This window comes from Phalangium opilio, unplaced genomic scaffold (genome assembly GCF_054372755.1).
Source record: "Phalangium opilio isolate 3A_F unplaced genomic scaffold, DU_Popi_V2 ptg000022l_1, whole genome shotgun sequence".
Classification (NCBI taxonomy): Eukaryota; Metazoa; Arthropoda; class Arachnida; order Opiliones; family Phalangiidae; genus Phalangium; species Phalangium opilio.
This window is the reverse complement of record NW_028324154.1, coordinates 237,037-309,125: the sequence shown is the minus strand read 5'-3', so window position 1 is coordinate 309,125 and position 72,089 is coordinate 237,037. Positions and strand designations below refer to the sequence as shown.

The 72,089-nt window shown below is 37.0% G+C and overlaps 3 protein-coding genes, 3 long non-coding RNA genes and 2 other non-coding genes across 8 annotated transcripts; 2 read left to right on the top strand and 6 right to left on the bottom strand.

Annotated features, from left to right (window-relative positions):
• Positions 1–10,756: 10,756 nt before the first annotated feature.
• LOC149694569 (uncharacterized) lies at positions 10,757–11,079 on the top strand. Its single transcript, XR_016382475.1, has 2 exons — positions 10,757–10,963; positions 11,035–11,079. It is a non-coding gene; the product is annotated as an uncharacterized LOC149694569 (long non-coding RNA).
• A 9,957-nt stretch (positions 11,080–21,036) lies between these two features.
• Positions 21,037–23,040, bottom strand: LOC149694568 (uncharacterized). The gene is made up of 3 exons (XR_016382513.1): positions 22,986–23,040; positions 22,685–22,747; positions 21,037–22,598 (listed from the first exon to the last, which is right to left on the bottom strand). It is a non-coding gene; the product is annotated as an uncharacterized LOC149694568 (long non-coding RNA).
• A 24,414-nt stretch (positions 23,041–47,454) lies between these two features.
• On the bottom strand, positions 47,455–47,527 carry TRNAT-GGU (transfer RNA threonine (anticodon GGU)). Its single transcript has one exon. It is a non-coding gene; the product is annotated as a tRNA-Thr (tRNA).
• Positions 47,528–47,895: 368 nt separating this feature from the next.
• On the bottom strand, positions 47,896–47,968 carry TRNAT-UGU (transfer RNA threonine (anticodon UGU)). Its single transcript has one exon. It is a non-coding gene; the product is annotated as a tRNA-Thr (tRNA).
• Positions 47,969–49,259: 1,291 nt separating this feature from the next.
• LOC149694565 (uncharacterized) lies at positions 49,260–50,458 on the top strand. The gene is made up of 3 exons (XR_016382474.1): positions 49,260–49,444; positions 49,539–49,743; positions 50,326–50,458. It is a non-coding gene; the product is annotated as an uncharacterized LOC149694565 (long non-coding RNA).
• A 1,296-nt stretch (positions 50,459–51,754) lies between these two features.
• On the bottom strand, positions 51,755–54,190 carry LOC149694564 (supervillin-like). Its single transcript, XM_089867417.1, has 8 exons — positions 53,846–54,190; positions 53,659–53,764; positions 53,377–53,584; positions 52,706–52,839; positions 52,495–52,650; positions 52,273–52,428; positions 51,917–52,200; positions 51,755–51,841 (listed from the first exon to the last, which is right to left on the bottom strand). The coding sequence occupies exons 1-8, from the start codon at positions 54,005–54,007 to the stop codon at positions 51,755–51,757; spliced, it is 1,293 nt and encodes a 430-aa protein (XP_089723543.1). The 5' UTR covers positions 54,008–54,190.
• A 1,856-nt stretch (positions 54,191–56,046) lies between these two features.
• LOC149694563 (supervillin-like) lies at positions 56,047–58,483 on the bottom strand. Its single transcript, XM_089867416.1, has 9 exons — positions 58,469–58,483; positions 58,121–58,376; positions 57,707–57,811; positions 57,418–57,628; positions 57,182–57,345; positions 56,516–56,976; positions 56,329–56,448; positions 56,102–56,264; positions 56,047–56,051 (listed from the first exon to the last, which is right to left on the bottom strand). Exons 1-9 carry the CDS (start codon positions 58,481–58,483, stop codon positions 56,047–56,049), a joined length of 1,500 nt encoding a protein of 499 aa, XP_089723542.1.
• Positions 58,484–60,280: 1,797 nt separating this feature from the next.
• On the bottom strand, positions 60,281–70,107 carry LOC149694562 (uncharacterized). The gene is made up of 10 exons (XM_089867415.1): positions 69,695–70,107; positions 68,882–68,943; positions 67,920–68,068; positions 67,520–67,688; positions 63,942–64,162; positions 63,314–63,842; positions 62,254–63,250; positions 61,432–62,158; positions 60,977–61,313; positions 60,281–60,900 (listed from the first exon to the last, which is right to left on the bottom strand). Exons 1-10 carry the CDS (start codon positions 70,105–70,107, stop codon positions 60,482–60,484), a joined length of 4,023 nt encoding a protein of 1,340 aa, XP_089723541.1. The 3' UTR covers positions 60,281–60,481.
• Positions 70,108–72,089: the final 1,982 nt, after the last annotated feature.

The window sequence follows — 72,089 nt, the reverse complement described above, 5'->3', positions numbered from 1 at the left end:
AGGTCAGAAGAATTGCCAATTAGTTTATAAAAGTCATTCGCGGTGCTCTTATTAGCTTTAAAGAAATGTTGTTCAATTCCTTTTATTTTCGATGTAGAAAAATGCATTGATTAACACGGCTTATGCGGAAGTAATAAAGCAAGCGGATGCGAACCCGAATTCGTGTTACCAGACAATTGGCTCTTTAATGGAAAATGATGACATTCATTCGGGAGTTGAAAATCGACAAACGTTTACCATTTCTACGGATATTTTTGAGTGGAATTTGATCAAGGCCCGGTACGCCAAAACAGGAAGTTGCAAATTAAAACTAAGCAAACCTTTAACGATAAACTATTGGGCGATGTATTTCAAGAAAAATATTTCGCAAACTCTGATTAAGATTCTAAACAGAAGGTTAGTGTCTCCTTCGAAGTTTAAGGTTTATGGAGGAGCTAGCTAAAACGTATTTGTCAGGTTGCGCCAATTGACCGAGGGCGATTGCTTCGAGGATCTGAACCCGTCTTTGAAGAATGAATTGCATCCCTGTCAGAAAACGGAAACCCCGGATGCATTCGTCGTCATCAACGTCTCCGCTTTCATGGTCATTTACCGAGTTTGTCTCTTCGGATTCTCCGCATCCCTCATCAGTCTCGTTCTCGAAATATACGTTGACATGTTGCAAGTTAACATGGTAGCGCCTTAGCTTATCGGTGTCATATCTTTAGACCGACAATACTCCTTCAAAAGAGAAAGTATAGCAAAAAGAACAGTGTCTGCAAAACCATATCCATCACTTACAGAATCGCTTCCTAACCATTACCGAATATTTTCAACTACTGCAAGAGTTTATCGATGTAATTCGGCCTTTATATGGTCCCCCACAAAAATACAACGAAATGTAAATGAATTTTGGTTGACCAAAGCATCATCGACATTCGCGTTCGCAACAAAAGAAGACCGTTTTTCTTTTGTCGCTGAATTAGTGTTTCTATCACGAATCACTTGACTAGATTATCACATCAGTATAATATCAATCCACTGCCGAAGTTAATATCGTGACATGCTTCGATAACAAGTGACATTAAACAAAGTTCACTCACTTAGCACTTAAACGGGCCAAGAACAATCAACAAATAATCATGGATCACGAAATAATGTTGGTATTTAATGGTTTCGACACGCTACAATAACCAATGTTACTGCAAATTAAAAGTAAAACTAGCAAGCGAAAGTTCTTAAAGAAAAATTGAGAAGGAGTAGCATTGATTCGACAACAAAGAAAAGACATAATGAACTATCCTGGCCCCTTTAAGAGTTTAAATGTAAAATACTTAGTTATAAGCGTGAAAAATTAACGACTCTAGAAAATGGTTACTTAGCAACGAGTTCCACAACAGTCGACCGCCCTTTCATCGATCCCGACATTAAGTTTCCCTCCGAAGAAAGGAAGAACCATTATCTCCGCTCTCATTCCTTCAAAACTTACGTAACAACCTTTCTTACTTTCATTGTTTCAACGTGGTTCGATATTCACTCTATAAATTTAATGAAACATAAAAAAGTGAAAGCTTAGACAACAAGTTCAACCACGCAAAACGTTTTATCGGAATTTTTCAAATAATTTTTGTGGTTGCTGGCGTCAAAGAGGAGAGAGATAGGGAGATAGAAACGCACTTTATAAAATCCGCCGAAAAATGGGAAAATAAGGGGGTAGTTAAACAATTTTCGGTACGTTTAGTTTTAGGACGCACATCCTTTGCGCAGGGGGGGATTGACCTCCACGCCTTATCTCTCTCATCCCCTACGTCAACTATGTGCGAGAAAGCTGCGCTCAGGCGCCGCGGTGTACTGTGGATTTACCACCGTTTTCACCACGCATGGATCACGGCTGCCTATACTGATTCTCTCTCCCTCTTTCTCTCCTCTTTGCTGGCGTTGCGTGAGAATCGATCCCCACAAGTTAAATTCTACACGCAATAAAAACTGCTGCACGGTTGCTATGTTGAAGAACGGCGTAACTTCAGAAGGGACCGAAACACCCGAATACATTCTAAAACATTTCATTCTTTTGCAATTGCTTCTCCCACGACTACGTTTAAGAAATTGAAAAGAAATATTGACGCATGAAGAAACAGCACAATACTACAAAGCACCCTTCGTTGAAGTAAGTTTAAGCATTTCATGATTTACTACTGTTCAAAGATAATGCTACGAGTCCAATCGCGAGGACTTCGTTGAACCAAGATAAGTCACAAGGTAGAGTTCAGCTTTTGTCTTTCATACACTTCAGCTGAGTAATTTATATTTTTTTACCAGTTTTCGCCATATGTTTTTTCGAATTCACAAGGAGAGAAAACTGGCTACATGATTAGATTCCTGCATGTTCTACAAATACTCGACAATATCACGTAACGTTAATAACCTGTGTTTACGCTACTCCTAATAAAGGGAATAATGGAAACATTTTTCAGCGTTATTCTCATCCCGAATGCTGATCAGTTTTGGGGAGCGAAAGTTAATAATTCGTGGAATGGAATGCTAGGAATGCTTCAAAGAAATGTATAATTGAAAATATATTCTGAACCAAGAACACCTTAATACTAAGAATATGTCAACATGGCTTCAGCTTCATCTACAATCCACGCTTACTTTAATGCTATGGTTGGAGATAGTAAACTTTGTAATCTAATGTTAAATTGTCGTGAAAATAATTAGGGCATAGATAATTTTTAAATAAGTAGCTATGAGCTTTATAAGGTAGTTAATTTTGGTTCACTTAACATGGGAAAGTTTGTTTAGAATCAAGAGTTTTGCCATATTCTTTTAAATACGAGTTAGTTCTTGGTCATCTTCTATTAATAATTGATAAAACCTTTTCAATACACAGGAGGGAGATTTTTCACTATTACCCATGTCACTAACCACGCATCGTTTCAATTCCTTCAAATCTTCGCATCCATTTTTGATTTCGAGATCCCAAATATTATTCGGAACAAATCAATCAAACGAAAACGATATTTTTTCGGTTGTCAGTAAATGGGTAACTAGTTTTTCCTTATTTCCAGATATAAAAGTGATCAAAGCTGTCCAGTTCCGGGAATAACGTTTTCTATTGAAGGCCTAGATTATACTGAATATTCTATGCTAAAATATGTTTAATTTAGCTTTTCAATTTGAATCCATCAAAAAGCAATTGACCTTATGTTCAATATTCTAAAAGTGTTGAATTGTCTCTAGATAATAGTGTGGTCCGTTGGTGTCATTCTGCTGATTTACATGACGGGGAAGCTAAACTCTAAATATGGCAAAGTGAAATCGGAACTGCCCTTCATGTTTTTGTTGCAATGCATTCTGGGAACGAGTAAGAAATTCTAGAGCCACGCTAAACTCATTTCCCATATCTGAATTAAATTTCAATCTCAGGTCCTCAAAGTTTGAATTGCAAGGGAATCTCTCGTTTTCTTTCGGTCTTGTGGAGTCTGGCGTCCTTCGTTCTATTGGTTTTCGTATCCTCGAAAATGACGTCTCAGTATCGAAGCACATCCGAAGTACTTCCTTTTGACACCATCGACGATGTATTTCACTTTCCCAATGCGAAGCCTTTGCTGACGAAAAACACGGCAGAATTCAGTTTCATTCAGGTCAGGTCAATATAAGAATTAGGCGTCACTTCTTCATTCGGTAAATAGAAGTCACTCGCGGCCGAAATGATTTTAAATTTCTTTTAATTTCGATTTAGACAAATGCCTTGATTAACACGGCATATGCGGAAGTAATAAAGCGAGCAGATGCGGACCGAGATTCGTGTTACCAGACATATGGCACTTTGACCGAAAACGACGATATTCATTCAGGAATTGAAAATCGAGAAAAATTCATCATCTCCTCTGATGATCTTCACTGGAATATTATCAAGACCCGGTATGCCAATACAGAAAGTTGCAAATTGAAACTAAGCCATTCTTTAATGATAACCTACTCGGTGTTGTATTTCAAGAAAAACATTTCGCAAACGCTAATCAAGACCGTCAGAACTTGCAGAGGTTAACGGTAATAGTTAGTATAGGGCGCTGTTGGTTAGCTGTGGCATAGGGGCTAGCCACCACCTCTGTATGCATTGTAAAGGCGTTAGATAAGGGGCAATAAGTCGCAAGATGACTTGGTCCAATTAGCTAGCTGAATAGAAGGTTAGTGTCTCCTCTTAAAGTTAAAGGTTTATAGTAAAGTTAATTTGAGCATATTTTCCAGGTTGCGCCAATTAACCGAGGGCGATGTTTTCGATGATCTGAACCCGTCCTTGAAGAATGAACTGCATCCCTGTCAGAAACCGGAAACCCCTGATGCGTTTGTCGTCATCAACGTCTCCGCTTTCATGGTCATTTTCCGTGTCTGTTTCTTCGGGTTCTCCGCATCCCTCATCTGTCTCGTTCTCGAAATATACGTTGACATGTTGAAAAGTTAAAATGGTAGCGCCTTAGCTTATCATTTCTAATACAAAATAATAGTATCTGCAAAAGTATGTCCATCACCGACAAAATCGATTTTTGACCATTCTCGGGTCTACTGAATATTTAAAGTAGTGCAATAGATGTATTTAGTCCACTACACGGTTCCTCACTGAAATTCATATAAGGTCCTTCATCCGCGGTCCGAAAGCACCCAATGTATTGTTAGTTTGTAAATAAACTTGTTTGATTAATTGCATTAAGTATCAGTTTATTATTAAAACAAACCAAAAGTAACAATTAAAACACCTTGGATCCAAAATTTGACATTTAAGGACTTTATCATCGACAACCCGACAATGAAAAAAACCATTATTTCCGCTCTGTTTCCATTCGAATTGAAGTAAACAAGATTAATGGCTCAAAGGGGTATTATAATATTCACTCATGCCACAAATTAAAAGTAACATACCAAAACGAAACCCCGAAAAACAAATTCAAACACGCAAAGCGTTTTCTCAGGATTTCCTTCAATTTATTCGAGTGACTGCTCGCTTTGCACAAGGCGGGATCCCCGCAAGCTAAATTCTACACGCAATGAGAATACTGCGAGGTGCCTATGTCGGAGAACGGGGCTACTTGAGAAGAGACCACAATACATTCTAAAAATATTTCATTCTTTCACAATTGGTTCTACGAGACTGCGTCGACTACAATTGATAAATTAAAAACTGATAATAATGCACGTCGAAATAGCAAAATACTACAAAGCAACCTTCATTTCAGTAAGTTTAAAGCATTTCATGATTTGCTACTATTCAAAGATAAGAATTGATTTCCTTGAATTAAGATTAGTTTCGGCCGTTGTCTTTCATACACTTCAGCTGAGAAATTTATAATTTTTGACCAGTTTTCGCCATTTGTTTTTTCGAATGAACAAGGAGAGAAAACTGGCTACATGATTAAATTCCTGCATGTTCTACAAACACTCGACAATATCAAGTAACTAAGCGTAACATTAGTGGTCTGTTTTGCGAAATAACCGCAAAGGTGGGAATGTTATTCAGTGTTACTCTTATCCCGAATTCTGACAAGTTTTCGGGAGCGAAAGTTAATAATTCTTGGAATGGGCTACTAGGAATGCTCGAGAGAAATGTATAATTCAAAATATATACTTAGCCAAGAATTAATTTTTGAATCTTAAGAATATGTTAACATGGCTTTAGCTTAGTAGTAATGAAAATTTCTTGGTTTTGTTATATTTTTCATTTTAAGGTTTAATTTTCAAGGAAATAATTAGGCCTACTTGATTCGGAAGACATGGAGTCTTCCGGTTTAGAATCTGAGATTTGTCATATTCTTATAGCAATACGAGTTAGTTCTTGGTCAACTTCTTTCAACATTAATTGAGTTAACATTTCGAATAAACAGGAGGCAGATTTTTCAATATTTCCTTTGGCAATAACCACTGATCGTTTCAATGCCTTTCCATCTTCGCACACAATTTTGACTTCGAGAATCCAAATATTATTGGGAACAAACCAATCAAACGAAAACGACATTTTCTCCGTTGTCGACATATGGGTAACTAGTCATTCCATATTTCCATATGGAATTGTAATCAGACGTCAAGTTTCACTTTCCTGAAGCTTATCAGTAAACAGGAAGCTTTCAATTGTAGATTTAACTCTCTGGAAAAATATGTTTCGTTTGGTTTATATTTTTATCCATGCTGAAGCAGTTGACTTATGTACTTATATTTAATATATCTAGATAATTGTGTGGTCCGTTGGTGTCGTTCTGCTGATTTACATGACGGGGAAACTAAACTCAAAATATGGCAAAGTCAAATCTGAACTGCCCTTCATGTTTTTGTTGCAATGCCTTCTGGGAACGAGTAAGAACTTCTAGAGAAGCGATACATTCATTTCCCTTAACTGAATTGAATTTCAATCTCAGGTCCCCAAAGTTTAAACTGCAACGGAGTTTCACGTTTTCTTTCGGTTTTGTGGAGTTTGGCGTCTTTCGTTCTATTGGTTTTCGTATCTTCGGAAATGACGTCACAATATTCGAGAAAATCGGAAGCACTTCCTTTCGACACCATCGACGATGTATTTCACTTTTCCAGTGCGAAGCCTTTACTGACGAAAAACACGGCACAATTCAATTTCATTCAGATTAATATAAAAGTTACGCGTTACCTTCTCATTCGGTTATTATACGTCCATCATTCTTTTCATCTTAGGTGTTTTCATTTTTATTTCTATATTTTTGATTTAGCAAAATGCATTGATTAACACGGCAGATGCGAACCCGAGTTCGTGATACCAGACATACGGCACTTTAACGGAAAATGACGACATTCATTCAGGAATTGAAAATCGAGAAAAATTTAGATCTCCCCTAATGATCTTCACTGGAATATAATAAAGACCCGGTACGCAAAGACTGGAAGTTGTAAATTGAAACTAAGCCAGCAGCCTTTAATGATAATGTACGGAGTGTTGTATTTCAAGAAAGACATTTCGCAAACTCTGATCAAGACCATCAACAAAAGGTTAGTGTCTCTTTCGAAGTTGTATGTTCAATGTGAAAATAATTTAATCATATTTGTCAGGTTGCTTCAGTTGACTGAGGGCGATGTCTTCGAGGATCTGAACCCGTCTTTGAAGAACGAAATGCATTCATGTCAGAAAATTGAAACCCCTGATGCGTTCGTCGTCATCAAAGTCTCCGCTTTCATGGTCATTTTCCGCGTCTGTCTCTTCGGATTCTCAGCATCCTTCGTCACTCTCGTTCTCGAAATATACTTTCACACGTTGACATGTTGAAAAGTTAACATTGTAGCGCCTTAGCTTATAGAAAATATTTTAAACCACAAGATGTAATTCGACAGCTTCATGGTCCACCACAGAAAATCAGAGAAGAAAAAGAAGGACTCAACTCAATTGATAAGAAGTTCAGAGAGTGAAAAAAAGGGGAAAGAAACGAGAAATGGGCTAAGCATAACACTTCAGTCAAACTAGGGTGTACTGGCGTATGTAGTCTTTCCGGTGTCGTGTATTGGACTATTTGTATGACAGAAAGTAATTTGAATAACGAATTACTTCCCAAATATTAAGCGATTTTTTTATCACAAACTATGATGAAACCTTTTTTGCGTAGCTTTTCTAAAGAATACTGCTTATTATTGTAACGCATTGGGGACTTCTAACTGACACGAGATTATCAATTCAACGAAATCGATAAGCTTTCGCTACAGAACTCAAACTTTATCATCGACAACCCGAGAAATGAACAAGTTGGGAAAACCAAAATATTACCTCTCCGAGTCGGGGAAAAGACGACTCAATATCGAAATACTAGACCAACATTTTTTCGCTTTGTTTTGTCTAACGAGGCTTAAGTCATTGAAACGTTTTCTCTACATTGTCAAAATATATAATCATCCACTAATCCTAGGTTTCAAATCATTACTTACAAAGAATATATAAGTTCTATGTTAAATTTTATTCTCTGATGCATACCACTAGCTCTGCCTTATATAACGTTTATTTCGGAATAAAATCTGTAAGACACGATTTCCATTAGAACATACCTTTACGAGAAGATCTTGTTTCCTTTCTAACGAAAAACTGAACTTTCCTTATCAGTTTTTCAAGGTTATAGAACTGAAAGGGTTTCTTTTACCTTAGCGTTTATCTCGGTAATTTTAAAGTTCACTTTCAAATCATAAATCTTTATTTAATCTCTAGTCTCCTTAATTAACAAAACGTGAAATGTCCTAAACGTATCTCTAATTTTCATTACTACCAATTTATGTAAAACTACTAATGGCTAATTCGAACCAAAAAAAACCACTCGAATGTCTAAAACAAGGTTCTGAGAAAACCCACTTATGTTTAGTAAGTCGACAGAATTAATTATAATAAAATATTTATTGACTGTGCTCATCAAGTGTCCAATATAAACTGACTACAAAGTAGCTAGCTCCTTTATGAGGAAACCTCGTTATTCGCTATAGGTGGCGCGCACTTGTGGAATAGATCAGGGTATACTAGTGGCGAGACTAACAATATATGATAATGTTATTAAGAGTATATAGGAAGAGTATATATCAAGTGTATTACGAAAGTGTATAACAGGAGTATATAACATCTTTCATTCTTTAAAAAATTAAGTATTACGAAAACGTTTTGGATTGAAAATATTAGTTCTTGTTCGGGTTGACCTTGGTTGTTGTGTACTTGCTGTAAATGTGTAAATGGTGCTCGTGGGCTGGGTATGGCGGATACAGAAATTGTCTTGGGAAATGGGAAAGTTCCCGGAAAAATTCGAGTAGCGCTGTTCGGGTGTTGTCCAGCGTCTGAGCAGTCGTCATGCCAGAAGGACTTAAAGTCCTAATGTTTGATATTGATGTTGTACGTGGCGGTTCGAGTTTACGCGGTGTAATTACAACCACTATTTGCTTTTGGTCTGGTCTTGACGTTTGAAGTGTAGTAGGAGATCGGATCTGTTTTGCTGAAATCGGTGAATGAGTTTGAGTTGTTAAGACTGAAGTTTGATTTTGCAAGGGTCGTGGTGTTGGAGATTTGTTCTGCGTTGCCGAGGTCGGTGAATAAATTTGAGTTGTTGAAATTGAAGTTTGCTTTTGTATGGGTGGTGGTAATCTTCCTAGTCTGACTCTTGAAGTGGCTCGGTAAGTATTGGCCGCAGGATCGGGTAGATTGGTTAAATTTTGCCGCAAATGCTTAACACAATTGCCCTCCACCTGTTGTACTTCTTGTGCCGTGTTCAGCGTAGTCGCTTTGAGGTACTGAACGGAGTAGGTGTGTCGGACGTATTTGGAGGTGAGTTCTCCGCAATGTTTTTCCGTCATTTATCTTCAGGATAGACGACAAGGGCTCTTTGCTTTCGTGTAGTACTTCTGCAGGTTTCCATTACCGTGGTCCGACATGGTAATATACTGGTCTCCCGGCCTTTAGGGTTTCAGGTATCGTGCGGTGCGCGTGATTTTGACGTTTAATCATTGGGTTTTTTAATCCAGTAAGGTTTGCGAATATGACAAGTTGAGAAGTGCGTTCGAAGTGTTTGTTTTGTTTATAGTTTACGGTGTTCTGGTTCGGCGTCCTTTTAACATCTCGCTGGGTGACGGTAGCTTTCCAATGGGCCTCCAACGATATTCCATAAGAACATACCGTAGGTCACGACCTTCCTGTTGCGCTTTGATTGCCAGGTTTTTTTTAATGTTTGTATGGTTCGTTCAGTCATACCGTTGCTTTTTAAGAATGATATGCGCTGGATGTTACGTGTTCTACTGCATATTGTTGAAGTAAACCCTTGAAAAAGCTCGAGTTAAAGGGAGGACCATTATCAGACACCAATTTCTGCGGAGCACCATATCGACAGAATTGTGGATTTAGGAACTTTATTATCGCTTTATCATTAGTGCTTCGTAACTCTTGAGCTTCTACGCATTTGAAGTAATAGTCAACTAGAATGATCAGATTTGTATTATTGATGTGGAAGAGATCCGCACCAACAGTGTGCGAGGGTAGCTGAGGTACATCGTGAGGCGTAAGCGCATAGCGTGTTGGAACGGTCCCTTTTTTCGGCAAGTTGTACAGCTCTGGACATACTTTGTGATGTCTCTTTTCATTTGTGGCCAGTAGAGATACAGCTTGGCTTTAGATAGGCACGCGGTTATTCCTTGATGAACCGAGTGAATTTGGGTCATGACATCACGGCGGAGCACTTCGAAACGTAAAGCGCATCCCCTCGGTAAATTAGGCCTTCTGATGCATGAAGTTCTTCTTTTATCGCCCAGAACGGCTTTAACTCGCTGTGTAATTTTTCGCATGCAGATCGCCATCCTTCTTTTATGTAGAACAGTATCGTTTGTGCAGGTGGCTCAGATGCGTTAGCGTTGTTGAATTGAGTTTGTACACTCCCGGCTCATCGGTTTTTAAGTAGGATGAGTCAATTTCTGTCGTGGATTGAGGAGCACGTGACAACGTGACGGGCACTTGTAAATGAGTGCCAGGTATGTAGACCATCGTTATTTGGAATCTGAGCAGGCGAAGAACTAAGCGCTGGATGAGTGGTGAGAGTCTTAATGATGACAATTAAAGGTTTATGATCGGCCTGTACGATAAAGGGGACTCCAATGACATAATAGTGGAATCTTTCGCACGCGTAGACTATGCCTAGAAGTTCACGTTCTATTGGCGCGTAGTTTAGTTGAGTGCGGGTGAAAGAGGATGAAGCATACTCAACAGGTTTACCATTTTGTAGTAGTACTGCACCGACTCCTATTAGCCTGCTTTCTACTGATATTGTCCTGGTGGCTTGCGAATTGTAATAGGCCAGTACTGGGGACGAGGAGATGAGGCGTTTAGGTTTTAGGAAGACAGCTTCCCTCTTTGCGTCCCACATGAATGAGACCTCTTTCTTCAGGAGCTCGCGTAGTGGAGCTGTAATTGTTGAGTGTTGGGGCAGGAATTTTGCCAAATAATTCACCATGCCGAGGAATCTTGGTAATGATTTTTTTGTCTGTTGGTGACGGTATTCATTGAATCGCTTGAACTTTTGTTGGTGAAATTTCGAGGCCTTTGGAGGACAGGATGTTGCCCAAGTATTCTATCTTGTCTACCGCTAGTTGCTGGAAATAATTCTGACGCTGAGGAGAGACCATAAGGTAGCCGGAGGAATCTGTATCGTCCGTAAGGTGTTGCGATTGTACACAAGTAAGAGCTTGGTTCATCCAGCTCTATGTGCCAGAACGCACTTCGCGCGTCCAGGACGGTATTGATCAGCGTAGATTTGTTGAGCGGTAGGCATTGGACAGTAGGGTTCCGGGTGTGACCTTCCTTTTGGTTTTTCCACTATTACCATTGGGTGGACCCAATCGGTGAGCTCCGTGACGGGCACTATGATGCCTAACTGTTGCATGCGTTGCAATTCCCTTTGTACTCTTGATTGCACCCACACAATGCAATAATGGTTAGCGTCCTTTTTCTACGATGGTAAAAAAAAACGTTTTAAACCCCATCAAAGGTGATAATGTTAAAGATAAAAAACACTTCTTGTTAAATTGTGAACTAAACTTTATTCATCTGTTTTTATTTAAACATTAGTAATAAATAATATGGATACGACTAGTATCGCGCTTTGTACAAACGCATCTTCACGTAAATAAACTTGTTCACTATACGTAACACAGAAGTGATTTTTTTATATTTAACGATAGGCTACCTCTATTTTTTTATCAAAAGTGATTCTATTTAACTTACCAATTATATCTGATGAGAGAATAGTAACTCTACCAACTGAACATACCAGTTTCAGCAACCCTTCATATCTAGATATCACAGTTACCACTTCCACAGTTTCCAATTTGAGCGACCATTTCTGGCAGTAGGTTTCCAATTTGAACGACCATTTCGGGCAGTAGGTTTCCAATTTGAACGACCATTTCGGGCAGTAGGTTTCCAATTTGAGCGACCCTTGCGTGCAATTGGTTTCCAATTTGAGACCCTTGCAGGCAATAGGTTTCCAATTTGAGCGACCCTTTCGGGCAATAGGTTTCCAATTTGAGCGACCCTTTCGGGCAATAGGTTTCCAATTTGAGCGACCCTTTCGGGCAATAGGTTTCCAATTTAAGCGACCCTTTCGGGCAATAGGTTTCCAATTTGAGCGACCCTTTCGGGCAATAGGTTTCTAATTTGAGCGACCCTTTCGGGCAATAGGTTTCTAATTTGAGCGACCCTTTCGGGCAATAGGTTTCTAATTTGAGCGACCCTTTCGGGTGATAAGTTTCCAGTTCAAGCAACCCTTTCGGGTGGGTTAATTTTACAAAGCTCCTAGAGCTAGGATTTCCACCAACCATTAATTACGGCTGATCATACAAAGCTCCGAGAGCTAGGACTTTCACCAACCCTTTAGGGTTATAATACAAAGCTTCTACAGCTAGGGTTTTCAACAACTTAAAAAGGTAAAGCTTCTAACCCATCTGGGTTATAAGTTCATTTTACAAAGCTCCTAGAGCTAGGATTTCCATCAACCATTGATTACGGCTGATTTTTACAAAGCTCCGAGAGCTAGGACTATCACTAACCCTTTCGGGTTATAATACAAAGCTTCGAGAGCTAGGACTATCTCTAACCCTTTCGGGTTATAATACAAAGCTTCGAGAGCTAGGACTATCTCTAACCCTTTCGGGTTATAATACAAAGCTTCGAGAGCTAGGACTATCACTAACCCTTCCGAGTTACTATGCAAAGCTTCTACAGCTAGCACTTCAACTCAATTTGGGCAACCCTTTCTATAGTAGTGGCGTAGCGTGACTTTATCCCACCCGAGGCTAACAGTAGATTTTCTGCCCTCCTTTTTTCGCAATTATGCTTATTAAGCTCTGTAATAAAGCTGTGATAATGTTTCACTGTCTTCTAAAGGATTAAAATGAAATGTATTTCATTAAATATTAAAATGAAATGTATTTCATTAAATAAAGTTTTATTTTGCGTTTTTTTTCCAATGCAAAGTCTTTAGTATGGTGATAAAAGTTGATTTATACCTATTGTTCGATTGTCAAGATAAGGAGATTTGTTAATCTCGACTTAGACATTGAAGACTAATACATTTGATCAATTTCAATTCCGAGAATTTTCTCTCAACTCGCATACTTATAGCAGCTTTGATGAATATTATCAGCATTACAATGTTAGGTAAGCGCTTTCAAGTTTCGACTAAACAGTACAATCTAATCCCCTAGAATAGAGATCCTTTCACCCCCTCACGCTACGCCACTAAATTATGCTATACTTTCAAAGATACCTCTTTCATCATACAAAGCTCCTATAGAGCTAGGATTTCCATCAACAATTGATTACGGCTGACTTTACAAAGCTTCGAGAGCTAGGACTATCACTAACCCTTTCGGGTTATAATACAAAAGCTTCGAGAGCTAGGACTAACACTAACCCTTTCGGGTTATAATACAAAGCTTCGAGAGCTAGGACTATCACTAACCCTTTCGGGTTATAATACAAAGCTTCGAGAGCTAGGACCATCACTAACCCTTTCGGGTTATAATACAAAGCTTCGAGAGCTAGGACCATCACTAACCCTTTCGGGTTATAATACAAAAGCTTCGAGAGCTAGGACTAACACTAACCCTTTCGGGTTATAATACAAAGCTTCGAGAGCTAGGACTATCACTAACCCTTTCGGGTTATAATACAAAGCTTCGAGAGCTAGGACCATCACTAACCCTTTCGGGTTATAATACAAAGCTTCGAGAGCTAGGACCATCACTAACCCTTTCGGGTTATAATACAAAGCTTCGAGAGCTAGGACTTTCACAGACCCTTTCGGGTTATAATACAAAGCTTCGAGAGCTAGGATTTCCATCAACCATTGATTACGGCTGACTTTACAAAGCTTCGAGAGCTAGGATTTCCATCAACCATTGATTACGGCTGACTTTACAAAGCTTCGAGAGCTAGGACTTCACTAACCCTTTCGGGTTTTAATACAAAGCTTCGAGAGCTAGGACTACCACTAACCCTTTCGGGTTTTAATACAAAGCTTCGAGAGCTAGGACTACCACTAACCCTTTCGGGTTTTAATACAAAGCTTCGAGAGCTAGGACTACCACTAACCCTTTCGGGTTTTAATACAAAGCTTCGAGAGCTAGGACTACCACTAACCCTTTCGGGTTTTAATACAAAGCTTCGAGAGCTAGGACTACCACTAACCCTTTCGGGTTTTAATACAAAGCTTCGAGAGCTAGGACGGACTACCACTAACCCTTTCGGGTTTTAATACAAAGCTTCGAGAGCTAGGACTACCACTAACCCTTTCGGGTTATAATACAAAGCTTCGAGAGCTAGGACTATCACTAACCCTTTCGGGTTATAATACAAAGCTTCGAGAGCTAGGGCTTTCACTAACCCTTTCGGGTTATAATACAAAGCTTCGAGAGCTAGGGCTTTCACAGGGTTATAATACAAAGCTTCGCGAGCTAGGGCTTTCACAGGGTTATAATACAAAGCTTCGAGAGCTAGGGCTTTCACAGGGTTATAATACAAAGCTTCGAGAGCTAGGGCTTTCACAGGGTTATAATACAAAGCTTCGAGAGCTAGGGCTTTCACAGGGTTATAATACAAAGCTTCGAGAACTAGGGCTTTGACAGGGTTATAATACAAAGCTTCGAGAGCTAGGGCTTTGACAGGGTTATAATACAAAGCTTCGAGAGCTAGGGCTTTGACAGGGTTATAATACAAAGCTTCGAGAGCTAGGGCTTTCACAGGTTATAATACAAAGCTTCGAGAGCTAGGGCTTTCACAGGGTTATAATACAAAGCTTCGAGAGCTAGGGCTTTCACAGGGTTATAATACAAAGCTTCGAGAACTAGGGCTTTGACAGGGTTATAATACAAAGCTTCGAGAGCTAGGGCTTTGACAGGGTTATAATACAAAGCTTCGAGAGCTAGGGCTTTGACAGGGTTATAATACAAAGCTTCGAGAGCTAGGGCTTTGACAGGGTTATAATACAAAGCTTCGAGAGCTAGGGCTTTGACAGGGTTATAATACAAAGCTTCGAGAGCTAGGGCTTTGACAGGGTTATAATACAAAGCTTCGAGAGCTAGGGCTTTGACAGGGTTATAATACAAAGCTTCGAGAGCTAGGGCTTTCACAGGGTTATAATACAAAGCTTCGAGAGCTAGGGCTTTCACAGGGTTATAATACAAAGCTTCGAGAGCTAGGGCTTTCACAGGGTTATAATACAAAGCTTCGAGAGCTAGTGCTTTCACAGGGTTATAATACAAAGCTTCGAGAGCTAGGGCTTTCACAGGGTTATAATACAAAGCTTCGAGAGCTAGGGCTTTCACAGCGTTATAATACAAAGCTTCGAGAGCTAGGGCTTTCACAGGGTTATAATACAAAGCTTCGAGAGCTAAGGCTATCACAGGGTTATAATACAAAGCTTCGAGAGCTAGGGCTTTCACAGGGTTATAATACAAAGCTTCGAGAGCTAGGGCTTTCACAGGGTTATAATACAAAGCTTCGAGAGCTAGGGCTTTCACAGGGTTATAATACAAAGCTTCGAGAGCTAGGGCTTGCACAGGGTTATAATACAAAGCTTCGAGAGCTAGGGCTTGCACAGGGTTATAATACAAAGCTTCGAGAGCTAGGGCTTGCACAGGGTTATAATACAAAGCTTCGAGAGCTAGGACTTTAACAATCCCTTTCGGTTGCTCTTACTAAACTTCTACAGCTGTTTCTTTTTAACGAAACATATACCTTTATGATACGAATAGTACGATTCTCTGTAACAGGCCTCGAATCTGTCTTGAAAAAGTTTGTTTCCGAACGCTAAATCTAACTGGCAATGATAGTCAGTTGAAATTTTCTCTTCAAGACCCGGCAGAAGAGACATGTTAAAAGAATCAAAGAACATTTTCAGTGCCGTTTTACTTTTTAAAAAATTTATATTAAAATCTCCGACAACAACTGTCGGAACAGAGGCATCGTATCTTATATCGAATAAAGGATTAAAATCCTCAAATACTGATCTCAAACTCGCTCCGGGCGATTTGTACAACAAAACAACAGTCATCGGTTCATTTTCAATGGAAACATCCAACCAACAACGTTCCACATGCGAATTTCTGAAAGGTCTATCGGTTCGCAAAACCCTATTATCCAAATCGTTAACTACATTTTCGGGTGTATCTTTTAAATAAATGGAAGAACCAAACGCAATTCTACGTGCGGTTCTTGGCAGATAAATACCACCCACTTCCCTAAAGGATGGCACACTAAACTCATCGGTATCTTTCTTCCACGTTTCAACAAAGCATAATAACTGGGCATTTTTTATTACAGTGTCTGCTAAGATATCTTCGAAATGTGCGTTTAAGGACTGCACATTATGAACATAAATGTACACCTTTTCGTTCAAAAACGATAATACAATACTCTTTGTATCTCGTAATCTTCGAAGTTCCAATTCTACTTGATTGTTTTTAGGCGCATTTGGAACTTGAAATTTACCCTCAATATACAAACCGGAGGCGTTTCTCGCCCTACTGCAAGCAACATATAAATGAGTTCTCTCTAATTTTTTTCTGGGACTACAATGCACTACTACAGACGAGTATGTATCGCCTTGACTCTTGTGTATCGTAATAGCCTCAGAAATTACCAAAGGAAACTGTATCCTAGAGACTGAAACATTATTCTGCCTCCATTTTCTACTAAATGCCTTAATAACCTTCTCGACAGGAGTCCAAGTCCTGTTATAGTTATTCTGTTCGTACAATCCAAGACACTTTTGTCTCAAACACTTCCCAACATTAGCATCAGCAAACTCAATCCAAACCCTGAACGGAATTTGTTCCCCGAGCCTATTTTTACCGTACTCTATCTTCCTTAACCAACCTGTCGCACCATTCGTAAGTCCATCAGACGTATCGACATTGTTAGTCATCATATATCTCGCACCACAAGCGAGTGTTAGTTCTTTAGGGAGACCATAAGTATCAGACGTTGCTAACGTTTGAATTTGGGAAAGAATGTTACTTTTAACTTCGCTACTAAGATCACCATTTACAACATCTACTGAAAATGAAATACACTTTTCCGTACTCATTTTTAATAGAGTCTCTTGGTTAAATTGGTTCACTTCAACGTTAGTAGGGAAAAGATGTATCGCTTCTTTTGGCGGTACACGCTCTCTGTTTACTTCTAAACTTACGAATAAGTCTATATCATCCTGATTCATAGTTCCCACAGACATTCTATTCAAAGCTTCCGCAAACCTCTTATCATCTTTTTGCCTCATAATTTCTTCAAGCTCACTAAATTGGAATTCCTCCCATATTGGGTTACCAATTAAAGACGCATATGGATTGTCACTATCACTTTGACTTTGAAAAGCGAAATGATCCCGGACGGGTCTAAGTTGGTTAAAATCTCCAACTAAAAGTACAGAGACACCACCAAAATAATCTGGGCAACCCATTATCTCTTGCATTCTCGAGTTAACTCGGTTAAAAACCTTCGCACCAACCATTGATATCTCGTCAATAATTAATAACTTCACTTGACCATACATCAATCTACAATTGTGAAGAGTTTCACTTTCTAATCTGGAAATGTTTCCGGCAAATTGACTAACGGGTAGACAAAAGGTACTATGCAAAGTAGCCCCACCTATATTAAAGGCAGCCTTGCCCGTAGGTGCGCATCGCAGAACTTTAACCTCCGAGGGATTAGACCCTGGTTGCTTATTGTAAAATCTAGTAACAGATTCAAATATGGCACTTATCAAAACGCTTTTTCCAACACCAGCGCCTCCTGTAACAAATAGCCGTAAAGGCGTTTCTTTGCACTTTATATGGTGCAGAACTTCATAAAATATTTCTTTTTGTTTCAAATTCAGCTTTCTAACAAGGGCATTGTATTCTGAATCATTAACTAACGTGACTGATGGAGCAACAGTTTTTTCCGCATTACCATCAAGAATATCTCTGTTAATATTTCCTATTGCCTCTTCCACTGTATTAACTAGAAATTCAGAATCTTCAACAATTAAAGACCTATCTATTTCATTTTGATGTTCCAATTCAGGTTGAATATTAGTAAGATCAGCTTCAATAGCTTCACTTTCGAAATCTCTCACAGCCTGTTCAATAGCTACTTCGTCAATTTCATTATGAAATTCTTTTCTAGATTCCGTTATAATCTCAAGTCTAAGCTCATACTCAGATTTTACATCCTTTGTCAAAATATCTCTACTCTCATCACGCCAAGGCGAGAATAACATGATTTGTTCACGATAAAACTGCTCGGGATCTTTCACTAAATTGAATCTACGATACCGTATAATTTTAGAATGACCACGTTTTCTAATGAACCCTGAATCATTTTTCAGTTTTAACCATTTACCACATTGAACTTCATCGCTCTCACCGTCATCAATATGACTTTGAGATTTCGAAACTCTACGACTTCTGGAAAATTCATACCAAGCCGCAAATTGAGCTAACGTTACCGCCTCTAAATCATCTGGCCTTTGAACATAATGGTCTAACATTCCAGAAGCGAAAACATCCAAACTATCTTTGGACAATTGTTCAAGCTCAACTTTGCTTTTGAGAATATGAACACGATTCTCTGGCACATTTGTATTAACATAAATGCAAGCCCGACTACACCTGGAGACGGGAATTTGTAAAGCGCTATAAGCGGCTTCCTGCGCGCTTACCTCGTGCGCGTTCAAAAACTGATTAGCAATCACCTTCAACTTTTGCTTCACCGTGCATTTATCTGACTGCGCTCGTTTAGCAGCTTCACGCAGAAGCATTGACATACCACGCTGAGATTTCCCTATATAAGACACGATATACATAACCAGAGCGTAAGGATCAAGAACAAACTGAATGTCCATATTCGCTTGCCAGAGGCGCAAAGTGCACGGGTTGTACGGATTAACCCTAGTATCTTTAGGGTGTCTTTTCAATAAAACCACTTTCCTTTTGAGATCATACGTAATGGCTTTAATATAATCATCTTCGGTTATACGCAACTTTTCCAACAACTCCTCAAAACTATCTACCCACAATTCTTTTTCTTTCGATTGCAAAAGCTCATGCAATTTCTTGGAATTGTTCTTACACTTAAGTTCTTCGTCAAGAGTACCGGGTTCTCTTAAACTCGGATCATAAATAATAGTTCTAGGCATGGGAGGAAATGGAATTCCAAAACGACAAACTGAACTATCATTAACCTTCTTCCTACACGTTGTCGTGTGTTTATGCATTTGCAATGACGTTAACAAATCCCCATTATCATCGTTCAATTTACCAGCGCAAGAAATAACTTTATCAATATATTCCTCTACCTATTTAACATTTGACAAGTCATCTTTAAACTTAGGCGCATCTTTAATCCATATCAACCCATGTTGATGAGGAGAGCCTCTTTGCTGTATTTCAACCCTGAAGTAATAATCTTCAATAACACCAAGAGGGCCTAGCTTTTGCAGAGCTTTAAGAAGAGCCCGAAAACGGTGGTCAAAATATCTAGCACAAGTAACAGGATCATCCTGAATCAACTTTGCCTTTTCCGAAAAACTTAAATTGCCAATATCATCATTCGCTAAGCGATCCTGACCCGAAGTCACCCTCAATATGTTCAAAAGCTCAGGCCATTTGCCTTCCGCAGCTGAAAACGTTATAAAAAAGGTAGCCGTACCAAGCTGCCTAATCATAGCCATTAACTCTTTCTGCCTATGCTGCCAATATGAAGGCGAGGACTGCAAATTTTCTAATACTCTAAAACCATCATCCTGCTTAACAATTGAATCGAGTGCACCAGCAGACGATAAAAACCCAGCAGTGTAGTTTGAGCCATCTTTTCTCTTCGTTTTTCTCATACAAACTTGTATGGAATCTCTAACTTTCATAGTTTCCAACTTAACAAAAGTGTAAAACAATTTAGACGGATTTTTAGCACAACGCCTATCAATATTAATCAAAAATGTCTTGATTAGAATCAAGACCTAAAAAGTATCGATAAGACTGAGGTTATCACTTGACTGAAGGATCAGATATTAATTTTTCTTTTTTATTGAAACTTAAAGGCATGCTTAAGAAAATACAACGTTCCATTACCGTTTTCTGTAGAAATAACTTATTTTACTGGTAATCAATTTCAAAAATGTACTTATCTCGGGTTTTCGGGCACAATTCCATTCCCCCAAAACATTTTATCATTACATTAATTTCTTTTGAGATAGTACGTGTATGACATTGAGTTTTAAAAGGTTCCCCCCTTTTGTGCCCGGCATGCTTCGCAGTGGAACATTTTAAAACAATGGCGGAAAATTCAGTAGGTACAGTAAGATTTTTACTCGTGGTTATGCTACTCCCCTATTTCTCTCTCTAGTTTCTAACAATGGTTAGAGAATATTCAGTGCCGCAGGTCGCACATGATGATATTTCAACTACAGCTTGCATCAATTCTTCCTGGTCGTACTATTAGCGGGTTAAGCACTATTTTGTTCAGGACATGTCTCGGAAGGGTGCTTGTTGTAACTTTTGAAACTTTCAAAGGTTTTGGTCATGGCTAAACAGACCGCTATTTTAGTTTTCTATTGTTTTAAAGCTTATTTTGACATGTTAACTCTCAAAAGTAATTAATGTAATGATAAAATGTTTTGGGGGAATGGAATTGTGCCCGAAAACCCGAGATAAGTACATTTTTGAAATTGATTACCAGTAAAATAAGTTATTTCTACAGAAAACGGTAATGGAACGTTGTATTTTCTTAAGCATGCCTTTAAGTTTCAATAAAAAAGAAAAATTAATATCTGATCCTTCAGTCAAGTGATAACCTCAGTCTTATCGATACTTTTTAGGTCTTGATTCTAATCAAGACATTTTTGATTAATATCTGCTCCTTCAGTCTTCATTTTAATTAAGATTGTTAAGAAACTGTTTTACATTTTCAAATTCTGCACATAAGCAGAAACATATATAAAGGGGACCATAACTTTAGCTCAATCAGACATTTATTTATAATGATACTTCCAAAAAACCTAAATCATAAAAAGTTTGCATTGTTATTATAATTAACGTAATACAATTTTTTACCCCATTAAAAATTCCACAAATAGGACAAAATTGACAATTTTACACAATTTTTAAAAATTCTGCTTTATGTCCGTTTGATCTTTAGCTCAAAATTTTCATAAGCCCAATATGAAATTCAGATATCCTTAAAACTTTACAAAGGCGATCCGAGATTGTCAATTTCAAACTTTTTTGTAACATTAACTAACGTCTGTTTGATATTAAGCTTAAAACCTTCTTAAACACAATAATCAGGTCTACCCTAAACGTCCACAAAGATGATCCAAGATTGTTAATACGCCTAAAAAGTGCCCTCTTCAAAATATTTAGCAGGGGAAAAGAGATTTGCGGATTATTCAGCTATTTCATGTACATTGTTTTTCTTCAATGTAACTTGTAATCTTGTCCACTTGGAGCTGTATGGCTATTTATAGCCCTAGCTCGTCAATAATAAAACGGAGAAAAAAAAAGAGAGCGTGATCGAGTGGGCTATGCTAGTGGGTATTTGAAATCTCGTGGATTGGGACTCCGGGCATAGCCCACCCCATCACGCTCTCGACAACGCAAGGCAACTCGCGCTATAGCGGATGCAGCTTGCGTTCTTTAGCAGACGACATGCTCTAGTCAATGGTCACGGACCAGTTTATTTATTCCAAGTCAGGAGGGTCGCTGGCCTAATGTCCAGTTCAAAAAAAATCCTTTATTTCCCACCCTGACTCGCGCTATAGCGCAAGCAGCTTGCGACGTGTTGCGCGTGATCGAGTAGGCTATGCTCCGGGAAAAAGAAATCTTCACTTCAGTCGGGAGTCCTGGGACTCCTAACAGGCCAAACATAGATGCATATGACAAGGAAACATTTCTCATAAGCGAGAATGGCCAACTTTGTTTTGTAAGAGACAGCCTGGCAGCCCGGTATTTGTTTACCTCTGACTGGCCAAGTCAGCTGTCAAATATTTATTACTTCGTCTATGCGACTTAAAGTGTGTTACATATTTAACATAAACCAAAATTAATACCATTTGATTAAACAAAATAGTATTATAAACGTCTTTAAAAAAATGCAACCTCAAACAAGCAGAGATATGTTCGTATATCGGAACCGCAATTGTTTTCACCTTTAAAAGTTAATACAGCCCTTTGAATTTAAATAATTAGAAATGAGAAATGTAACCACTGAACAGTTGTTTACACATTTAACATAAACCAAAATTAATATCATTTAATTAAACATCGCGTTATAAACGACTTTAAAAAACTCAACCTCATATTGCCAGAGCTACGTTGGTATGTTGAAATTTAGAAAACATATGTTAGAGATTCAATTAACAGCAATGGTTTTTACCTTTAATGTAGAATTTGAATTTAAGTAATGCGAATGTAAAATCTTATTAAATGAAAGAATCTATACAGTTCTGTTTGTCATTATTTCCTTTGAAAAGTTATCGCCAACGTTTAGTTAGCGGAGCCACAGGTTTCATCATTAAGTTAAGGTGTAAAATTTACCTCTACAGTTTATTAATGTGTACCAGCTGTTAAATAAGGTGTGCAGTCATTAATTATTTCATTGGAAAATCACCGTTAACGGCAGTGCTATTTCTTGTGTTTAATAATTTACAATGTAAACAAAGATGTTACGTTGGTGGTTCTGTAGTAAGCGTGGTCTTCCATAAAGCATTACCTAATTAAATATTTCAATTATTTGGGTAGAAATGCCATTTTTTAATAATTCAATGGAGATATGGAAATAGCGGTAACGGCTAAAAGCACATGTGTACTAAAGAGCACATTGTTTTCTACCCTGATTTGAGCAAATTAGATAACGGTATCCTGAATTAACTAGCGCTACTCTTACCCATGTTGACAAGATAAACAAAGCATAAAATCATAGCATAATTGATTTAATTTAAACAAATTACCTAATTAGCGGCTATCGTTGGCCGATGGCACCAGGTGAAACATCTTAAAACGCACGGCCAATTGGTCTCTAGTCTCTCTCTACATACAATCAGGCTAATCAGCTGTATTTAAATTTTGACCAAGGCTTAGTGAAATCAGTAAATTTAAAAATTATCGGCTAAATCCTAAATTTAAATTCTTTTGTATTAAATTATAATAAGGTTTAACTTACGAAATTAAAATAAAATGAGGACGAATTAACCCCTTCTTTTATGTGAAAAGTTAAAAAATTCGCCTTAAGCTCGACACAGCCACACGCGTTGTCTAAACAAAAATCTTCGCTCAGTCTTTCTATTAGAGGTAAAACAGCGTAAGTCCAACAGTACGTTTCTCTATGATTTTAGCCAGGACTAAAACACGTAAGTCCAACAGAATAAAAGGTCGTAAGTTTAAGCATGTGCTTAAAAGTACAAAAAGTAATACTTAATATTAATTGTTTTCAATAAAACTTCGAAAGGCACCAGTTTTATGTTCAACCTTTCATTTAAAACCATTTTCAGACCTATCGAATAAATAGTCTTCAAAAAATGCTCGAGTCAATTTGGCCATCACAGCAAACATTTCCCATGTTATTCCTATGGGAAAATTTCCCTTTTTTTGCCAAAATGTCTTAATTTTTTATGGAAATGAAAACCACCCTTAGCAACATTATTTTCTATAAAAAAAACTAATGCAGGGATCTCTTTGAAATTTTAACCACATATTAAGGGTCCGAATTTTAGTTCAGTGGATTTTTTTCAAAACAATTAATACAATACAAAAAAAACTACATCCAAACAAAAAACCCTCCTTATACATTAAGAGCAGTATGAAGTCTTATCTAAGAGAGCAATCGCTCTCTCAGAATTACGAAGCTCCCACTTAGCAATGTCCCCAAAACTACCTTTAACCTTAAGGTCTCTCTTCTGACCCACATAAATACTGGGGAATGACAATTCCTCCGCGTCCTCGTCATAGAGTAAAGACATTGGCGTTTGACCTTCACCAGGAGCAAACTTAACATGCATGGTATTAGTGGGTAGGAAATCAGACAATGACACTAACAACGTGTCTTGATTCCCAACTGGGAATGAGTTAACTTCGTTAGATTCATTCCAAATTTCATCGCTATCATTCTCATTCTCTACATTCATTGACCCTTGTGGGTTTTCACTTAATGTATCACCATGGTTTAACTGACGGTCATTTTCGTCAACAATAAATTCAAGTTCTTCTGGAATTGGATCTAATATATCGCTCCTAACGGTTATCCCATGCTTAATATACAACGGTGTTTTCACCAAAACCTTAAGAGCTTCGTGCATTTTTTTCGGCCTAACAGTTTCATACAAATAGGGTGTATTATATTGCATTCTCCTCATAAACTCAATTTGAATAGTATCTGTTTCACGAGGTAACCGTGGTAACACTGACACTGTAGACTCTACATTTATAGGAACGTTGACCACGTTTCCCTTAATCCCCCTTTGTTGATCACAACCTAACCTTCTTATTTGCATAAAAGGTATTCTTGGTGAAATCATTCTTTCCTCCAAATTAGACAAATTAACTAGTTCTGCTGGAATTTCAGGGAATTCAAATCCATTTTCTCTGGAAAACTTGGGGATTTCGTTCTTTTTCACAGCTTTATTACAAGTACTACATAAAAATACTTTGTCACCTAATTCACGACCTTGAATCCCAGGAACAGCCAAAAGCACTGTAGACTTAACAAAGCTACCCGATGCTTTAAAAAAAAGACCTGAGCACCCTTCACATGGCCACGTTGGACCTTCTTTAATACTTTCAAAATAAGTCTGCTCTATAAACAAAGGATTTGTCCTCCTTTCAGCCATAGACAATCTATTTCTAGAACGCTCTGGGTTTCTAACATTTACATTTTCACGCCTGGCAGCCTTACTCAACTGATTTTTAACACGCTCAGTTTCAACGTACTCCAAATCTTGACGTTTAATAGCCATAGCCAACTGACTTTTAACACGTTCAGTTTCAACGTACTCTAAATCTTGTCGTTTACTAGCCATAGCCAACTGACTTTTAACACGTTCAGTTTCAACGTACTCTAAATCTTGACGTTTACTAGCCATAGCCAACTGACTTTTAACACGTTCAGTTTCAACGTACTCTAAATCTTGGCGTTTATTAGCCATAGCCAACTGATTTCTAACACGTTCAGTTTCAACGTACTCTAAATCTTGTCGTTTACTAGCCATACTTGACTGGTTCTTAACTCTTTCGCTTGCTCTATACCACTCATCAAACCTTTTAACTCTCTTGGTAAGTATGCCAACCTGATTTTCCCTTTCACGATAAGACTCATTCTCCCGCTTTTTGGCCATTGATCGCGCCTCTTTCATTCTGTCTCAAAATTCTCATTCTCTCTAACGGATACACATTACCATGAGACGTACAAGGTAATTGTTCATCGTTCGCTACCATTGTCGAACTATTTGCTTTATTACTAACTAAATTCATAGGTTCATCGTCAGTAACCAGCTCTGAGTTTACAAAAGAGCGATCTGAACCAGAACTACCGTGGCCGACTGGCGACGCCATAGAACTATCAAACATACTAGGACTGGACGTTTTAGCACCGCTCCCTTCACCCTTAGCTTTTTTCTGAGCTGCTAAAACTCGTCTCCTTTCATTTTCTCTCTTTTTACCTCTCCGTGTGACGTAGTCCAGGAGAGGTTCTGTAACGGCCGTGTCTGTGTGTGTGTGTGTGTCTGTGTGTCTGTCTGTCCGTTGTTACACCCACGTGACCGCGTTCGCAGTTTGCGTATCGGAGCAAACGTGTTCGCCATTTCCGAACTGCTTTCACAGTCACGGAAATGGCTCCTCTACTTGAGTTCTCACACCACCAATCTTCTGGTCTTTGTCCATACCACACGGACACTAGTCTGTTCTTACTGGCTGCTAATCACCACCATCTTCTGGTCTTCGTCCATTCCACGTGGACACCAGTCTGTACATACTGGCTTCTAATCACCACCATCTTCTGTTCTTTGTCAATTCCACATTGACACCCGTCTGCACTTACACTGCCTTCTAACACCACCATCCACTGGTCTTCCGTCTATTCCACATAGACACCAATCTGTATCATTGGCTTCTACTCCATTATCATCGTTTGGTTTTAGGATATACGCGGCGATCAGCTAGGGTTACGAGAAACGTCTAGCCTCCCTAAGGTAGGATCGCTACCAAAGGTTTTCGCATTTGCGGTTTTTCCTTACTATTATAATGGAAACGAATCGTATATATACCCCAAAATTTGAAGAAAGCGGGAAGAGGGGTACCCTTCACTTTAAACGTCAATATTAGCAAAGTTTGAGAAGATAATAAGTATAACTTTATTTTAAACGATTTAACTATTATTAATGTTAATTATTGAAGATTAAAATAATTAAAAATAATTATATTTATTTAAATATTAAAGATAAACCTCTCGTGCAAAGAGAGAGATTATCATTGCCTCCTATATCTACCAAGGCCCGTGCATGCGATATATTTCCTTCATTGCCTCCTATATCTATCAAGGCCCGTGCATTGTGATATATTTCATTCATTGCCTCCTATATCTATCATTGCGATATATTTTTCAAAACAACAACAAAAATGGGAAGCTCCTCTCAAAAACATAATAATTTCATTTCTCTGTATATGAAATGAAAATATGGATAATATTGCGCTCCTTTAATGGTATGAATCCTTGCCTGTCTATTAATATTTTACGTAGGAGTAATACGTTTTTAGCGAAGTTTAGAGAGGATAAACATAAGCGAGATTGTTTCGGAAAAAAAATACTGCTTCCACTAATGGGTTTATACTCCTTGTTACTGTTGTATAGAGTAATCATGATAAAAGCTTAAAAAATTACGAGAGGACAGACCTTTTTTATCCTCTTGTTTTATTTTTAATAAGAATATAAAACATTTATTTTGTATCAAAAAATATTTTTTGCTGCTAAGATTGCTTTTAAAAAATCCAAACGGTTAGGCGTTGGTAAAAAAGACAAATGATATTTTTCAAATCTAATGAGATAACGCCCACCTAGTTGAAAATTGCCCTTTTTTTATCCGCGGGAGCCATTCTTAATGAGAATTTCGATGCTAGTAGGTTGTCAATTAAACTAGCGGTATATTATTGTTGTTGGAAATTGGATATTAAGTGGTTGTAAAGAGCCAGCAGGTTTTTGCCACTTCTTTTTGTGAGTATTTGATTTTTGTATGTAAAATGGAGGAAGATAATGTTGAGACTAAGGATGAAATGTGGAAGCGCAAAGCGCGGGAAAGGATGAGGGCAAAAAGGTCGACGTTTTCATTGGATACTTAAGGTTATATAATCTTCTCGACACGGAGAGGTAATATTTTGGTTTTCCCAACTTGTTAAACTCTGGATCCGACCTTTTTGCCCTCATCCTTTCCCTAGCTTTACGCTTTCGCATCTCCTCCTTACTCTCAACATTATCTTCCTCCATTTTACATACAAAAATTCAAATACTCACAAAAAGAAGCGGCAAAAACCTGCTGGCTCTTTACAACCACTTAATTTCACTTAATCTCCAACTTCCAACAACAATAATATACCGGTAGTTTAATTGACAACCTACTAGCATAGAAATTCTCATTAAGAATGGCTCCCGCGGATAAAAAAGGTCAATTTTCAACTAGGTGGGCGTTATCCCATTAGATTTAAAAAATATCATTTTTGATTTTTTTTTCGGACTGTTATCTAAAGCTAGATGGTTTTAAGTCAAACAAACAAGGAGTGTAAACACAATAGTGGAAGCTTTAGTCTTATTCAAAACATAAATATCAATATTAATCTCTACAATTTGCTTAAAAATGTATTTTTTAACCCTGCCCAACAGTTTGGATGTTTCTAAAGCAATCTTAGAATCAAAGCTCATAAAATATTTTTTAACAAAGAATAAATGTTTAATATTCATATTAATAATACATCAAGAGGATTAAAAAACGTCAGTTTAATTTAAGCTTTTATCATGATTACAATCTACAGCTACACTACTCTTACACAAACAAGAGTATAAACCCATTATTGAAAAGAGTATTTTTATTCAAATATGAAACAATCCCGCTTATGTTTATCATCTCTGGACATTGGTAAAAATTCACTCCATTACTCCTAGGTATGCACAGGATTTTAGTCCTTTATAACTCAAATTCATCTGATTATGTTTTAAAAAAATGTTTCCTTATCATTGTGGTGTTTCGGGACGGTAAAAAATATTTAAATACGCCGCTTATAAATATATAGTTTCAACTTCCTAATTCTTTATGAAAAGAAATTGAAAACACCCAAGGAGTATGAACAGAGGTGTGGAAGTTTCAAAGATGGCCGCGGATTGAAAACATCTTTCTAATTGTGTACCAACAACGCGAATGTGCCCAAAACAGGCAAACACAACCTACCACACTTACGATAGTTTCGCACTTACCAACCGTTACCTCTCTAACTGAGACAGTGACACAACAAACTGCATTTGTTATTTATCCTAATTCAACTCCTCTACTCCGTCTCTATTAACAACAATACTCGACCTATTTTAACTTTCTAGAGTTTCCATGATTAGTAGTACAGTGGACTAAATTCTTAAATACTCGCTCTGTATTAACTATGAAATGTGTGCAATCTTCATTACTCGTCCTATATAAACTTTGACTATATGGTTTTAGTTATCACAGGTTTTTTCTTAAATAATTTAATAAATATTATTGATATTTATAATTTTAATCGTCAATTATGTAAAGCTATTCTAGTTAAATCGTTTATAGAAACGTTATTCTATTATCATTTGCAACTTTGCTAATATAGACATTTTAAGTGCAGCATGCACCCTTTGTTTCGCCTTACCCAATTAGGTAGAATATAAGGGTGTCGAACTACAGTTATAAGCAAGAACAACCGCAAATGCGAAAACCTTTGGTGGACAACCCACCCTAGGGAGGCTAGACATTTCTCGTAACCCTAGCCGATCGCCGCGAATGTCTTAAACCCCACGATGACGATGGAGTTAGAAGCCAATGAGGCCGATTGGTGTCTATGTGGGATAGACGGAAGACCAGTAGATGGTGGTGATTAGAAGCCAGTATGTACAGGCTGGTGTCCAAGTGGGATGGACAAAGCCCAGAAGATGGTGGTGATTAGAAGCCCGTATGTACAGACTGTTGACCGTGTGGGATGGACAAAGACCAGAAAATGGTGGTGTGAGAACTTAAGTAGAGGATCCATTTCCGTGACTGTGAATGCGGTTCGGAAATGGCGAACACGTTTGCTCCGATTTGGAAACTGCGAATGCGGTCACGTGGGTGTAACAACAGACACATACACAGACAGACAGACACGATCGTACCAGTACCTCTCCGTGACATACGTCACTCGGAGAGGTAAAAGAGTCTGTAACTACTACCCGGTTACCATTAGCCCTTTTACTAATCTAATTGCCACCATGATCTTTTCATCTATTATAAAATCTTGACCTGATTATTTAAGAGTGTATTTAACATTCGGCTCACTCTGAACCGTTGATGTCTCTTCATTTCAGATACGAAAATCAGAGCCCAAAGTTTACTTCACCTCAGGCCTCATTAAATTACTCTTTGTTTCACTAAGCCTATTGCGGATAATACTTGATATACCCGCCCGAGTCTAGGTCTTAGTTTTCTTCATGAAATCACTAGACCAATGATTATTCTATATACAGATGTAGTATAGCTTAAGTAATATACAAACAGCCATTTCATGTAACAATATTAAAAACAATCTTTGAAATATCAAAATGAAACAGAGCTTTAAAGCTACAAAAGTACTAAATGCATCATAATTACGAAAAATACTTCCACACATTCACTTTATATTATGAAAAAGGGAATATTAAGGTTCTGTATGATTTCTTAACACATCAACACAAGGCTAACTGCTAACGCGACGCACTAGTGTAACAATGGACGGACACACACAGACAAAAATATAGACTGCTTTTTAACTCTTTCCATATTAATTTTGAGTTGAAAAACAAGATTATCTTAAATATTAAAATAAATATAATTAATATTAAATATTTTCTTCGTTAGTTGTTCGCCTTATTGAGCGTTACATCGTTTTGATAAAGAACAATTAAACATTCTTGAGAGACTTGACTAATATTGGCGTTTGAAATAACGCATACGCCGGTTGCGTAGCCTTACTCAAATAGGTAGTATATAAGGGTGTCGAACTACAGTTAAGAGCAAGAACAACCGCAATTGCGAAAACCTTTGGTGGACAACCCACCCTAGGGAGGCTAGACGTTTCTCGTACCCCTAGCTGATCGCCGCGTATATCCTAAAACCAAACGATGATAATGGAGTAGAAGCCAATGAGACAGATTGGTGTCTATGTGGAATAGACGGAAGACCAGTAGATGGTGGTGTGAGAAGCCTGAATGTACAGACTGGTGTCCAAGTGGGATGGACAAAGACCTGAAGATGGTGGTGATTAGAAGCCAGTATGTACAGACTGGTGTCCATGTGGGATGGACGAAGATCAAAAGATGGTGGTGATTAGAAGCCAGTAAGTACAGACTGGTGTCCGTGTGGGATGGACAAAGACCAGAAGATGGTGGTGTGAGAACTCAAGTAGCGGAGCCATTTCCGTGACTGTGAAAGCAGTTCGGAAATGGCGAACACGTTTGCTCCGATTTGGAAACTGCGAACGCGGTCACGTGGGTGTAACAACAGACACACACACAGACACACACATACGGGCACACGATTGACACTTGGGGACCGGTAAGGAGTGATTGACATCTGAGGACCCAATTAACTATAGTTCATTAAAAAGAGGATTTCATAATTAGTTGAGCGCCGTAAAGCATATAATTAAACACTCGCTGTGGAAAAAGAACCCAAGACATTTATATGTAGGGACCTGAAAACACACGATATTTTCACCGCATAAATGGGGACCTTAATTCCAGATTACTTTCAAATTTCAGATATAGATGTCGCTAGGTGAAAGTCCCCACTTGTCAATGAAGTCACTGCGTGGATCTTGAAAGTGTATAATCAAAAAATGTCCCCAGATATAAGGTTGGAAGACTGTTTAGGTCCCCACTTGTAAACCTGAAATCAGCTCAAAACTTAAGTGTTAAGCCTTTAAAAGGTCCGATTACCTAAATTTCATTATAATGATCAATATTTAAAATATAAAATTAAAATATACATGAAATTAGAAAATGTGTGTTTAAAAGACCCCACTTGTCTGTTGAAATGACGGTGAAGGTCCCCACTTGAAAATTTATCGAGTGTGAAAAATGAAATTGAAATACCTGATGGAACCATATAGGCTTCGACACTAGTACAAAATCTAATAATTTATACACAAATGTCCCCAGATATAAGGTTGGAAGACTGTTTAGGTCCCCACTTGTAAACCTGAAATCAGCTCAAAACTTAAGTGTTACGCCTTTAAAAGGTCCGATTACCTAAATTTCATTATAATAATCAATATTTAAACTATAAAATTAAAATAAACATGAAATTAGAAAATGTGTGTTTAATAGACCCCACTTGTCTGTTGAAATGACGGTGAAGGTCCCCACTTGTAAATTTATCGAGTGTGAAAAATGAAATTGAAATACTTGATTGAACCATATAGGCTTTGACACTAATTTAAAACCTAATAATTTACACACAAATTTCCCCAGATATAAGGTTGGAAGACTGTTTAGGTCCCCACTTGTAAACCTGAAATCAGCTCAAAACTTAAGTGTTAAGCCTTTAAAAGGTCCGATTTACTAAATTTCATTATAATAATCAATATTTAAACTATATAATTAAAATATACATAAAATTAGAAAATGTGTGTTTAAAAGACCCCACTTGTCTGTTGAAATGACGGTGAAGGTCCCCACTTGTAAATTTATCGAGTGTGAAAAATGAAATTGAAATATTTGATTGAACCATATAGGCTTTGACACTAATTCAAAACCTAATAATTTATACACAAATGTCCCCAGATATAAGGTTGGAAGACTGTTTAGGTCCCCACTTGTAAACCTGAAATCAGCTCAAAACTTAAATGTTAAGCTAGAAATAGGACTGATTACTTAAATTTCATTCTGATAATCAATACTTAAACTATAAAGTTAAAATATACATGAAATTAGAAAATGTGTGTTTAAAAGACCCCACTTGTCTGTTGAAATGACGGTGAAGGTCCCCACTTGTAAATTTATCGAGTGTGAAAAATGAAATTGAAATACCTGATGGAACCATATAGGCTTCGACACAAGTACAAAATCTAATAATTTATACTCAAATGTCCCCAGATATAAGGTTGGAAGACTGTTTAGGTCCCCACTTGTAAACCTGAAATTAGCTCAAAACTTAAATGTTAAGCTAGAAATAGGACTGATTACTTAAATTTCATTCTGATAATCAATACTTAAACTATAAAATTAAAATATACATGAAATTAGAAAATGTGTGTTTAAAAGACCCCACTTGTCTGTTGAAATGACGGTGAAGGTCCCCACTTGTAAATTTATCGAGTGTGAAAAATGAAATTGAAATACTTGATTGAACCATATAGGCTTTGACACTAATTTAAAACCTAATAATTTATACACAAATGTCCCGAGATATAAGGTTGGAAGACTGTTTAGGTCCCCACTTGTAAACCTGAAATCAGCTCAAAACTTAAGTGTTAAGCCTTTAAAAGGTCCGATTACCTAAATTTCATTATAATAATCAATATTTAAAATATAAAATTAAAATATACATGAAATTAGAAAATGTGTGTTTAAAAGACCCCACTTGTCTGTTGAAATGACTGTGAAGGTCCCCACTTGTAAATTTATCGAGTGTGAAAAATGAAATTGAAATACTTGATTGAACCGTATAGGCTTCGACACTAGTACAAAATCTAATAATTTATTCACAAATGTCCCCAGATATAAGGTTGGAAGACTGTATAGGTCCCCACTTGTAAACCTGAAATTAGCTCAAAACTTAAGTGTTAAGCTAGAAATAGGACTGATTACTTAAATTTCATTCTGATAATCAATATTTAAACTATAAAATTAAAATATACATGAAATTAGAAAATGTGTGTTTAAAAGACCCCACTTGTAAATTTATTGAGTGTGAAAAATGAAATTGAAATACCTGATGGAACTATATAGGCTTTGACACTAATTTAAAACCTAATAATTTATACACAAATGTCCCCAGATATAAGGTTGGAAGACTGTTTAGGTCCCCACTTGTAAACCTGAAATTAGCTCAAAACTTAAGTGTTAAGCTAGAAATAGGACTGATTACTTAAATTTCATTCTGATAATCAATATTTAAACTATAAAATTAAAATATACATGAAATTAGAAAATGTGTGTTTAAAAGACCCCACTTGTCTGTTGAAATGACTGTGAAGGTCCCCACTTGTAAATTTATCGAGTGTGAAAAATGAAATTGAAATACTTGATTGAACCATATAGGCTTTGACACTAATTTAAAACCTAATAATTTATACACAAATGTCGCCAGATATAAGGTTGGAAGACTGTTTAGGTCCCCACTTGTAAACCTGAAATTGGTTCAAAACTTAAATGTTAAGCTAGAAATAGGACTGATTACTTAAATTTCAATCTGATAATCAATATTTAAACTATAAAATTAAAATATACATGAAATTAGAAAATGTGTGTTTAAAAGACCCCACTTGTCTGTTGAAATGACGGTGAAGGTCCCCACTTGTAAATTTATCGAGTGTGAAAAATGAAATTGAAATACTTGATTGAACCATATAGGCTTTGACACTAATTTAAAACCTAATAATTTATACACAAATGTCCCCAGATATAAGGTTGGAAGACTGTTTAGGTCCCCACTTGTAAACCTGAAATCAGCTCAAAACTTAAGTGTTAAGCCTTTAAAAGGTCAGATTACCTGAATTTCATTATAATAATCAATATTTAAACCATATAATTAAAATATACATGAAATTAGAAAATGTGTGTTTAAAAGACCCCACTTGTCTGTTGAAATGACGGTGAAGGTCCCCACTTGTAAATTTATCGAGTGTGAAAAATGAAATTGAAATATTTGATTGAACCGTATAGGCTTTGACACTAATTCAAAACCTAATAATTTATACACAAATGTCCCCAGATATAAGGTTGGAAGACTGTTTAGGTCCCCACTTGTAAACCTGAAATCAGCTCAAAACTTAAGTGTTAAGCCTTTAAAAGGTCCGATTACCTAAATTTCATTATAATAATCAATATTAAAACTATAAAATTAAAATATACATGAAATTAGAAAATGTGTGTTTAAAAGACCCCACTTGTCTGTTGAAATGACGGTGAAGGTCCCTACTTGTAAATTTATCGAGTGTGAAAAATGAAATTGAAATACCTGATGGAACCATATTGGCTTCGACACTAGTACAAAATCTAATAATTTATACACAAATGTCCCCAGATATAAGGTTGGAAGACTGTTTAGGTCCCCACTTGTAAACCTGAAATTAGCTCAAAACTTAAGTGTTAAGCTAGAAATAGGACTGATTTCTTAAATTTCATCCTGATAATCAATATTTAAACTATAAAATTAAACTAAACATGAAATTAGAAAATGTGTGTTTAAAAGACCCCACTTGTCTGTTGAAATGACGGTGAAGGTCCCCACTTGTAAATTTATCGAGTGTGAAAAATGAAATTGAAATACTTGATTGAACCATATAGGCTTTGACACTAATTTAAAACCTTATAATTTATACACAAATGTCCCCAGATATAAGGTTGGAAGACTGTTTAGGTCCCCACTTGTAAACCTGAAATCAGCTCAAAACTTAAGTGTTAAGCCTATAAAAGGTCCGATTACCTAAATTTCATTATAATAATCAATATTAAAACTATAAAATTAAAATATACATGAAATTAGAAAATGTGTGTTTAAAAGACCCCACTTGTCTGTTGAAATGACGGTGAAGGTCCCTACTTGTAAATTTATCGAGTGTGAAAAATGAAATTGAAATACCTGATGGATCCATATAGGCTTCGACACAAGTACAAAATCTAATAATTTATACTCAAATGTCCCCAGATATAAGGTTGGAAGACTGTTTAGGTCCCCACTTGTAAACCTGAAATTAGCTCAAAACTTAAATGTTAAGCTAGAAATAGGACTGATTACTTAAATTTCATTCTGATAATCAATACTTAAACTATAAAATTAAAATATACATGAAATTAGAAAATGTGTGTTTAAAAGACCCCACTTGTCTGTTGAAATGACGGTGAAGGTCCCCACTTGTAAATTTATCGAGTGTGAAAAATGAAATTGAAATACTTGATTGAACCATATAGGCTTTGACACTAATTTAAAACCTAATAATTTATACACAAATGTCCCCAGATATAAGGTTGGAAGACTGTTTAGGTCCCCACTTGTAAACCTGAAATCAGCTCAAAATTTAAGTGTTAAGCCTTTAAAAGGTCCGATTACCTAAATTTCATTATAATAATCAATATTTAAACTATAAAATTAAAATATACATGAAATTAGAAAATGTGTGTTTAATAGACCCCACTTGTCTGTTGAAATGACGGTGAAGGTCCCCACTTGTAAATTTATCGAGTGTGAAAAATGAAATTGAAATACTTGATTGAACCATATAGGCTTTGACACTAATTTATAACCTAATAATTTATACACAAATGTCCCCAGATATAAGGTTGGAAGACTGTTTAGGTCCCCACTTGTAAACCTGAAATCAGCTCAAAACTTAAGTGTTATGCCTTTAAAAGGTCCGATTACCTAAATTTCATTATAATAATCAATATTTAAACTATAAAATTAAAATAAACATGAAATTAGAAAATGTGTGTTTAATAGACCCCACTTGTCTGTTGAAATGACGGTGAAGGTCCCCACTTGTAAATTTATCGAGTGTGAAAAATGAAATTGAAATACTTGATTGAACCATATAGGCTTTGACACTAATTTAAAACCTAATAATTTACACACAAATGTCCCCAGATATAAGGTTGGAAGACTGTTTAGGTCCCCACTTGTAAACCTGAAATCAGCTCAAAACTTAAGTGTTAAGCCTTTAAAAGGTCCGATTACCTAAATTTCATTATAATAATCAATATTTAAACTATATAATTAAAATATACATGAAATTAGAAAATGTGTGTTTAAAAGACCCCACTTGTCTGTTGAAATGACGGTGAAGGTCCCCACTTGTAAATTTATCGAGTGTGAAAAATGAAATTGAAATACTTGATTGAACCATATAGGCTTAGACACTAATTTAAAACCTAATAATTTATACACAAATGTCCCCAGATATAAGGTTGGAAGACTGTTTAGGTCCCCACTTGTAAACCTGAAATCAGCTCAAAATTTAAGTGTTAAGCCTTTAAAAGGTCCGATTACCTAAATTTCATTATAATAATCAATATTTAAAATATAAAATTAAAATATACATGAAATTAGAAAATGTGTGTTTAAAAGACCCCACTTGTCTGTTGAAATGACTGTGAAGGTGCCCACTTGTAAATTTATTGAGTGTGAAAAATGAAATTGAAATACCTGATGGAACCATATAGGCTTCGACACTAATTCAAAATCTAATAATTTATACACAAATGTCCCCAGATATAAGGTTGGAAGACGGTTTAGGTCCCCACTTGTAAACCTGAAATCAGCTCAAAACTTAAGTGTTAAGCCTTTAAAAGGTCCGATTTACTAAATTTCATTATAATAATCAATATTTAAACTATAAAATTAAAATATACATGAAATTAGAAAATGTGTGTTTAAAAGACCCCACTTGTCTGTTGAAATGACTGTGAAGGTCCTCACTTGTAATTTTATCGAGTGTGAAAAATGAAATTGAAATACCTGATGGAACCATATAGGCTTCGACACTAATTCAAAATCTAATAATTTATACACAAATGTCCCCAGATATAAGGTTGGAAGACGGTTTAGGTCCCCACTTGTAACACTGAAATCAGCTCAAAACTTAAGTGTTAAGCCTTTAAAAGGTCCGATTACCTAAATTTCATTATAATAATCAATATTTAAACTATAAAATTAAAATATACATGAAATTAGAAAATGTGTGTTTAAAAGACCCCACTTGTCTGTTGAAATGACGGTGAAGGTCCCCACTTGTAAATAAATCGAGTGTGAAAAATGAAATTGAAATACTTGATTGAACCATATAGGCTTTGACACTAATTCAAAACCTAATAATTGATACACAAATGTCCCCAGATATAAGGTTGGAAGACGGTTTAGGTCCCCACTTGTAAACCTGAAATCAGCTCAAAACTTAAGTGTTAAGCCTTTAAAAGGTCCGATTTACTAAATTTCATTATAATAATCAATATTTAAACTATAAAATTAAAATATACATGAAATTAGAAAATGTGTGTTCAAAAAACCCCACTTGTCTGTTGAAATGACTGTGAAGGTCCCCACTTGTAATTTTATCGAGTGTGAAAAATGAAATTGAAATACCTGATGGAACCATATAGGCTTCGACACTAATTCAAAATCTAATAATTTATACACAAATGTCCCCAGATATAAGGTTGGAAGACGGTTTAGGTCCCCACTTGTAACACTGAAATCAGCTCAAAACTTAAGTGTTAAGCCTTTAAAAGGTCCGATTACCTAAATTTCATTATAATAATCAATATTTAAACCATAAAATTAAAATATACATGAAATTAGAAAATGTGTGTTTAAAAGACCCCACTTGTCTGTTGAAATGACGGTGAAGGTCCCCACTTGTAAATTAATCGAGTGTGAAAAATGAAATTGAAATACTTGATTGAACCATATAGGCTTTGACACTAATTCAAAACCTAATAATTGATACACAAATGTCCCCAGATATAAGGTTGGAAGACGGTTTAGGTCCCCACTTGTAAACCTGAAATCAGCTCAAAACTTAAGTGTTAAGCCTTTAAAAGGTCCGATTTACTAAATTTCATTATAATAATCAATATTTAAACTATAAAATTAAAATATACATGAAATTAGAAAATGTGTGTTTAAAAGACCCCACTTGTCTGTTGAAATGACTGTGAAGGTCCCCACTTGTAATTTTATCGAGTGTGAAAAATGAAATTGAAATACCTGATGGAACCATATAGGCTTCGACACTAATTCAAAATCTAATAATTTATACACAAATGTCCCCAGATATAAGGTTGGAAGACGGTTTAGGTCCCCACTTGTAAATCTGAAATCAGCTCAAAAATTAAGTGTTAAGCCTTTAAAAGGTCCGATTTACTAAATTTCATTATAATAATCAATATTTAAACTATAAAATTAAAATATACATGAAATTAGAAAATGTGTGTTTAAAAGACCCAACTTGTCTGTTGAAATGACTGTGAAGGTCCCCACTTGTAATTTTATCGAGTGTGAAAAATGAAATTGAAATACCTGATGGAACCATATAGGCTTCGACACTAATTCAAAATCTAATAATTTATACACAAATGTCCCCAGATATAAGGTTGGAAGACGGTTTAGGTCCCCACTTGTAACACTGAAATCAGCTCAAAACTTAAGTGTTAAGCCTTTAAAAGGTCCGATTACCTAAATTTCATTATAATAATCAATATTTAAACTATAAAATTAAAATATACATGAAATTAGAAAATGTGTGTTTAAAAGACCCCACTTGTCTGTTGAAATGACGGTGAAGGTCCCCACTTGTAAATTAATCGAGTGTGAAAAATGAAATTGAAATACTTGATTGAACCATATAGGCTTTGACACTAATTCAAAACCTAATAATTTATACACAAATGTCCCCAGATATAAGGTTGGAAGACGGTTTAGGTCCCCACTTGTAAACCTGAAATCAGCTCAAAACTTAAGTGTTAAGCCTTTAAAAGGTCCGATTTACTAAATTTCATTATAATAATCAATATTTAAACTATAAAATTAAAATATACATGAAATTAGAAAATGTGTGTTTAAAAGACCCCACTTGTCTGTTGAAATGACTGTGAAGGTCCCCACTTGTAATTTTATCGAGTGTGAAAAAATGAAATTGAAATACCTGATGGAACCATATAGGCTTCGACACTAATTCAAAATCTAATAATTTATACACAAATGTCCCCAGATATAAGGTTGGAAGACGGTTTAGGTCCCCACTTGTAAAACTGAAATCAGCTCAAAACTTAAGTGTTAAGCCTTTAAAAGGTCCGATTACCTAAATTTCATTATAATAATCAATATTTAAACTATAAAATTAAAATATACATGAAATTAGAAAATGTGTGTTTAAAAGACCCCACTTGTCTGTTGAAATGACTGTGTAGGTGCCCACTTGTAAATTTATTGAGTGTGAAAAATGAAATTGAAATACCTGATGGAACCATATAGGCTTCGACACTAGTACAAAATCTAATAATTTATACACAAATGTCCCCAGTTATAAGGTTGGAAGACTGTTTAGGTCCCCACTTGTAAACCTGAAATCAGCTCAAAACTTAAGTGTTAAGCTAGAAATAGGACTGATTACTTAAATTTCATTCTGATAATCAATATTTTAGCTATAAAATTATAATATACATGAAATTTTAAAATTTTGTTTTAAAGGCCCCACGTATTTGTTGAAATGACAGTGAAGGCCCCACTTGTAAGTTTTTTGAGTGTTAAAAAATACTAAAGAAATTTTTCCATTTATTCTATTAGTTGACTCTCACAACTTTCCTGAAGCACCGAAATATCAAGGTAATTACGTGAGAAATGTATGTCAGTTTTTACCCTAAATGAGAAAATGATGAATCGTCAAAAATATATTGATGATTTCCAAACCGAGAATTCTTGAGATTTCGCTCAAACTCTGAGTATAGTTGCTAAACAAAGATTTTACTCGGGGGAAAGAGATACCGCTCAAACTCTGAGTATAGTTGCTAAACATAGACTTTACTCGGGGGAAAGAGATACAAGAAATCCGAGCTGTGCTAATTAATTAGTTAGCTATTTAAAAATCTAATTAATTGGCATTTTCACTAATTGAAAATGGTAATTGAATTTTAATTAATTTAGAGCTAATTGAGAAATAATTATAATAAATAAGTGTGCATCGGAAAGGCATTTATCTATTTTAAAATTAATTAGATTTAGTTTTGGCTTATTAGCCAATTGGATTTTCAATTAATCTCTTTCGCCGATTTGTAGTAAAAAATCGAGTTTCATCTAAACGGGAGAGAATGCGTCCCACTACTAGTAGTGAGGGGGGAACAAAATTGTTAACCCACCCACTGTTTCCTCTCTCCGTTTCGCCAGGGAGACAAAGGGAGATGCCGCGTGAATAGCGCGAGGTGTCTCTCTTTTGGCTGGGGGAAGTAAATTTTCCAGCCAACGGGGGTAGTATCGCCCGGGCCACCGCGAGCGCTACTGCGCAAAATCCAAAGTTTTTATCTCATGTAGCGACTATTCGCGCATGCTCAATGATCCACCGAATGACCCAAGGTAGAGAGAGAGAGAACATAGTATTTCATACCCCCGTTTTCAACCCCTACCCGCTAGATACGAGTTCTGTTAGCATTAGGCGGCTTCTCCCTTTCTCTCCCTGGTTTCGCAGTGAAAACTATGACTCTTTCGTAAATCGTAACTCCCGTATTTCGATCATGATTTTTCCCTCTTGAATTAATAGCAGTGCGCATGGATTTAAAACTCCGGAGCCCGTTTTAGGAACAGTGGCGAGAAAAAAAATATGAAATGAAACTAAATTTAGCATGATGGAAGTTTCGAGGCTTTTCTCATTTCTCGAGAATAATACATGTTAGGCTTTCATACCCCTTTATCGAAAACAATAAATGCACAACCAAAGGCGGAGTAGGAAGTCCATGGGCACTTTCATGGTGTTATTTTTTACTTACGGTTAATTTTTTGACCTTAATTATACAGGTAATTAATTAGAAATTTGTAATTGAAATTAATTAGTTGATAAATAATTGACTAATTTCTTATTGGTTTTAATTAGTTTATGTCAAATTAATAATTAGCTAACTAATTAGTTTAAAACATTTTTCTTACTGCTAATTGTAATTATTTTGTTCCCAGCTAATTAGCATAGCTAGGCAAGAAATTAATATATTAGAAGTATTCGGATATTTTTTGTGATTTTGAAAGATGCAAACAGTTTTCACAAGAGCGATTGCGCTGAAATTTGTCTACTATTGAAGCGTTTTGTTATTACAGCCCAATAAAAGAAATCTTTATTAATTCTGTGATGCTAGAACAGATCAAATTAAGACTAGAGATTTTAAAGAAGCTAAATACGAATGATATTGCCAAGAAATTCGAGAAGAATTGGTTCGGCATTGTATTTTAATAACGTTGTGTTACTTATTTATAACAAATTTCTTTATAACGGTGTTTTCATTCCTAAATTTATCCATATTTCAAAATAACAAATGGCTTGAAAAGAAAATTATTTGTAACCACTAAATATTTTGCTTTAAAATTGTCTTAGTTCTTTTAATTAACCTCCCTTGTAATTTGAACAATATTTAAATTACACTCTCTAATACGATTGAAACAAAGTGTTTCTACCCTTTGTGTCTATTCATTTAGAACTGTACTTCTAGACGTTCCAGAGTGAAAATATAATAGAAAACAAAGATAGGATCCTCAATGATTCATAATAGATAAATCGCGCCAGCATTTATTACAATCCTTTTAAATCCTACGACTCATACCGTTCGAAGCTCTCTGTTTGAACTTTCCATCTCTAGGCACTGAGTGGCGATTGAGTCTCGAGTAATTAACTATGGCTTTAAAAACTATTTAAACGATTGAATTTGCCTAATTTATTATGAATTCGAATTATTACTTACTAGTATTTTCAATCCACCATGAGGTGGATTAGCTGGCATCCTTATGGTTTTCTCATTTGAGAATGATTCGCGATCCTAAAGTAATAAATATAACCTTGATATCTCACAAATGTCTGCGGTAATTCAAATTATGCTTGGAACCAGTTTTCATTTAAACGACCCTTTATTTAATCAGGATTATGTTAAATTTGTGTAATTAGTCCAAAATTAACATATTGCGAGGGAATTCCAAAATATTTGCGAACAGACTAGAAGCCTTCCAGAAGCTATATTAAACCCATAATTCTTCCAATTAGTTGCAACAATTAATTCTTCTTTTCAACAGAGAGACACTTTGCTTGTACGCGACTCTAAAATCATATAACACAAGCCTGCAGTGTACCACGTGACCACGTCCACGTGTTTAATTATTCGTAAACCTTCGGTTGAGAAACCCAAAACGTACCAAAGAGAACCGAAGAGGAAATTTGCTTGTCCACTTTTAAAAATAAATTAAGCCCAAGTCCCAAAGGCCCCACGTCAAGTGATGCTATCTGTCTCTGTTATCGGAACTATTTTATCCCTTTCATGAATTATCATTATATATAAATCCGCCTACAATTCATCACGTAGATTTTCTCGTCAGAAGTAAATGAACTTACTGCTACGACTCTATGTTAAATTTTATTTTCAACAAGCCGTTAATATAATTTTAAACGTATTTAGCCTTATCAAACGCAATTAGAAACTCTCCCAGATAATAATAAATACATTTCAACCATAAGATTTCTGGAAATTAGAGCCGAAATTCAAAAATAAAGTTTTCGCGCCACGGTAATCTACTTCTGTCTCCTTTTTTACCAGTCTTTGAACACCCCTCCTACCCCAAACCCGATTTCCATCTGTTTCCTTCATGTACATGTAAAGAACCTACAGTAGTTGGCAGAACAAAACAGAAAGTGTATAATTCTCCCCCACATTATCTGCACTGTCATAATGGATGACAACCAGACCAGACTCTCTCCTCTCGTTTTGTTGGGAAATCATAAACGCGTGAGAAAAATTGTTTTCTCGCTATAGGATAGGCGACTCCGAGGGGTCGGTCATTCACGAAATCCAACTTAAGAAATCCGAAAAAATTAACAAAATCACAAATCCGGCAACAATTTAAACTTATTTCGCTGATTTCGAAATCTCACAAATAAAATCAGTAACGAAATCACAAAATCAATAACGAAATAACGAAATCACGAAATCAGTAACGAAATAACGAAATCAAAAAATCGGTAACGAAATAACAGAATAAAAAAATAAACAAATAAATCACAAAATCAGTAAAGAATTCGCAAAATCCATTACAAAATTCACGAAATCCAAGAAATAGTTTCAAAATCCGTGGAAATCACAGGAAATACCTCAAAATCCGTAGAAATCACGGGGAATCACGGGGAAAATCTGACAAAATCCTTGGGATTTTATCGAATCTTGAAATGAAACAAAATCCGACTAAATCAAACGATACCCGAAGAAATCAAATTGTATTTCAAAATCCTGTACATTTTATCCAAAACGTCCGACCCCTCGCTCTACTCCTTATCTCCGACGGCAGCTGATGCGATATATACACTGTTCCAGCTTCGGTTGTCAGTACGCGCAATGCTAGGTCTCTATGTGAGGTAGGTTTTTGCGTACTGCCAACAGAAGAAAGCAATACTAATATTTAGGATTTTAAAACGCGATATTCTGTATACATAGTTTTCACACATGGAGGATTCATACCATTTACACAAGGAGGTAAAAGCAGACGGGTTTTTGTCCGCCAGATAGCCCGGTCTCCTGGTGTAAATGGTATGAATTCTCCATGTGTGAAAACTATTTATACTGAAAAAAATATTTGTTCGTCGTTACATAGAGACCTAGTTTGGCTTGTGCTGATAACCAATGCTGGAACAGAGTATATATCGAATAATCATAATAAGTTGCCATCGAACGGTTTAAAAATTTATTTACAAAAAACCTTCCTCGCCATTCAAATCAATAAAACCACAGGAAAAATGAATCTAATCTATCAAACAACAAAATAAATCCTCTTCTCGCAAAGACTTAATAACTCATACTCTTACACAAAAAACTTCTTCTGTTATCAACAAATGTTTAGCCATTAAAACCAAAAAATAAAAATATTAAGAATGGTGAAAATGGAGCTTAAAGAGAAAGTTAGGCATTGACTTAAGACGAACCTCAATTTAAACTCCATAAATTAAAACTTAAAAAGTATATGCAACCCATGGTTTACTCGTTCAGCACACGCAAAGTGAATTTGTTTACATTAGGGTTCGGTGCTAATAGGGAATCTCAGAGTAGGATTTTAGCCATGTCATTATCAGGTTAATGTCAATATACATTATGCATGACGTCACGAGTGACGACTTCTACACCTGCCCCCACTAATTGACGCAGAAAGACCCAGAACACGGCTGTTAAAGATTCCAAGCAGACGAAATCTATAAATTCCTCCCCATATATTTGAGGAGAATTCTTAACAAACACTTCGATTTTGAATTTGTGTCAAACCCTATAAGATTGTTTTAGGTATTTCAACAGACGAGTGGGGTATATTAAACACACTTTTCTAATTTCATGTATATTATAATTTCATAGTTAAAATATTGATTATTATAATGAAATTTTGGTATTTGACCTATTTCTAGCTTAACACTTAAGTGTTGAGCTAATTTCAGGTTTACAAGTGGGGACCTTAACCGTCTTCCAACCTTATATCTGGGGACATTTGTGTATAAATTATTAGATTTTGTACTAGTGTCGAAGCCTATATGGTTCCATCAAGTATTTCAATTTCATTTTTCACACTCGATAAATTTACAAGTGGGGACCTTCACTGTCATTTCAACAGACAAGTGGGGTGTTTTAAACACACATTTTCAAATTTCATGTATATTTTAATTTTATAGCTAAAATATTGATAATCAGAATGAAATTTAAGTAATCAGTCCTATTTCTAGCTTAACAGTTAAGTTTTGAGCTAATTTCAGGTTTACAAGTCGGGACCTAAACCGTCTTCCTACCTTATATCTGGGGACATTTGTGTATAAATTTTTAGATTTTGAATTAGTGTCAAGTATTTGAAGATAATTTTTCACACTTGACAAATTTACAAGTGGGGATCTTCGCTGTCATTTCAACAGACAAGTGGGGTCTTTTATACACACATTTTCTAATTACATGTATATTATACTTTTGTAATTAAAATACTGATTATTATGATGAAATTTACGAAATAGGATCTTTATGTTTCCTTCAAGTATTTGAAGATATTTTTTAAAACTCGAAAATTTTACAAGTGGGGACCTTCGCTGTCATTTCAACGGACAAGTGGGGTCCTTAAAATATATGTTTTCAAAATTCATTTTTATTCACTTTTTTTAATTAAAATATTGATAATTATGATGAAATTTACATTATATGTAACGTTGGTCCCATTTTAAAATGTGGGGAACTTGGCCGTCTTTTTAATGTACATCTGGGGACATACAGTTTTTTTAATCGAGTTAATGTTTTAAACGAAGTTAATTTAATGACGCCTAAAGAATTAGAAAAAGTAGTTTTCGTACGTCAAGTGTAATTAAATTATGAAAAAATCACCGTTCGGTCTGTGAGATACAAGATTTTATACCCTGTAAGTGGAACACAATATCCGGGAGCTGTAAATGCGGTCCGGGAATTGAAAACACCTTTGCTCCGATTTGCAAACTGCGAACGCGGTCACGTGGGTGTAAGAACATTCAGACAGACACACAGACACGTCGAATTTAAAACCTCTCCGTGACATACGTCACTCGGAGAGGTAAAAACCAAGCAAAAGTATACTCAAGAAATTCGAAGCTTTGCCATGACTGTCCACTTCTATTCGCCTAAAGTGTATGCATTTTTAAGGAAACCGTTCTGTTTGCCCCATCCAAAACTTTGGGTGAATGGACAAATAAAATTGATGGCCAACCCGGGCTCTCTACTGTAAGCTTCGGGTTTATCAAATCTGAGGTGGAAAAATCAAAACATCCAATATTGAAAACGCTCTCTTTGGATGAAATGTCTTTTAAAAAACATACGGAATGGACAGAAAAAGAATTTTCCGGCTATGTTAACTTGGGGTTAGGCCATTGAGCTCAAGACTCTGACGAGATCGCAACATCAGCCCTAGTTTTTATAGCTGTTGCTATAAATGCACATTGGAAAATGCCAGTTGGCTATTTCCTGGTTCATGGAACCCCCAGCTCCATGTTGAAAACTCTGGTAACAGAGTGTGTTTTCAATATACACTAAATTGGGGCTAAATGTATCGCTCTTGGTTGTGATGGGCTGAAAAGTAACCTCACAACGGTTCAATTACTTGGAGTAATAATCTCAAAAGATGTCATACAGAGCATTTCCCGAACCCTGGTACTATATTATTTTGTCTTTTTTCTTTAGCCTTTACTCTATGTGTACACTGTTTCTAAGTTATTTTACACCATTCAGCAGATACTAGTGAGAAGGTATAAATTGCTCTAGACGCATGCCACATGCAGAAACTTTTGAGAAATTTATGGGAGCACTATGGTGTTTTTCTAACCAACGCACGGGCGAAGAAGAAAAAATCAACTCTTTTCTTTATATAATAAACATTGCGTATTTATTTAGCGTATTGGCTTGGTATATGTCTCCATCTTACATAGCTACAGGATTACGAGGGTTTAACCATGGTAAATAAGCTTAAAATAAGCTTTTAAAATTTCACATATATTTTAAAAGCCAAAAATTGAAAGTAAACTTGGCAGCGCAAACTATTATAAGCTCTGTATCGAAGGGTATGGACTTTTATGGAGAAGGCTGTATCCAGTATTCCAAGAAAGTGGCCGGCCCAACATTGAAGTTTAAAACATTCATGGATAGAAAGATAGAATTTTTTACCGTTATTATTTATGTCTCGATACCTTCGACATATCCTTCCTCTCTTGGACTTCCACTGATTGTTTGACGTTTTGAATTCGAAAAATGCTATGAGTAAAGGCTTTAATTCGAACTTTAAATCTAGAAATTACAGAAAGGCATTTCTAAAGAAAAAATAAGTTCTACTAAATCTGACTGACACCGAAGTCAACTTAATTCAAAAAAGTCCAAGGAAAACAGTCATTTTGGGTTTTGCGGAAAGATATATTATAATCACCACCAAAGTATATGTTAAAAACACTAATTCTCTTCTGATCAATATAAAAACCACTCATTGCTTTTGAAGGTACTTTTTGACCTACAAACTGTTCCAAGACCATCTTGAATTGTATTTTATTACAATTTGACAAAGAGGAGGCTAAAACAATATTCCTAGCTGTCGAAAAATTCACTGTATTATGTGACCACTGGTGGGCTCAAACCACCAAACTTTCGGTTAACTGCCGAAGGCGCTAACCATTGCGCCACGGAAGCTTTGAAATTACATGGTCATCAGGTACTGTGGAAAAACTTTGACTTTTTACGTTACATCTGAGACGTCAAAACACCGCTCTCGGGTGGGCTCTAACCACCAGCCTTTCGGTTACCAGCCGAAAGCGCTAACCATTGCGCCACGGAAGCTTTGAAATTAAATGGTCCTCAGGTATTGTGGAAAAATTTTGACTTTTTACCTTACTTACAAAACTTCTCTACAACGCTCCCGGGTGGGCTCGAACCGCCAACCTTTCGGGTAACAGCCGAACGCGCTTACCATTACGCCAAGGAAGCTTAAGAATTAAATGGTCGTCAGGAATTGTCGAAAAATTGTGATTTTTTACGTTACTTTCAAGACTTCACAACAACTCTCACGGGTAGGCTCGAACCGCCAGCCTTTCGGTTAACAGCCGTAGGCGCTTACCATTAAGCCAAGGAAGCTTAAAAATTAAATGGTCGTTAAGTATTGTCGAAAAATTGTGACTTTTTACGTTACTTTCAAGACTTCACAATATCGCTCCCGGGTGGCCTCGAACCACCAACCTTTTGGTTACAAGCCAAACCCGCTGACCATTGCGCCACGGAAGCTTAGACATTAAATAATCGTCAGGTATTGTGGAAAAACTTTGACTTTTTATGTTAAATCTGAGACATCACAACAATGATCCCGGGTGGCATCCAACCGCCAGCCTTTCGGTTAACAGCCGAACGCGCTAAACTTTGCGCCACGAAAGCTTAGAAATTAAATTATCGTCAGGTATTGTGGAAAAACTTTTACTTTTTACGTTACATCTGAGACTTCACAACAAAGTTCCCGGGTGGGCTCGTTTCACCAAACTTTTGGGTAACATCCGAACGCGCTAATCATCACGGTGAGGAAGCTTAGACATTACATGGTCGTCAGGTACTGTGGAAAAACTTTGACTTTTTACGTTACATCTGAGACTTCAAAACTACGTTCCCGGGTGGGCTCGAAACCACCACACTTTCGGTTAACTGCCGAAGGCGCAAACCATTGTGCCACGGAAGCTTTGAAATTAAATTGTCCTCAGGTATTGTGGAAAAACTTTGACTTTTTACGTTACACATGAGACTTCTCAACAACGTTCTTGGGTGGGCTCGAACCACCAAACTTTTGGGTAACAGCCGAACGCGCTAATTATTGCTACACAGAAGCTTTGAAATTAAAAGGTCATCACGTTCTGCGGGAAAACTTGGACTTTTTACGTTACTTATAAAACTTCACAACAACGCTCCCGCGTGGGCTTGAACCACCAACCTTTCAGTTAACAGCCGAACGAGCTAATCATCACGCCAAGCTTAGAAATTACATGATTGTCAGGTACTGTGGAAAAACTTTGACTTTTTACGTCTCTTATAAATCTTCCCTACAACGTTCCCGGGTGGGCTCGATCCACCAAACTTTCGGTTAAAAGCCGAACGTGCTAACCTTTGTGCCACGGACGCTTAGAAATTAAATGATCGTCAGTTATTGTAGAAAAACTGTAAATTTTTACGTTACTTATAAAACTTCACACCAACGCTCCCGGGTGGGCTCGAACCGCCAACCATTCAGTAACAGCCGAATGCGCTTACCATTACGCCAAGGAAGCTTAAAAATTAAATGATCGTTAGATATTGTGGAAAAATTGACTTTTTACGTTACTTGTAAAACTTCACTCCAAAGCTCACGGGTGGGCTCGAACCTCCAACCTTTCGGATAACAGCCGAAAGCGCTAATCATCACGCGAAGGAAGCTTAGAAAGTACATGGTCGTCAGGTACTGTGGAAAAACTTTGACTTTTTACGTTACATCTGAGACTGCTCAACAATGTTCTTGGGTTTGCTCGAACCACCAAACTTTTGGGTAACAGCCGAACGCGCTACATAGAAGCTTTGAAATTAAATGGTCATCAGGTACTGCGGGAAAACTTGGACTTTTTACGTTACTTATAAAACTTCACAACATTGCACCCGGGTGGGCTTGAACCACCAACCTTTCAGTTAACAGCCGAACGCGCTAATCATCACGCCAAAGAAGCTTAGAAATTACATGATTGTCAGGTACTGCGGTAAAACTATGACTTTTTACGTTACATGTGAGACGTCACAACACCGCTCTCGGGTGGGCTCTAACCACCAGCCTTTCGTTTAACAGCCGAAAGCGCTAACTATTGCTCCTCGGAAGCTTTGCAAAAGATTGATCGTCACGTATTGTGGAAAAACTTTGACTTTTTACGTTACTTATAAAACTTCACTCCAAAGCTCGAGTCCCGGGTGGCCTTGAACCTCCAACCTTTCGGATAACAGCCGAACGCCCTAAACTTTGCGCCAAGGAACCTTAATATTTAAATGATCGTCAGGTATTGTGGAAAAACATTTACTTTTTACGTTACATCTTAGACTTCACAACAGTTCCCGGGTGGGCTCGATCCTTGGAAGAGGGAAGTAACTGGAAGGGAAATCTTGCGGTACCCAAGCTCGGGACACGGAATTGCGCAATTGGTTGAACGTCATATAGTGCTGCCACCTTTAAGAGTAATTTTGAAGTAAAAGTACTTTTATTTTTATGGCGAACGTTCAGGCTTGGAAGAGGGAAGTACTCTTTATTTATATTTTTATTATATCGGAAGTCACTTTTACAATTAATGTAACAGCAGTACTTCCCCATAACTAAACAGAGTCAAAATAATAAAAACCGTTGCGAATTGCGCGTTGCTAAACATTGGAAGAGAAAAGTTAGCCTAAACCGTGCCTCCCGCGGCCCGCCCGTCACTGACTTTATTTTTGTCGAAACTGAAAAAAGCAGACGAATTTCACAAAATAAGAATAAATTTCAACACTAGGTGCCGCTACAGACTGACGTTCAGCCAAATTCGCCCCCCTCCTGTCCCGCGCCTGGGTACGTACGGCTTATGTTAGAGGTATCGTATTTTCCATTCCAGTACTTCCCTCTTCCAAGCTCGATCCACCAAACTTTTGGGTAACAGCCGAACGCGCTAATCATTGCTACAAGGAAGCTTCGAAAATAAATGGTCATCAGGTACCTTGGGAAAACTTGGACTTCTTACGTTACTTATAAAAGATCAAACCAACGCTAACGGGTGAGCTCCAACGACCAACTTTTCCTTTAACAGCCTAACACCCTAACCTTTGCGCCACGAAAGCTTAGATATTAAATTATCGTCAGGTATCATGGAAAAACCTTGATTTTTTACGTTACTTATAAAACTTCACACCAATGCTCCCGCGTGGCCTTGAACCTCCAACCTTTCGGATAACAGCCGAACGCCCTAAACTTTGCGCCAAGGAAGCTTAAAATTTAAATGATCGTCAGGTATTGTGGAAAAACTTTGACTTTTTACGATAATTAGCACAGAAATAAAATAGAAATATAAAGACCAAAAGTATCCGACCCCACAAATAAATAGGGCTCTCTCTCTCATTCCCGCCCCTTCAGAGATAAATAAAAGGAAGAAAACACGCCATTTCTGTCATTGAAAAACATTAAAATAGCATTAATCACAAAAAAACACAATAAAACAGCATGAAACACTTTAAAACAGCATAAAACACAATTTAATAGCATAAAACACAATATAAACACAATAAAACAGCATGAAACACGACAGAACAGCATTAAACACAATAAAACTGCATTAAACACACTAAAATAGCATAAAAACACAATAAAATTGCGAAAACAATAAAACAGTATGAAAAACCATAAAATAACATTAAAACAAAATAGAACGCAATAAAACACAATAAAACAGCATGAAACACCATAAAATAGCATAAAATCACGACAAAGCAGCATTAAACCCAATAAATCAGCATCAAAACACAATAAAACAGCATGAAAAACAATAAAATAGCATTAAACGCAATAAATTACTCTTTTACCAGTTGAGCTAGCCCATTTTCTGACTCGTTTAGATAACAAACTTCTCACTCGTTTATCTAACGCACCTTGTCAAGTTGTCACTCGTTTAGCTAACCCACTATCTCATTCGTTTAGCTAACTCACCTTCCCACTCGTTTAGCTAACCCACTCTGTCACCTCTAACTCGTTTAGCTAACCCACTCTCTCACCTCTAACTCGTTTAGCTCACCCACCTCGTCACTCGTTTAGCTAACCCACTCTCTCACTCGTTTAGCTAATTAATTAGGCTTAAGAAGTATTTGAATAATTACGCAACAACATCGAAATGATTTCTCATAAATTTCTTTTCACTAAAATGTAAAAAATATTAAAAGTTAATGTTTAAATTAATTTGACTAGCACGTGCGAACTTTAACAAAAACCCACGCGTAATATTATTATTATATTTATATTTTTATTATTATTATTATAAAAGTAGCTGGTTCAACTTAAAACAATTGAGCCTCTTTCTTCAAGTTGGTTCGTTTCCAGGACGCCAAGTTATTAAACTCGTCTTTTGACATTTGAAACACATTCTGAAAAACACCAATTCGAAATTAACCCTATTCCAAAAAATAAAAAAATACCCTAATTGTCAGGCTTTTACTTACGAAAAAGTCATTATCGTCCAAATAAACTTCCAAGTTGGATGCATTGACGCCTTCCGGTAAAGGTTGCGCTCTCAGTTCGTCCAACTTGTAGTATTTGCGATCCAGCTTCCCAAGAACGTCTTTAACGAGACACGGATGCCTTTGCTTCGAAAGGGCTTCATTCTGGGAACTGACCCGAACAACTTCTTGGACAGTTTCCCATTCGGGAAATAAGTTTGTGAAAACTAACGGTTCGCGACCAGCGTGAATGACGTAGGCTTTCGGCGGCTTCAACTCATTCGCGACTGCAATTAAAAATTAACATTAAGAGTCTCGCGCATTCGTTAAGTCGTCTTAAATTATTTTTTTTTAGCTACCTCGACAATATTCGAGCGTCGTCTCCATGGCGCATCTTCTATCCATATTAAACCTGTGATTGGCTGATCCGGTGGCGACATTCATCGTCTCTTCACCCTCGGGCCACCAACCTTGCCATAAAAATATCTCGGAATTGTTGTCCAGTAGGAACAATGCTGAAACAAAACGAAACAATCAATTTTGCCCCTGGCCCATGAGAGCTTCTTCAATCGGCTACGTACCAGGCTGGGGTACTCCGTAAATGTCACTCTGTAAAAAGGGATAAGCGCACGCGTGCTTCGTCGTCCCGTAAGAACAAAATATCTCGCTGGCTTCGAACACTCCGTTGATACTCGTCATTCGAAAGAGTCGCGGAGTGTAGTCGTAAGACAGAATGCCTAATTGGGGTGGACATTAACCTACAGGACTAAGCTAAGGCGCACGTATAGTTACTTTTAGACAGTGAAAAATAGTTCCTCCTTTTCTTTCCACCAATGGCCGACCAGTATTCCTTCGTTTCTTGTCCCTCCTCTGTCACCTTGATGACAAACTTTTCCAAGTGCTGCGAGAACATCATTTCTTCCGGTCTAGTAAAATGCGTTCATCTATACTAAACGACTCGCTAGTGTGTTATAATTTCCACTAATTCCTAAACCCTCCATTTCCTATCTTGAAGCGTAAATAGGGTTTCAAATTTAATCCTAAAACCGATTCAATTAGTACAGAAGTTCGTAAAATAAGATTTTATAACAAATTATAAACATCGTACACCGGTGTATTGCGGGTAAACGTTCTACAGGGGCCCTTAGGAAATACATTATTAGTTTTACCCCTGTAAGTCGGCACTCCAAATTTTAGATTTAGAGCGTATTTAGGGTTTGACATTTGATTGCAAAAACGAGCTAATGACGGGGAAATACAAAATTAGGTATACCTCGTCTCCCTCACGGTGAAATCTTTTAAAATTTACACTAACGTCAGATAAGTGCTTCGTGAACACATTAATTAATTAGCCCTTGTTTAATTACGCGCAATTTAACAAATAATATAGCAACGTGGCCTGATAAGAGAATAAGATCGGTCGGAGGAAGAAGATGACTTTTATTATTAAAATATCAACTTACTTGTCCAAAATGTTTTCCACGGCCTTATCGGCAACTTTCTTGGTTTTCCCGTGACACTTGGAACCGTGCCATTGAAATATAATTCCAGTTTGGACATTGACCAATACGAAACTGCCTCGACTTCTCAGCGATTGACAGCCATTGTTGACCTCGACTAGCGTAGCCTCGGACGGAAATTCACCACGAACCATAAACAATTTCCAAGGTCCTGAACAAAATAGATCGTCCCTCAATACGTATACTTACGTAACGAACTTCAACACGCAATGACCCGATATTTACCTGGAGTGTTAGTTTCGGCGCATTCCCGTTCGCCCAAGTACACCACCATTCGACCTTCAAACACGTTTAAAAAACACGGCGATTCTTTCCCTTGGACCACTCGAACCTTATTTGTTAAAGGCAAACAAAACGCGGATGAATACACGCGGTGGCAAAATGAATAGAGTAGGAACTCGCGAGTACTTACTTGAGGACCTCGTTCTTCGTCAAGCTCAACGGTCATGAGAGCAGAGGCGCCTTTCTCGGTGATTCTAGAATTCTTTCCTTGCCAAAAGAAATAGGCACAACGACTTCGACCCGTGAAAGAATGTTTAGAAACGTTCCCGTGAAAATCGCGACCAATATGCATCAAGGTGTAATTCCATCGTACGACGTAAGTGTCACCGCAATGGAACTGTCCGTGGCTCTCGGGGACCAGTCGCTGGCGTTCGTATTCCAATATGTGCCAAACGTCGACAGATTTCGTGACAATTTCAAAGTTTCTCCGTTCCTCCTCGTCGTAATACTCTAAGCCTCGGCCTAGATGACTCGCTTCCAAACACAAGTCCGGTTCTTCCGGTTGCCAATTGAACATTTCGCTGGCGTCAAAAGCTTTCAAGTCCGCGATGGATTCCGTCTTTTATGGGCGGCCAAAAGGTTTGGTTAATGAAAATGTTAATAAAGCTAGTTTATGGTTAGAATAGAGATACGTTCGTTAAGCCTTGGCTAGCTACTTGATTTCATTTTTGTTAAGCCTACTTTTTAAAAAGTCTAAAATTGCGTTTGCAAACAACATGGCCGCGAAGACGTAAGCTTTAAAAACAAGAAAGGCTTTAGACATAACAAATACAAAAAAGCGACATTAATTAATTAGTATATTAAATAAAGTTAATTAAATTAAATTAGAACTACAGCGTGCCTTATTTTTTAAATAGACTAATTAAAATGAAGTCCATCCTTAATCTCGTGTATTTCAAATTGAGATTTATATAACTTTAAAAACAAAAAGTGTTTTCTGCCCGCCCCCCTCTCATAGAAAGAAAGAAATACATTTCAAGTTTAAGAAAACTTAAAAGAAAGTGAAAAAAGCAGAAATAGTATAGACATACAGAGATAGAAATCAAAGATACCAAAAGTATATAATAAAGCAAAAGTATAAGGACTTTAGAGGGGTTTATAGCCAAATACTTTGGGTTAAAACTACTGCAATATAAATATCACGTTTTATTTTGGAATATATACCAAAGAGGTTATCTAATTTAATTATTTTGAAGTATGTTTACAAAGCAGTAAAAACGCTATGATATTTGGTGACAGAATAAATTAAGCGTTAAGCCTTGGTTGTAAAATTATGAACTACTTTCTTCACTATCACTAGATTCGCTAGTTTCCGAAGAGTTATCGCTTTCGCTACTTTTACTGACTTCCTTTTCAATTTTAGATTTTGGCTTAGTATTCTCATCACCTTTAGATTTTGTTGCGTCATCCACTTTAGGCTTAGCCTTATCTTTCGTAAGAATATCCTCAAGTTTAGCCTTAATTTCTTAATTTTTAGGTTTAACATCCTCATATTAAGGCTTAGTATTATGATCGCTTTTAGATTTTGCCGCGTCATGTTCTTTAGGCTTAGCTCTATCTTTTGTAAGAAGATTATCTAATTTAGACCTAATTCCTTCATCATTATGCTTAGCTTTATCTTTCGTAAGAAGATTATCTAATTTAGACCTAATACCTTTATCTCTAGGCTTAACTTTATCTTTAAGAACATCTTCTAATTTACTCCTAATTCTATCATTAGGCTTAGCTTTATCTTTCGTAAGAACATCTTCTAATTAAGCCCTAATTTCTTCATAAGAATTAGGCTTAGAATTTTCAACGCATTTATATTTCGCCGCGTCATGTACCTTAGGCTTAACGCCTTTCTGAATTTTAGGCTTAGCTTCATCTTTCGCGAGAACATCCCCGAGTTTTGCCCTAATCCCTTCATCTTTAGGCTTAACCTCCTCCGATTTAGGTTTAGCGTGTTTATTCTTAATTTCATCTAACCGAGCCTCAAGTTTTTCGCTTTTAATTCTGGCCATTTCATCATTACTTATAAGTAATTGACTAAATTGTATTCTGTTATTACGTAACTTGACCGCGAGATTATCTTCATCAGAAGAGCCTTTCTCGGAATTAACCTCCACCACCACCTTATCATGATTACATTCGTTAATTACCTTGTTACATTCTTCGTCTTGACCTTTAACCTTGATAATCCGGGTCAAATCTGGCCAATCCGAGAACTTTTCCCTGAAGAGAACGGGTTCCATGTGTTGGTTAATTTTGGCGAAAACAACCCAAGATGGCCGACTTGACGACTTATCGGCTAACGTTGGCGTGAAATCCTCTGTTAAAATTAGTGCCGCGTTAGGCTTAAATATTCTAACTATTAATTTGAACAAGAATATGAATGGGGGCTTACCACTTGGTATTCTGGGGCACAAAGGGTTTATATCACACTCTGAATAATCGTACCCTTGATCAAATAATTCTTCGGCCAATCGCCCCACGCTCTTTCGTTTGTCAAATGGAGCTTGTTTGCCATTCCAAACGTAGAACTCGCTGCCAAAATCAAATACCGCGATCTGATAATAAAAATAAAATTAATTGTAATTAAGCCTAAATGCTTCAATTTCCTTTGGCTCTTACCTCCTGTGAGTCCAGAATTTCAATTTTAGGCAAGCGACCCCAAACGCCTTCGAGAGGAACTAAGGCGTCGTCTTTTAAAGTGTATACCTTGTTCGTACTGATTACTTCCGTTTCGTAAATCTATCGTTTCCGGATTTTAATCGGTTATTTGTATAAGCTATCCTTTGATAAAACCTATTTGTCTTACCTCGTCTTCGTGAGGTGGACCAGCATTGGATGGTATTTTGGAATCAGTTCCGAGTAATTCAAAAAATTCTGCGACTTGTTTTTGATCGGCATTTTTTTCGTTATCAATTAAAATTACTTCCGCGTTTCCTTTGAAGCACAGATCTTTCTTTTGTTGAATAACGGAGGCCACTTCCGTTACTTTGGCACGTTCGATCACGTTCGTGAATTCGCCGACGTAACAGATGATTTTCTCGGGCGTGATTAAAACGTAGCTATCGCCGGAATTGACCGAAGCGGACGTGGCTTCCACTAGTCTCGTTTGAACGTGACGTCGACCTTTGACTTGAACCAACATGACGTCGCTGTGAGGTAGTAATGGGCTCGCTTCTATCGTTCCTTTGCGTAAGGAGATGGACTTGAAGTCTTCCGTACTGGCTAAACCGGCTAAAGCCGAGAGGCACTTGCTGGAAGACTTGGCCACTAATAAGTACCATTTATCACACTTGATTAAAAATGTTAACGGTCCCTGGTAGCGTTTTAATAAGACTTAAATTTGAAAAAATCTTAATTGATATACCTTCAAAATTAACCAACTTACTTAAAACCCATCAGTTACACGTTTAAACTTTAAAATTGTCCTATTATTCGTTCAATTACCGGAAATAACATTTTAATAATTACTTACGTTGCTCAATTTGAAGTCTTTTCACTTCCTTCTCGGCAATTCCGCTTTTAACTTCCGTGTACTCTTGCTGTAGATCGGCTCTGGAAGCCAAAGCTTTGATTGGATTACGCGTAGTGGCCGCGTGTTTTCTGCGTTGCTTTTGGACCGTCCTTTTCTGGACCAGCCTATATAAGCCATTCGTAGTTCTGAGCGTCGGCATTCCTCGCTAAATGCGCTAATTAAATAAGTACGCTTACATTTGATGGGATTGCGAAGCGACTTCTTTAAAGACGTCTTCGCTAATGACGAGTGTTTGCGACGTGGTCGCGCTCCTGTCCACTTGGATTCTCTGGACCAGCCGGGAATCGAAAAAAGAGCTAAACGTCTCGTTATCCGCTTTTGGCACTAAGACACGCGAACTAGGAGAATCAGTTTCGTCCGAGAAACTATCGTCGTCCGATGATAAATCTGTCAACCACATTCGAGAATTGAGATGACATAATTATTAAGAAATGGTTGGGAAACCACATTTGAGGTTGACATTACCTTTTAAGGCAACGGGCATGGACTTGCTTTTAACTAGAGGCGATATCCCCTGAGGAAGACCTTTAACAGAGCTGCTAATACCATCGAAATCATTGGTGTTTTTCGCTAAATTATTTAAGAAGAAAGACAGACTCTAATCTGAATCTCGTAAACATTATTGGGGATGAGAAAACAGAAAGCGCTTTGTCGATATAAAAACCACGGTATTCACGAATCAAGGCCATTCGAAATTTCGTGAGGGGGAGAGAAGCCTACGTCAAGGTCATTCGAAAATTCACGAGGGAGGGAGAGACGAGCCTACGTGAAGGCCATTCGAAATTTCAAAACACCATTTAAAGCGAGACGAGCCGGGGAAGTAAAGGACGCGTATTTACCTAACCACTTTGTTGGTGGGTTTTAATATGAAATCCTTACCTTTGGAACTAGAGAAGGCCATTGGCGTTGGCATCTTTTTCTTGCGGTCAAGCACCGTAGTGGTGTGAGGAGTTTGCACTCGACTTCCGGGTGTACTACCTTCGATACCCGGCGTTTGGACGGTAGCTAAAGGATGCCCCATTTTCCCGGCCACTGTGAACTTGACCGCGTCTTTCTCTTCAACCCTTTGTTTCCATTGAGTGTCAGATTCCTCTAATTTACTTTTCAAAGCTAAGATACTAGCCAACTTCTCAATCTGTCACGATATGTCGGTAGAAATTGTCACGGGACACAAAAGAAAGCCAGAGTATATATAAAAATATATAAAACTTACCGAAGTTGGAGTACTTGGCGTTTGTTCATCTCGAAGTGGATTAGGAATTGGCGCCACGGCCTTTGGCGTTTCGGGTTTAACCTCGCAAATTCGTTTCTGCCAATCTTCGGTTCCACTGCGCTGCAAAGCCGCTAATCTGTAAAGAAATGGCGCGAAAAAACGGTGACCCATACTTCAAGACTGAATTGTTGCAAATTAATTAGGCAACAGCACATTTACGTTAAAAGGAAAAAGCATTGCCGCAAAAAACAATAGAAAACGGCTTTGTTTTGGTTTTGTTTTTTTTAACAAATAATAATAAAGAGGGGAAATTTTTTAAATAAAAAAGATACATTCGCAATGGAACATTACAAATTGATAAGCCGAAATAACAGAAGAAAGTTTCGGCGAAAAGTTGGTGAAAAGGTCAACAGGGTCAAGGGGGGTTTCAGTGTTCCTACCTATCCGCGATGATTCCTTTCTTGGCATCCTTTTCAAGGTCAGCGGCCATCAGCACGGGTTGAGTCAGACTACGTTGGCGTCCTTGTTTCTTTTCATCCTTCGAACTGTACTTGGACTTAAGGGTATCCGAGGAACTAAACGACCTCCCTTTGGTGACCTCAACTTCCTCTCTTTCCGTATTTTGATTTTCCGGCGATTTCCAGAAGCTTTTAAAGACAACTGATGTTGAATGCAGCATGGTAAAAAAATCAACCGTGTCTACGATTTAAACTAAAGGGTTGTCCTTCAAGTACGTGGCATTAACGGCACGTGGGCCGCTTTACACCGTTTATAAAGACACTGCCCCTGTTGGTGGTTCCACACTTAGTTTTAAATAAAAAAGAAACGAGACACCTACGCCAGCCATTTCAATATACAAGTTCGTAATAATAATATTTTGCAACTATGTTGGAACGAGAACGTCTAACGTCTAGATGCCCAGTCATTAAATTCATTGAAGCGTAAATAACAAGTCCGATTATATCGAACGAAAATATTTCAAAATTCCCAAAGTTGTAATCGTTTTCAAATGCGTAAAAACAAGCCAATTTTTCCCTACAAAAAAATTTACCCTAAAATTCTTACTTAAAATAAAGGTAAAAATAAAAACCAAAGTCTTACTCAATTTTCCTTGATTAGATCAGATTTAATTGCGCAAATTTGTGAAATTTAAAATTAAGTTACGCGTTAAGCAACACTAACAACACTCGTCGCGAGGCGATTCGGTGCGGTGTTAGACGCGCTTGAAGTATTACTGACCCGATGTATAAAATTTATTATTTATTATTTATTATTAATATTATTATAGATAGGTCCATATATGTATCGTGTAAAAAAACTGGGACTCTAGGCCTATATACAATAAAGCGCTACTGAAATCCAGAAACCTTGAGCTACATCACCATAAATGAATAATTGGTCCCCCAAAAAGTTAGCAAACATAAGTGATATATTAAACAATAAGTAAGACACTGAAATAATTAATTTATTTAGGAAAGTTTGTGATATCAATTTAAAAGAAATGGGTATTTAAAAATAAGTTCCGGGCGGGTTCGTTTTGATTGGGTCACCCGAAATCATGTTTCATTTAGAATCACATCTTTATTGAAATATATTTAAACGAGTTTTCTTAGCTTAACCAACCATATTGTCACCTTAGAACAATATTAGATGTTTTATTTGAATATCGAAGAGTTATTCTTGTAGTGAAGCAGACGATAAGATATCGCGGACTTATATTATCATACAGGTGTTAATTTAGTGATAAATTATATCATATGAACGAGTACACAGCTAGGCCTACGTTGAGATAATAATTTCCCCCCAACAATACTTGACATATAGTGACGCGGCGCTGTACTACTAGGGCTACCTAGTCAGAGTCACGAGATATCTCACGCTGCATGGAGATACGCGGCTTTATGGGGATGACAACGCGCGTGTTATACATATACTTAACAGTACTGTTAAGGGTAAGTGACGCAGTCACTCTGAACTTAACTAGGCCGCGATATAAATTTATAAGGGGGTACTGGTTTCGCGCGTCACTACGTCATTTTCAACTTATATATTTTAATAAAACCAATAAGGTAAAATTCAGACCTTTCTTCCTTTTGACGCATTGAAGAATTGTACTTCCTCTGGACAGCCAAATTCGTTATCTTCTTAGGCATGGCCGGTGAATTACTTCCGGTCATCTGATTGATGACGATATGACTCTGTCCTCCAGCCAAGACCGTCTTGGATTCGTCCAAGTCATTCTCATCGCCGCTTTCGGACTCTTCCGAACAGGAAGAAGACTCGCTAGTGGACATCTTAGCCTCTTGTTTCGCGACTACTTTGGTGACAGTCTTAGGAGAGTTCCCGCCAATTTTCTCGTTCGCGACGCTTGAACGATAAGAGCCCGACTGCGGTGATAAAGCCACAACGTTGGCCCCGTTTTGCGACGTTGGCGTTGAAAACAAACCTAATAAGTCCATAAAAAAACAAGATACTACGTCAGATATACTTACTTCACTTGGGGGAAAGTGGTCGGCGCTTACTTTTAAGGTCTTGTTGGACATCGCGAGTCGATGGTATGGACGAATCGTTTTTGGAAAATAATTCCTTGGCAGATTTTAAAATGCAGGCGGCCAAACCGCCTTTGCTACCACTTTTGGATAAACAGCTGGCTTTCTGAACTTCTTCAGTCGTTATGGGTTGCGTCCTGAATCGAGAGGAATTTCCCCTGTATCGACGGATCGAAGGACCCCGATTTAGTTCCGGTTTCTCGGCTTCAATTTCCGCCTTCGATTTCTGAGTGAATAACTTCATTTTTTCGACCAGACTAAGTTTGGACGGTTCTTCAGTAGGGGAAGCTAATTCCCCCTTCGAAGTAGTCTGCGTCAAAATTATATATTTGGAATCAAAAATCTAAATCATGAACCAAAATATCGTCACAGTGTTCTAAAGCCGAACGCATCTCGCAATAAGTAAAATCGGGGATCAATGATCTTACCTTTTCATCAATGTTCGCCACAACCTTGCCGATTTTGGCAGCTTCGTAAACTTCATCTTCGGTGACGGGTTGCGTTTGTGACCTGGTTAAGCTTCGCCTCTTCAGAAATCGATTTCTGACGGAGGAATCACTTCCGCTTAGTCTTCGTGGCTCGGCGGACGCTTTGACTTTCTCGGCTTTTGGTTGAAACAAGGAGGCCATGGCTGCTACGCTCAATTTGTTTAATTCGTCGCTACTTGAACTTTGTGTCCCTTCAGATTGACCTTCTTGATGGTTATCGGAAGACTCCGAGGAATGATTGGTTCTTCCCTCCTCGGACTTCTCAGCTTCCGCCAATTCCTCCACCGTGATTGGTAGAGTTCTGTACCTGGCGTTATTTCGTCTGTCTTGACGTTTATCGAACCTTTTCTTGCGTTCAAAACGGTAAGGCTTAGGGTACTCGGGTTTAACGAGACCGAGTACTTCCGGTTCCAAGGGTCTGGTGGGAACAACTGTGGTTATTTTGGGTATGATTTGACCTTGCTCGAAGACGTCCAAAGAGGCCTTTTTCATAATCAAAGCCCTAAAGGCTTGGACAGATTCTAAACTGTCAGTTTCCTCGACGTCTACTTGGGTTACGGGTTGGGTTCGATAGCGTTGGGCACTGCGACGATTAAAGCGCTCTATAAGTACGTGAACTGGTCCGACACCGTCGGTCACTTTTAAACCACCGCGGCGAGGGAAGACCCTAAGAGAGCAAAGAGACCCAAGCCTTTAAATTAGCCTACAATTCCTTATCCTGTAAGATGACGTAATAGTGCACCTTCAACAATGAATACTTACCCTTTAGCTGATTGATTCTTTTCCAGTCCAAGTGAAGTATCAGGTTCTACCTTGGAGGCAAGTTCAACTTCGACTGAGTTTTTTCTCTTCAGTATGGTAGGCAATGGTTGAAATTGAACTGGAGACTGGTTGTGATTTGTTCGGAACTGGTTTTGATATCTATTATCAGTATCGACGGAACCTCTTCGACCTTGAAAGGCTAAATTGGAAGGTCGATTCGAGGTCACCATACACGAATCCGATACGACGGCGTCTTCGGAATTGCGTTGATTTGGGTACGAGGAAGAACTTGGAAGTAAACTCTTGCTTTTCAAGATGGATGGTTTTGATTGGTTGTCCACGTCACTCTCTTCGGCTTCACATCCCAATGACTTCTTGAAAATGGAGCGGATGGCCGATTCTTGAAGGCAACTTTCGTATTTACGGTTAAGTCCTAAGACATCTAAGGCGGTTGAAGGTTCGTCCAAACGGCGACGCGGTTTTAAAATTGATTTGGGTTTTTCGTCCCAATTGTCCTCGTCGCCTTTCTTCTTTAGAATGGGTTTCTTGGGTTCGTTCCTTAACCCTGGAAGGTCGACCAATTCCTCTTGGCTATATCTCTTTTCAAGTATCGGTTTCGGTACTTGGTCAACTTGAGCGCCCGACACGACATCCAAATCTTCTAAGTATCTTTCAAGTATCGAATTAACGGAATTTCCTGTTTCTTCAAACGAGTGTTTCTTCAATATTGGATGGACGATGGCCTGGTCAGATGATTCCTTCTCTTCGGAACTTCCTCGTCTCTTTATGATCGAGGGTTTGTTATCCAGTTCCGATTGGGCAACTACCGGTATAGATTCTTCCAGTGGAGATCTCAAAGGACGCAAAATGCTACTGCAGATAACATCACGAGGTTCGTCATCGATGCTACGTCGTTTTAGAATTGGGACCTTTAAAACATTCTCAGAGAGCTTCTCGACCACGGAATTTGACGAACACGAAGCCTGTTTCGGGCTTCCTACATTGAACGAAGTCAAGAAAATTACTAGCTAACTAGCACCAAGTCTTTAATTACAAATACCTTTAAGTACTGAAGTGAAGCGCACAAAATTGTCGACTTCTGGTAAAACTCCAGAAGTTGGGGTAGGTGAGACGGTATTATCCCGACTCCTATCCGGTGGCGTCGGGAAGATATCGTCGTTCGAGGAATTGGCTTGTTCGATGGCTTTATTTTTATCTTCAAGTACTTGTACATCCGTGGAATTTATCAAAGAACCCTGGCTTTCAACGGAAGTTGAAGTCGTCGAACCCTGGTGGACGTGTTTGACGATTGATTCTACTAGGACGGGTTTCGGTTCTTTAGGGGCAATTATTTTGTTTGGGGTTGACTTTGGCACTTTTTTGAGCGATGAGAAAAAGGAGGTCGGTGAGGGAACGGGAGTGTGACGTTGTTGGACTTTAAGTACTTCTGGTATATCTGGTTTCTTCAAGGCCCCCGGTTTCACGCGTCTTGAACTGTTTAAGTCCGCCGATTTCTTACTCGTCGATAAACTACCCAAGGTTTTATCCGGGGACTCTCGTTTCTTGGTTAAACTCCCGCAAGTTTCGCGCTATTTTAATGAAATACATACCAGATAAGAAATGGTGTTGGTGCCAAGATTTGTCGGTCTCTACAATATACAAATGAAAATAATTATAACAGTACTTACTGGTGAATCTGAGAAGGATCCTTTGCGATTTATTGGTTGTAACGCGACGCGCGTTGTCAACAAGGACAAACTTTCGGTGATGTTTGTTTTTGTAACGTCATTTACTCTCAAGGAAGCCGACCTGGCGAATGGATTGTCACGCTTATCTAACTTATCCGAACCGGAAGTTTTTAAAGATTCACTTGTCCGTCGAATTTTGCGACTGCGTACTCTAGCAGCTTCTGAAAAGTAATTTTAGAACTCATACCTAACTAATTTAAAATAATTAACTTAACGTGGGACACGAATTCTACTTTATCAATAATATAATTTAAGTTAATAGCTAACCCAATCTGTAAATTAAATTATATATTATCTTTCAAACCGGAAGTTAAGGTACAAGTATAGAAATAATTAAATTATTATTATTATTAAAGTCAACAAAGTCACGGGATGTACCAGACTTTATTAAAAACATCATTCGAAAAAGGGAAAATTTAGAGTGTTTATTTTCAAATTATATATTTCCTTTGTTAAAGTCTGCTTAACTTAAAACGGGTATTTACTTATGTTTGAACTATGCGACGTCACCCCACCCTATAACCTTTCCCTTGCCATATCTCCATTAAAAATTGACACACGACAAGAATCAAGTAACAATTAAAGTCCCCATAATTCTTAGACAAGATAATTTTAATTAATTTCGTTTGTTTCCTGCTTTAATAATCCATATTTAAGTTACAAAGTCAGCTTACAAGTCTTAAGTAACTTAAGTCTTTCAGGGGAAATTGTCCCCCTTTTGGCGCCGCTAATTTTAGATCCGACCAAACTTCTTCGGGTTTTGAAAAAAATAAACCGCAAACCTAGCTGCGGCATCTACAGCTTGGAAGTTGTTGGCCTACATTTACAGCGTTTAAAATTTCGAGTTCCACGAAAAAACACCACCATTTTTAGTTGTTTTTTTTCTAAAAAAAATACTATCATCATAATTTGTAATTAGAATATTTCATATTAAGGTTAAGAGGGGTCAGAAAGACGGACAAACTTAGGAACGGCATAAGGTAGAGAGAAAGAACCGAAACAATTTAGCCGTATTGAAATAAATCAGTTTTGGTTGCACCCCGAGGTCTTAATAATATTGCAGTTTACTAATACGATATTTTAAAGGCGTTGAAACTTTGCAACGAAATTTTGAACGCCGAATTTCTAAAATAAAATCAACTTTAATCTGGGTCAATGTTTAAGTGATTTTCAAAAATTTGGCCCGAGGTTACTGCAACGAAATTTTGAACGCCGAATTTCTAAAATAAAATCAACTTTAATCTGGGTCAATGTTTAAGTGATTTTCAAAAATTTGGCCCGAGGTTTACTATATTATTAAAGATTGGTGAAATGGGATACGATTTTTCAAGGATAGCCTAGAACGACATTACTTACACAATGTGCATGGTTTAGCTATTTGATGTATTATTAATTGCGGGCTGGTTTAGGGAAAATGTTACCTTAGCTAAGATCAGCGAGATCAGGAAGTTTACTAACTGATAAGAGGATAAAACTGCTAAAAGGATAAAACTAATCTAAAAACGTTGATCCAACGATAAAGATTTATTATATCTTAAGTAGGGTTGGTACTGGTAATTGGGAACACTTTTTACAAATCTTTGAATAACTTCCGTGGCGCTAACGTTAGACACCTGAAACTTTCAGAACATGAAATTTGATTCTTTAGGCACAATTCGCTATGTTTTCAGCTTTTTAACCCTTTTAAATTTTGCACAATATCCTATTGCCTAAACCCCTTAGAGGAACCCAAATGTGAACAATCGCCGGTAAATGTAAACACCCTGACTCTAAATAGTGAACGCGGGACCCAAATGTGAACACCAATGCTAATCAAATGGGAGGAATAAAAAAGGCCCTAGGAAAAAAGCTACCAATACGTAGGGCCTAAATTCATGCACCTGGATTAAAGTTTACGCAGATTTGATAAGTGATAATAGGATAATATAATTAAAAACAATACCTGAGTCAAAATGCTCAATAATTTGTTGAGAAGTCACATTTTATTCAGTCCCTAGCGTAACAGCTGACTCGGTTTGCCGTTTTCCCGCCCAATAAGTAGTGGTAGCTACGGCCCTCTTACGGCTAAATTGATAACTTTGCTAAAGGCGCGAAATTTGAGTATTTTTTGGGTCAATGATGTATTTTAAAGTTAATAGTATCCGAAAGTAGCTTGTTTACACCACTATTACGTTTAATCTTTTAGTAAAATAGCTTAAAAAGGATTCTAATTAACCTTGAAACGTAATTTTCACATTTGCAATTTTTACTTGGTTTTTTCCAACTCTATATTTGAATCGAATTCCGAATCGAAACCACAGATTATAATATCAATTTTATAGCTAAAAACGTGATCTATCTAATGGTTAAAGGTTTGTTATCGTGGGATTATTGTAACTCTCGCTAAAGCTTATTCCCCGATGGTATTGTATTAAGAAACACCTAAAATTGGCATCAACTTAAGTTGATCAGTCCGAGTTGGTGCGTATATTGGTCCGTATCTTTCATCCACGTATTCTTACAATATTCTAACCATTTTTATCGTAATCCTCGATATTCAATCTACAAATTGAGCCCTTTTAAAAGGAGTTTGAGCCGCCCAAAAATTAGTTACAAAATTGTAAAGAAAAAGTGTTCACAATTAGAATCGTTCCCAATTACCGGTACCAACCCTACTTCAAAACTTTCTCCAAATGCTAATTTGCCAATATGATATAATATAAAACGAAACGAGATTTACCTCAATTCGAATATCATTTAAACCTTTATAATTAATGTTAATTACTTAGCGTATTTGAAACTAAACTTAGGACGAGTCATCCGTACTTGTTAGCAGCTCCACCGAATTTCTCAATTTTTAAACTGAAGTGTTAAAGATATTCCCAGTTTTGTTTTTTTTTAAAGAAAGTTTATATTTTGAGGATGCCAAATCTAATTTTGTTCCTTGGATAATAGCCAACTGGTACCACCATAAGTTAATGATAACATCTTAATAACTTTAACACTTAAATGTAATTTCATTTGGCGTTGTCAATCCTTATGTTTACTGTCTATCAAACCTGCTGTTATATTTTACAACATAATAAGGTTGAATTTTGAAAAAACAACAATACAATAGAGTGGTATTAAGATGGGAGGAGCTACGGGACGTGACGTCAATATTGGTATTCTAAATTGCATGGCAAGAGCTGAGGTAAGAGATAGAATGGTGTGAAGTCAGAAAAAGGTTCGTAATAGCAGATAATAAGAGAGAAACTTGTAGCTGATCTCGTTTAACTTATTGGAAGAAATTATTAACTTATGTTGCGAATTACACTTTGCACTACTAGCAAGGCTTACGAGAGCTTTCTATTTCATATGAACCAGGGCCAACACAGAGTATAATAGCGGACCCCAACCGGTTGCTTGTGTCATCATCTAGGCTCTAAACAAACTTCTACATTGGCAACTTGAAGTTTAGGCAACTTTTGACACCCACGCGTCTTTAACTCAAACAAGGCACAGCTGACGAGTTAAAATTTATAAGAAATATTTCTTACCGTGAGCTTCAGATGGAATAGGTCGAGGTTCGTCCAGTACATTTGCACGGTTCAAGTTTAACTTTCGTTTCCCACTTTTATCCTTGGCTTTTCCCAAACTGGACACTTCCGAAGCGTCACTGGGTACGTCATCTTGACCAATTTTTGGAAGAGAACTACTACCGGCGATCTTATTACGATTAAAAATAGATAACCATTAATTTCAAACGAGCCTCGCTAACTAATATCCTAACCGAGGATAGAATAAGCCACCAATAGGCCTAGACATACTAAAATAAGGAAGACATGTCTGAGGAGAACAAAGCAATTACGCGTTAACAGATAAAGATAGTATATTGAGGCAGACCAACGAGACATGTTCATATGATATGAAACGGGATGAAATACTGTAAGAACTTACATTTTTGGACGCCGTTAGATTATCGTTCAAGTCGTTTGTAATTGACTTAGGATTGGCTGATGATGAGGGAACGCGAGGGACATCGCTATCAGATGCTGTTATCTCGCGAGAGCACGCGTTGATGTCTGTACCACGAGATAAGCTATCCGCTGTTTAAACACAAAACAATTAAGTCATTATTAATTACACATGCTTATTTTGAAACTGGCTGGTAAAATTTGAGGCCAATTATCTTATTTGTGTTGCTTGGCTTTCAATTTTTTCTGGATTTTAATTAGGAATTAAAATATAGGGAAGGTCTACTTAATGTCTACTCGATTGTACTGAGTTTATTTGAAAGAGCAAATTTATCAAATTTGGGTAGATTACACTATGAAATGTCTACTTTAATCGGCTATTTTTAATTTTACTCTAAGTAATATAGATTAAATGATATAATCATTTAAAGAATACAATAGTTTCGAGAAAAAACATAATCGTAGGTCCTAAAGTTGATTGGATTGCGGTGAATATACTACAGGTATGATTTTAATAAAACTACAGGATAATATTTAGCCGAATGTCATTTTTTAGCGGTAATCTCAAATTTTTAAATCTTTATTAGATCAAAAGATATAAGCAATTAAAGTTGGTTGAAAAATATTTCCATTCATCCAATGAAGGACTTTAGTAAGTGTAACTTAGAAATGCGTATACTTTTACATTTATAGAAGCTAATGTTTCACATCTAATTAAGTTTTCAAGGTCCGCCTAAAGTAGCCCTGTAAGATGAACTCGGATTGAATGAGAAAAGGCAGAATCAAACAGTCTCGCAATAACCGCTTTCAAATTGAAATTTAATATATTCAAGACATAATTTGTAAGGAAATCGTTAATTCTTTTTTCTCTTTAAAAAAATTCATTTAGGACAGAGGTTAAAGGTAACTCACGAATAATATATTAAAACGTATATTCATACTTACAATTATGTTTTACGATTTTTGGTACGTTGTTGCTAGAAGCGGACGCGGCTTGAACTCGCAATCTGCAAACCCATAACTTCTTAAATTATAAAGTAAAATCAAGAAGCGATATCTAGTTAATTAGGGAGAAGGTATAAATTCGCGCCACATTAATAACCCAGCTTTATCTCCAGTCCAAACGCACGTAGGTCCGGAGTTAATCCCCGCCTCTAAAACAACCAGCATCTCATTGGTTCTTTAAAACTCAAGTCAGCGCGATGCGAATGAAAAAAATTACTTCTATTATCCGACTGAGGTGGGGCGAAATAGCCCGGCCTCCTTTTACCCCCCCCCCTTTTTGTATTTTGAAACGAGGGACTGGAACTATGGCGCGCGAGTGAATACTTAAGTATCCTCTACCTTCGCCCTAATAAACTAGATATCACTTCTTGGTAAATAAAAATTAAAAAGTTCAGTATTTGTGGTCTCGAATAACTAACCCACTCATAATAAAAATAAAAGAAATGGAAAAAAGAATATTATTTGTTTAAAAGAAAGTTGATTAAAAAGAAATTTCTTCCATTCAACTGATTCATTTTCTTTGAAATAATTTCAAAATGAAAATGAAATAATAACAGAACAGGAATTAACAAAAACAGGCACGCTTCAGCGCAGGGGGTCGAGACCAAATTAACCTCAATTTGTTTCTTTGTAAAATATAATACAAAAAAAATTTAGCCCTCCGCCTCTAAAGCCTAAACTCGCACCCATGAACTGATTCAATTTAACCCGGCATCCATTCTAAATATTTGCAAAAATTCAAATTGGACTCACCTAGACGCCCGTGTTGACCTAACTAATCCAGGGTTGATAGACGCATTGTTGGTCGGCGGTATTGTACCAGTATCGGAGCTTTCATTCGGCTCTCTTTTGATAATTCTACGTTTAGAAGAAGGCGGTTGTTGACTCGATAAAAAGGCACTTTCGGCGGTTGTAGTATCTTGATATTGTTGTTCCTGTTGTTGGATACCTCCATCGATATCCGAAGCCGTTGTTTTATTCGATTGTCTCAAGGAATGTCTGAAAAATTGGGGCTCGGTACTCAAGGCGTTCGTTTCGGGTTCAAACTTTATTTTGGCTTCGTTGAAACGAGCTTGGTGTAATTTACGACGTTCCTCTTTGATCTTGGCTACCCGGTCAGGGTTAACCGAGGATAAGGTACTTGGCATGCTGTCCGAACGGGGCATGTTCAAAACCAAATGGTTTTAACTTCCTAAAATCGAAGCGGGACTGTTGTTCGAAATAAATCTATATAAGACCAAGAAGAAGAAGGAAATATCTTAACAATTGCCGTCTGCCACGAGTCTGGACTTAGATAAAGGTTATCATTTCATATCACAAGGGAGAACACTAATTTTATAGCTAATTAATCAAGATTTAATTAATTTGTTGAGCTATTTTCTAAATATATATTTAAATTGAATTGATGTATAAATCTGAACGTAATATTAGTGGTTTTTCGTATATATCACAATATCTAAAACACGTCGTAATTACACTTTCTCTTTGCTCAGGTTCTAATTAAGGTATCAATTTGTCGTCAACGTGCACTTGTAGAGCAACAATTCTACATTGTAAATATGTATTTAAATTATACTGAGGTACAAATCTTAATATGAATTTAATATTTTTCAAAAATATCACCGGCCGAAACCCTAATTATTTTTGTAATTAATCCTGCTCTAATTAAGGTGTTTAATTGAGTAGAGAGCGATATGTGTACTTTTAGAACGCATACTTAATTATAAATTAAATTAAATTTGAATCCAATAGGTAAACATTATAAAATAAAACGCAAAAATCGAAAGAAATAAATAATAGTTTAAATAAATGAAAACTTAAATTATTTTGGTTATTAATCTTGATCTAATGAAGGTGTTTAATTGCTGGCAAAATTAAAAATAGAACGTAGAACGAAATGTGTACTTTTAGAATATGTATTCAATTATAATTTTAATTAAATTTGAATCCGATAAGTAAACATTATAAAATAAAACGAAAAAAAAATAATAATTAAAAACAAAATAAAATGAAGACTGACCTATTATTATTAGCGGTGGTGGAATTTGAACCCGTCGATTCAACTCCATAAATGTTAAGTGTCTGATCACTCATGACGTCGTTGCCGACTTCGGAATTACACTTCGGCGGAGGAGTTTCTCTATGGACACTTAAGGAATTAGGCCTAAAAAGAAAAATCGGAATTAAAGGTTAAATATTTATAAATTTCGAAAGAAGGAGCCAGCCAGCGCCGAGGATTTGTTAAACGAGAAGCCTTGTATCGGTTCCAACTTCCACCTAAGGTTAATCAATTTTTAAAAAACAAAATAAAACACTCACTCATTTGGTAACGCGGCTGCTGGTAATGTCGCATTTTCAACATGACTCGAGGCTAATGGGGTAAAAAAGGGTCGTCTTAAATACAAAATAAATATGACATAACGACCTTCGTTTTAAAGTTTAACCTTAACCCTTTTCACAAGGTAAGATTTATTCGAGGGGTAATACACTTTTAACGAAAAATTTTAATAGACCCAAGTGTTTTAATTAATTTATAGTAGTCTGTGGATATTTAATATTAAATGATTTTAACTAATTTAAATTAAATATAAAGAAAGGCTTACCACTGTGGGGATTATCACTTAATGATTGATTTAGGTTAAGGTTTAAGAAGTCATTGTTGTCAGTAACAAAGTCACACCTTCGGTTCGAACCTAATTTAAAAAAATATGCATAAATAAATATATAAATATTTTATAAAGGCTTATATCTTCAGATCTACACTAGATAGAAAAAAATGTAAAGGCATCCTCAGAAAGTAGACATTCCGTAGACCATTCCCTCAAAGGTTCATCAATTTCTTACTTTAAATAAAATGGCTATAATATTTTTTTATAATTATAACCAGAACTTTATACTGTATATTTTGAACTATAACGAGGTTTTGAATCATAATAACAAGCTTATTTAATATGCCGGGCCGCCCAAGTTGACGTTCGTCGAGTTTAACATAAAACGGGGTCAAAGATAACAGTCTCAAAAATTGATTTGAAAAAATAACAGTTTTTTTGTTTTCTTGTATTTTATATAGTCTGCTTTAAATAACTAATTTGACGTAAATCTCTACTAACCAGTTACGTAATATAATAGAAACCAGATCCCCCTGATC

Bases quoted from the DNA above. Each gene is read 5' to 3' on its own strand.
- LOC149694564 (XM_089867417.1), bottom strand. From the start codon at position 54,007: ATGCATATTGGTCGCGATTTTCACGGGAACGTTTCTAAACATTCTTTC. The intron at 53,765-53,845 runs GTAAGTACTCGC...TTAACAAATAAG, and splicing joins ACGAAGAACGAGGTCCTCAA to GTTCGAGTGGTCCAAGGGAA. The intron at 53,585-53,658 runs GTAAATATCGGG...TATTTTGTTCAG, and splicing joins CGCCGAAACTAACACTCCAG to GACCTTGGAAATTGTTTATG.
- LOC149694563 (XM_089867416.1), bottom strand. The intron at 57,812-58,120 runs GTAAGGATTTCA...TAAATAATTTAG, and splicing joins GGCCTTCTCTAGTTCCAAAG to CGAAAAACACCAATGATTTC. The intron at 57,629-57,706 runs GTAATGTCAACC...TGTGGTTGACAG, and splicing joins CATGCCCGTTGCCTTAAAAG to ATTTATCATCGGACGACGAT.
- LOC149694562 (XM_089867415.1), bottom strand. From the start codon at position 70,107: ATGCCCCGTTCGGACAGCATGCCAAGTACCTTATCCTCGGTTAACCCT. The intron at 67,689-67,919 runs GTAAGTTCTTAC...AATCGTAATAAG, and splicing joins ATCTAACGGCGTCCAAAAAT to ATCGCCGGTAGTAGTTCTCT. The intron at 61,314-61,431 runs GTAAGATCATTG...ATTTTGACGCAG, and splicing joins TGGCGAACATTGATGAAAAG to ACTACTTCGAAGGGGGAATT.